Here is a 72089-nt window from a genome sequence, read left to right on the forward strand (position 1 = left end):
GACATTACTCAAGTGGGTAGAGTAAGACCATGGTACAGGGGTGATTGGCTAGTTTTCAATCCCAGCACAGTTTCACTCCATTGCCATACCCCCCTCCCCTTGTGCTTTTCAGCACTTGACATGAGACTTGGGGACCACTGGTCTGCATAGTACCTCATTTTGGGAAGAGGCAGTGGAGGTGGACATGAGCAGATGATTTTGCCAAGGGTGACTGACTCACTTGTAGTTCCCTTCAGCAGATTCATGCCTTTGGCTTCAGAGGTTAAAGATTCCAAGGATTGTAATTCACAGCAACATTTGAGCAGATCAGTCGCCTCCTCCAAGTATGTTTAAAAATGAAAAGATTGTAAGCAATTATCTACGTCTTTTGCAAGTTTCTATCTTCAGGGCTTTTCCTAGTAGAGGACGGTAGGAACAAGGTTTATAACCAGATCTGTAACTGTCATCTTCACCAGATGTTAAATCTTTAATGCCTTAAGAATAGCTTTTTTAAAAAAAAAAAAATACAAAACAAAACCAGAGATCTAAGATGTCTAAACTAATCTTCCGCTAATCCTCTTATTCTCCCCAAGAGATTATGGAAACTGTGGATTAAGTTTCACTGAGAAGGCACTGTTATAAGAGCAATTTATTTCAAGGAAAGCTTCTTGTCAATACCCTCTTCTATGGAATGGGTCACCACTCCTGGTTTGCCAGAAAAACCCCACAGGTTGGAGAGACAGGAGGAAAGACAGATGTGGTTACAACCACAGCTTTCTGGTGTGTATGTATGTTCATAATCAGCAAAATGACCTGAAATTAAGGTTTTATGTTAAAAAATAACATTTATGGATTTTCAAAAATATTATTATTTTTAAATTTAGCCCCATTCTAAATAAAGCCCAACTGAACTCTTCCAAATGATACTACTAGGTGAAGAATGGGGTCTAGAGGTCTACCTGAGCTAAACCCAACATGAACCATCTCTTACTGGACCACCTTGTGGATTCTGGCAGATGTCTAGCTTGGCCCTTCCTTTGTGGTGGTGGGGAAGGCTTGTGTTAGGCCTTAGATACAGTTAAGAACATGTCAAGTATTAGAGCTGTCAAGAACTATGGGAAATATAGTTCCCATTCTGAGAGCTAGGGGAGCCCATGGGAAATATAATTCTCAGAGGATGATGCTGAGAAACAGGGGGACAGTTGGGGGCCATTCCAAATTATGCTTACATTATGAAAGGTGCCTGAAGCTCTGGAGGGGCAGTGCCAGTCAGTGTAGACAAGATCGACTTGGACGAACCAATGATCGGACTGAGTGTGAGGCAGCTTTCTAAGTTTCTAGAATTTGACTTGTTTTGTTCACTCCAATTCTTTTGCTTCCAGGCTTTAAATAAATAAATACATTCCAGTGGCTGTCAAACAAGGCCCAACAATATCTCCAGGAAGCAAGCTGTGGCTACATTTATGCACACCAATGATTTATTTATCTTTCGAGAAGTCAACAGGATTAAGTGGAGGAAGAAAGTCAGATACGATCTGCCCACTCTGCTAATTTGTGCATGCATTTCCTGAAAGTGCTGGGTTAAAGGCCCAAGAGGAGAACTCAGGTACCAGCTGCCAGTTTTCTAACTGAGTGTGACTGGGCATGTGCATTTAACACACTGGTACCCATAGTATTTTGTATGCAGCGTCCTAATGGCTTGCAGAGCTCAGTCTCTGTTTTAGCACATGTGCATGAACCCACCTTAATCTTCTTTATGGGTAGGAAGTGAAGGTGATACTTTATGTGACTAAAAACATATCATGTTGGCGAAAAGTTGTAACGGATTGTTCTTATTCAAATACTTGTACCTCACCTTTGTCCTCTGAGAAAGAAGTGCTCAAGTCCATTAGCAATTCACACACATGCGCCCACACGCAGAGAGAGCCCAATTAAACAATAACAAACAATTAGCAAGCACTAAAACATTAATCCAATTCAAACAATCCAAGATAACTCCCACAGAAGAGAACACTGCAGTAAAAAAAACAACAAACCAACAAAGCAGTCTTAAACACCTAAATGAAATATATCTGTCTTCAGCCATCATTGGAATGTTGGTAAGAAACCAGAGGCAGGGAGTTCCACTTCCTGCCACAGCAGAAAAGTTCCCATTGCTGCCAAGAGAGCCTTTGGTGATGTCACTGAGATTTGCAATTATCTGGTTGATGTGAATTTGTCCAGCGTGAAATGCTTTTTGATCCTAAAATAGCGAAAGCAATACTAAAAAGACTGTGCCAATATCATGAGCTTGGAGAGAACAGGGGACGTGCAGGAATCCCCTGAGAAATTTCACTTGTCTTATAGAAACTCATTTGGCTTCACTGGAAAGTCCTTTGATGTTTTGCCTGGGGAGGAGCCCTGCCATTCACCTTCAATTTCACTTTTTTTGACATTCCAGCACCAGCTTCAGAGAGATGATACAAATAAGGATTTTCTGTGAGCTACCTGCGAGAGGTTGTAAATCCCAAGCCAATTCTGAATCAAGATGGAAGAATGGAAGGGGGGGGGTGCCCATCACTAGAAAACAATTGAAAGCTACCTAACAAGTGTGCAGCAGAGGAATCATCATGAAATTGGCGCGGTAACTAGCAAACTCTCTTCTAAACCCCTCACTCCTGGCCTTCTTCTCCTGCCCAGAACATGGGTATTAAAAGCACTTCAGAAAGCTATGAGAATGATTTGCTCTGAGTCTCACACTCAAGAAGGCAGAGCTGTTCAGAGTTCTAGCAGAAAGCATTTCATTAGCCTGTGCTTAGAAATTCTTGACAGTGAGCTGCACCTCCTCGAAAATAAAGCGATGGTTGGATGCTGCTTACCTCCTGCCGGCGTGAGGATTTATTTGAATAACTGAGCTGTCCAGGTTCTTAGTGGGATTTAGATTGCCCCAAATCTTCCAGCATGCATGAAGAATAACTTAACACTGAATCCACCGAAACCTTTAAACATCTCAGTATTACCCAAGCATTATTTGGGGTTTGTGGGCAAAGATTAGATTCTTACCTCTTGGTCACAGTACCAAGAGGTAACTGCTGTGTTCACCTCTTAAGTACAGTAGCTGCATATTGGCTCTAAAGTCTTGTTTATACATGCAGCGGAATGAGGTCGTAAAATATGGGTGTCATTGAGCGGAAAGCACTGCCGAGTGGGAGGACTGCATTTTTGAATTCTCTCTTTTAATAATAATAAAAAAGTCCTGCACAACGAAAATATAGAGGGATGGAAAAGTGGTTAGGCTTGCCAGCTTTCCAAACGTGACCCCTTTTCTCCCACTTTTTTCTGCAGGTGAAGGTAAATCTCAGACTGCTTTTGGGCCATCTTGCAGTTCTCCCTCTTTGCTGCCTGGCCTTGAACCCCATTTCCCCCATATTTCCCCCATTCTATGTTTCCACCCATATTTTCCCTCCATCTCCCCATTTTCCCCACTCCCATTTTTCTCCCATTTCCCCCATATTCCCCCCCCCCCATTTGCCAAGGATTTGCAGTGTTATGGCATCCAAACAAAAACTCTTAACAGGTGTAGAACTGCAGTTCTCAAACCTTGCTTCCGATAGCCACCAGTGGGTCTTGATCCAATATTTGGTTGGTCACAAAACTGACAGGCTAACAGGCTAACTGATTAGGCTAAGTGTATCAAGGGTAAACCCTGGGGGCTGGGGATAAGAATAGGCCCTCAGTTTGGCTGTACTTGTCGTAAGAGGCGACTAAACAGCCACCGGGTAGGTGGGACTCGTCAGCCTGGGAAGGCAGCTCATCTGAGAGAAGGAAAACTCTGATCCCAAACCTCCACTGCCTTGTGGCTACATCCAGTGATGGAAAAGGTTTCAGGAGTCAACCTCGAGGCAAAATCTGGAGCCGGAGTCCCTGAGGCAGTTCATGGCTGAACACAGTCACGTTCTGGCAACTCATGCGACGCTGCTGGAACCAACCGTATTGGCCTCTGCCTTTCCATTGGACCATTTCAGTGACGTGGAGAGGGGGGATTTGCTGCATGGGTAACAGCCTATCCTCCATACCTACTTTACCCAGGCTTCGCGCACTGGAGAGGACACTCTGTTCCAGAACCACCATTCAGAGCGTGACACCATAGTCTTCCGAGACTGAAGGATGCCAACAACGCATCAAGGGTAAGACAAGCTGCTACTTGTGGGGGGGGCACAGCTGCCCAATCGCCATTACAGCCACCCCCCTTGGCATTTATAAATCAGGCAGCAGCCTCTAGGCAGGGCCTCTAACAAGTTTGAGAACCACTGGTGTAGGAGAAAGTTTAATTGTGAAAAGAAAAAATTTTCGGTTCCAACATGTTTAGTGATGAAAAAAAAATTAAAGTGTCTATTGCACCCAGCAGAGTTTTTGTTCTTGGACTTGTGATTCTAGACTTTGAGCATCACCAGGCCCGCCTTGAGACATTACCAGAAAACTTGAATTTTGTGGTGTGTCTGACCTGGCAATTCAAAATGTGGGATTGACACCCAAATTATTCCACTCCAAATCATTATCTGCTGAGGAAGGTAGAAAGGAAGGAATGGGAAGCAGCATAACACAAGGATGTCATGTCTCGCATTTCCGTAACTACATGTTAGGGCGAAAAGGAGGAGGGGGACCTTAATGTGGAGTTGCTGTAGTGGTCTCTTAAGACCAGCTTTGGTACTTAGATGCTATAAGGTCAAGGGAAGAAAATACACAGCTGAAAATCTGAAAGGTCATATATTTGGCTAAAAGAGGCGATGTGGAGAGAAAATTAAGCACGTCAGACTGGAATTTAATAAATCTGTGATTGTTGTTGAAACAGAGGCTGCAAAGAGAAGTAGGAAAGCTAATAACAGACTTGTAAATGGAAGCTTGAAAGTACGTTTTAATTACACTTGGCGACTGTTCCAACTTTATTTTCAAATATTAAATTTTAACTTCCATTCCTTGCATGATTAATCCTACTACTGATTAATTTGAGAACGTCTGCCGGTGCTGCTCCCACATATTATTCCTGGAGTGCTAATGGGCGCCAGGGACAAACATTAATCAAATGTCTTGTGTTGTCTTTTCAATAGCATAGCAAATAAAAAAGGGAGGGGGATGTATTACAACCCCAAAAGCACCCATAGGGGATCATAGTTGCTGCTTGGACTTATTCTGAAAGAAGGAGCTTTTTCTTATTTGTTCCCCCCCCCCCCAGTAGTTAGAATTGATGATACTTGCACTCCATCAATAAGCTCACAGTGCAATCCTATGCATGCTACCTCTGTAAATTGTGTCTTACTCCTGGGTGTCTATAGCAGCACTTCCTAAACTTACCTGGTCATGGCACCCTTTGATCACGGTGCCCTGTTGCAGCAGCACAGTTCCCCCCAAATCACACAAGAATTGTGTGAGATCTTGCAAGACTATGTGTGAATTGTCCGATATCTTGCGTGATCTCAGGCCAGACAATTTGGCAGCTCCTGGGAGAGCTGGAAGATGAGGCTGCTGAGGATATCCTGTGGTGACCATGTGCCGTGGTGCCCGAGGGCACTGGGGCACATTATTTTGGGAACCAATGGAGGTAACTTTTATGGGATTGATAGCTGCAGGAAAAAAACATATGTGTCTATAATGTATAGAAGTCAAACAACTTGATTGGTTGGCTTTGTGTTGATCTTCACCTGCATGAACACACCATTAGAACAGCAAATGTTCTGAGTTGAATTGCTATATTTTAAATGAAGTATGTGATTTAAGGGTGGTTCACGTGCACACATTTATCATGTGGTGACATGCATGTGTGAATCAACAATCACCGTTCTAAGACAGTTTCCTCAGATGATGAGTTGACTGGGATGATTGCTCCAACAAGGAAATGTGTGGCTGTCCACTTGGCCTATAAGGTTTGAGGCCTCTTTCATCAGCCATGTTCTAAAGTCATGTTATTGGCCTGGATCATGCACTTTCAGCAGGCATGCAAGGACATGTGCATATATACAAAGTGTGTTACACATCTCACATTCAAAGAAAAATATTTGTCAGTGTATGTGGGGGAAGAGTATCATTCAAACTGGATACTGAAGAGTATCATTCAAACTGGCTCTAACACAAAGCTTTTCAAACTGTCCAGTTCACACATTCTTCCAATGTCAGTAAACAAGAGCAGGAAAATCAAGTGATGCACACTGAGCTACAGACTGTGCCAAGTGTACTTATATGAAGCTGCCTTTACACTGAGTCAACCCACTGAGCTATCTGCTTTGATCTGCAGCATCTCTCCAGCTCTCAGGTAGGGATCTTACCAAACTGTTACCCAGAATCCTTTTAGCTAAGGATGCCAGGAATTGAAACCCACATTAAAGCCTGTGCTTTACTCAATGGCATCACTAGGAAGGTGCAGGAGTTGTGTGGATCGCACCAGGTGACACCCTAAGGGGGGAGTGACACCACTACCATTCTGTATTATCTGGTATGGGAGGAGGACATCCTCTTCATGGGGATGACACAATGAGCTCTCACACTGGGTGATGCAAACCCTAGCTATACCTCTGGTTTTACTGTTGAGTTATGGCCCACCACACTTGTCCACATGGCACTAGAGATTTAGGACTGGACCGTGCCATATGATTAATGTTCAGAGTAGGTTGTGTAAGGGAAACAGCTGCCCCCCTGGGTCCTGATCAGGAGACATCACACACTAAAGAGACAAGCAGCTTCCAACTTTTCTTTGTTGCTAAGCACAATCACCCTAAGTGCATAATCACACACCCAACAGCTATAGCCTATGAAGGTATGCACACCCTTACAATGGTGCCCAAAGCTTTTACACTTGTTATACTGTTGCAAGGTGCAAAAACCAAGATGTTACAAGGGATCCTAGATGTTACAAGAGATCTCAGATGTTGCACTGTAATCCCAGGTACCAAAGCAAACTCAGTAGACAAAAGTGATCAGATCCAGGCTTTTATTGTAAATCCATCAGCAAAAGATTGTAAATCCATCCACGTCCCCAAAGGAGACTGTGAACATAGGAAGTGTGAAGAAGAGAAGCCTGTAAGGAAACTGCTTGCACCAGAAGTGGGGAGAAGAGAAGCCCCAAAGGAAACTGCTTGCACCAGAAGTGGGGAGAAGAGAAGCCTGTAAGGAAACTGCTTGCACCAGAAGTGGGGAGAAGAGAAGCCTGTAAGGAAACTGCTTGCACCAGAAGTGGGGAGAAGAGAAGCCCCAAAGGAAACTGCTTGCACCAGAAGTGGGGAGAAGAGAAGCCCCAAAGGAAACTGCTTGCACCAGAAGTGGGGAGAAGAGAAGCGTGTAACGCCTCCTTTAGCTGACTTTTATTACAATCTGGGGTTCCCTCCTTGAAACACATTTGGAGACAATTCATTGGTGGGTTCAAAACATCCGTTGTTTTATAACAGGCCATCTCATACATCTATCATATACAATATACCCCCAGCAGTTAGCCAATGGCACTGCACACAAACCTGACCTCATCCATAACCATCGGATGATGTTCTGTGGCCTTCGTAAGGCAACCTGTGAAATGCAACATACTTGCTATTGACGTCACGGTGTGTGTGTTCATCTAAAAACTGCTGTGAAATGATTTTCTCTGGGAATCTGACCTTTGCAATGTGTTAATCCGGAAGTGCTTTGAAATCCTTCTGGAGGAAAAATCCATTATGGGGTACAAGCCATGATGTGTATGCGCAACCTCCTGATTTTAGAAATGGGTTAAGTCAGAATGCCAGATGTAGGGGAGGGCACCAGGATGAGGTCTCTTGTTATCTGGTGTGCTCCCTGGGGCATTTGGTGGGCCGCTGTGAGATACAGGAAGCTGGACTAGATGGGCCTATGGCCTGATCCAGTGGGGCTGTTCTTATGTTCTTATGTTCTTATCATGTCTTTTTAAACTCTAGAATGCAGTTAGTCCACTAAAACTCAGTTAAAACATTACTATTTGTTAGTCACACTTATGTGTACCCCAAAACTGATTTCAAAATGAAAAACAAAGAAATATAAAAGCTAAGCTTACTAGTGTTCTTCTATGAGAGCTGGTGTGAATATGTGCTTTCTAGCATGTGTGTGCACAGCTTAGTGCTCTAAAAGTCTTCAAACTGAATGTTAAAGCAATGTTAAAACTTCAAGCCGAATTTCAAACTGCTAGATTTTTTTTCCTGTGCTCTGAAGACAAAGACTTCATTCAAATGTATCAATATTGTTCTAAGAGAACAGATTGTGGCAGGCTGCCCAATCCCAGCCAAATGCTTGTGAGACTCAAGTTGAACTTGCTTGGACATTTAGAGAGAGAGATCAAAAACCATGCTGTTTTTACATTTCAGGTAAGCATTCTATACCATAACTTCTACTGATAACACCTTGCATCAATACCCTATTGCATCCTCATAAAATAAATCTCACCCACCACTATTTCTATCCATTCTGTTACATAAAAGTAAGCATGCATACTATGTGTATTTCTTTCCCAGGACCTTGACATGTGCAAAAAGTATGTCTTTAGCTTTCTGTTTCCCCCAAATACATGATCACCCATCTCCAAAACTTGGCCTTGGCTTGCTCATCTACTGGCAGGGCTCAGTATAGCTCACTAAAAAGATACTAAGGCTGCAATCCTAACCACAATTTCCTGAGAGTAAGCCCCATTGAACCAAATAGGACTTACTTCTGAGTAGACCTGGTTAGGATTGTGCCCTAATTCATACCAAAATGATATCCAACTCAAGGCACAGTCCGGAAGGTGCCCTAGGCCTGCTCAGGCACCTTACGCAGGTTGAAGAGTGTCTCAAAAGTGCTGTGAAGCACTTCTGGGACAACTCAGAAGGAGAGAGGCAGGTGCATGGATGTGTGCTGGTCTCTGCAGCTGCCCCAGGCACTGCAGAGGTGGTGGAGGGGTAGGTTCATGCCAGCCTTTCCAGGCCAGTGTGGGAGTCTGGGGAGGGTGGAACAGAGGCAGGGAGGGAGGAGGGTGGGCGGGCTCCTGGCTAGGCTGTGATTGTGGGGGGGGGGGGTGGAACCAGGATCTGGCACTTGTGCTGGATCCTAACCCTGGTCCCAGGCAACCCAGAGCTCTGGGTTGCTCAGATCTGCACCACCTCTTGAGGTGGCAGAGGTTCAAGTAGCCCCATTGGGGCTGCAAGGGTGTTACCCAGGGGAAGGGGAAGGAATTCCCCTTGCCCTGAGCTGAGCCACAATCAGCCCCAATCCCATGTTGGATAAGGGGCAGGCCAGCTGGCCTCCCCATTCCAGCGCGGGTTAGGATTGGGCTGCCCATGAGTTTGAAGCCCACTCTTAAGTAGATGCATCTTCAGCTAGATGTGTGTTCTTGTCAAGCCTGCAATAGAAAAATCGTTATACATAGAGGGTGCATGGATTCCACGATACAGTGGTAGTGACATATAACACAAGATATAGGCGTAACTCAGCAAGCTCAGGGTCGCCAGTGGTCACAATACTATTCTGGGCCTTTATTTTCCACGAAACTTGCACGGCACTCTCTTGTCAGAGATGAGCCAAAACAGGAGAAATAAACGAGAATTCAAAAGCTGGAACCATGAGTTCTGACAACATTGTTTATTTCAGTCAGACTTAAGTGGGATCAGCATTGCTCCAGTTTATCCCATGTTGCATTTTTGGTTGTCTGCACGAACGAGAAAAATTAGTATTTCACCTTTGTTTCCAACTAGTAGTTGGCAACCTTCAGTATCGAAAGACTATGGTATCGCGCTCTGAAAGGTGGTTCTGGAACAGCGTCTAGTGTGGCTGAAAAGGCCGTGTTTCCAACACAGCTATCAGATATGGAATGTCTTCATTTTTCTCCGCAAGGCAAACAATCTCTTTTTAAAGATCTGCTCTGGAATCAATATCATCCAATAATCAGAGAGTGTTAACTTTACACTGCAGGTCCTAAAGTTACAGATGGCGCACAATAGATTTGAATTGTGATAAAAATATGATAAAGGACATTCGATGCTGCCAGCCTTTTTAGTTAGCTCTGACAAATGGTTCAATAGGCCCTTTCCAATAACAGCCGCATGCATGCGAAAGTTAAACATTTTAAGATCACTTACGGTGAATTACATAAGTGAGGGCTATTGGACCATTAATCAAGCTGGGAATGCTTCCAGTCTATACTCTCATATCTCTAGGATGGTTCTTATGGCTTTTGTATGTTGTGAGCGGTGGAATTTTTTTCTTTGTTTCTTACAATAGTGATTGATGGGTTGAGTTGGGTGTTTGGTAGGCTTTTTTTCTTCTTCTTTTTGGTTTTGTCTTCTCCTCAAGAGAATCTCACTGGACTTCCTTTTTACCTTTGGGTAAGAAATCAGTCTCTTTCCCCAGCAGAGGACACTGTGTTCCTGCAATTTTGTCCACAAACCATTGAAATAAATCAAGTGAGATATGATTTTTGTACTTGTTATTCTGTACACACACCATGACTGACACTGCAATTATGGGGTGGGGTGTGTGTGTTTAGAATTGTTTATGCATCTCCAAAAGCAGATCGGAGGATTCTCTGTATTGGTGGCTAAAGAGATCCTTCCAAGGTTTTCTCACAATGCATAATTATATTTTTGCCCTTTTAAGGGCCTCTGAAGTGCTCCTCTCCTCATGTTTGTGAGCTTCAGAACACAACTCTCTCTTCATAATTAAATAACCAATTGAATGGGAAATTGAATTTTTTTCCCCCCTCTGCTACAAAAGGAATGATTTCACCTAGATGCTTGAAGTGGCTACACAAAAGCATCTAGATTGCATTGCATTGTTTCTGACAGTCTCTCTTGGTTAACATTTTCCTTCAAGGACGTTGCGTGACTTTATCGCGGGCTAAATGAAATGTGTGTTTAGCACGGAAAATATTGTGTACTGGTAATCCTATTAATTCCTGCCTGCTTCCGTGGCTGTAAACACCCTTTTTATCGTTTGCTCAATTCTGAATAATGAATATGCGCTACAAATCTCTTATATTGAGAATGTCCCGGTGAAAATGCGGAACGCGACAACATGAAGCGCCATGAAAAGGAATACACCGGTACTCTTTCAAAATGACATGGGATGCGATGTGAGGATGCTTCATGATTTGTGGCTGCCTTAGCCTGCTGGTAGCTCTTGTGGGTGAATTCACTGACATGAGCTCAGAATCCAATTTTTGTCCTTTAAATTCAGGATTAATACTCGTGATAGCAGATGGCAGAGGAAGCCATTCTAGTTCTACCTGATGTTATTGGAAAGCTGTCACTTGTTGACCTTCTCCCCTGAGCATTCCTTATGCTCTCTCCTAAATCGTAAAAAAAAAAACCAAAACTTTAAACCTCCCCTGGCAGACTGGCCCAGTATCTCCCAGGACTTGAACAGTGTGCCAAATGGTGACATCCCCTTCTTTCTTGTGCTGCTCCTTTCTGTGCCAAATGCCAGCCCTGTTCAGCTAGCAATGTCAATGCCAGCTGCCACCTTGGCTCCTCCTCCTACCATGATTTCCTGCAGCTCAAAAAACAAAAAAAAGGAAAGGAGCAGAAGAGAAAATGTGGAGGCAACTAGAGTGGTGGGCTAGAGTGTCTCTGAAGCTGTCTTCCACACTTCCTCTTCTGCACTCTTCTTGTCTTTCTTTGTAAATCAAGGGAATTGGAAGCTGAGAAATGGTGGAGGCAGACTGAAGGCACACCTGCCAATATGTCGCCTGAGGCATTTGTCTCAGTAGGCCTAATGGATGGGCCAACCCTGCTGCTCCTTGGTTTGCAGTTTGCTGCATGCAAGGAAGTTCATAAGAACATAAAAACATAAGAACAGCCCCACTGGATCAGGCCATAGGCCCATCTAGTCCAGCTTCCTGTATCTCACAGCGGCCCACCAAATGCCCCAGGGAGCACACCAGATAACAAGAGACCTCATCCTGGTGCTCTCCCCTACATCTGGCATTCTGACTTAACCCATTCCTAAAATCAGGAGGTTGCGCATACACATCATGGCTTGTACCCCATAATGGATTTTTCCTCCAGAAACTCGTCCAGTCCCCTTTTAAAGGCGTCTAGGCTAGACGCCAGCACCACATCCTGTGGCAAGGAGTTCCACAGACCGACCACGCGCTGAGTAAAGAAATATTTTCTTTTGTCTGTCCTAACCCGCCCAACACTCAATTTTAGTGGATGTCCCCTGGTTCTGGTATTATGTGAGAGTGTAAAGAGCATCTCCCTATCCACTCTGTCCATCCCCTGCATAATTTTGTATGTCTCAATCATGTCCCCCCTCAAGCGTCTCTTTTCTAGGCTGAAGAGGCCCAAACGCCGTAGCCTTTCCTCATAAGGAAGGTGCCCCAGCCCCGTAATCATCTTAGTCGCTCTCTTTTGCACCTTTTCCATTTCCACTATGTCTTTTTTGAGATGCGGTGACCAGAACTGGACACAATACTCCAGGTGTGGCCTTACCATCGATTTGTACAACGGCATTATAATACTAGCCGTTTTGTTCTCAATACCCTTCCTAATGATCCCAAGCATAGAATTGGCCTTCTTCACTGCCACCGCACATTGGGTCGACACTTTCATCGACCTGTCCACCACCACCCCAAGATCTCTCTCCTGATCTGTCACAGACAGCTCAGAACCCATCAGCCTATATCTAAAGTTTTGATTTTTTGCCCCAATGTGCATGACTTTACACTTACTGACATTGAAGCGCATCTGCCATTTTGCTGCCCATTCTGCCAGTCTGGAGAGATCCTTCTGGAGCTCCTCACAATCACTTCTGGTCTTTACCACTCGGAAATGTTTGGTGTCATCTGCAAACTTAGCCACTTCACTGCTCAACCCTGTCTCCAGGTCATTTATGAAGAGGTTGAAAAGCACCGGTCCCAGGACAGATCCTTGGGGCACACCGCTTTTCACCTCTCTCCATTGTGAAAATTGCCCATTGACACCCACTCTCTGCTTCCTGGCCTCCAACCAGTTCTCAATCCACGAGAGGACCTGTCCTCTAATTCCCTGACTGTGGAGTTTTTTCAGTAGCCTTTGGTGAGGGACCGTGTCAAACGCCTTCTGAAAGTCCAGATATATAATGTCCACGGGTTCTCCCGCATCCACATGCCTGTTGACCTTTTCAAAGAATTCTATAAGGTTCGTGAGGCAAGACTTACCCTTACAGAAGCCATGCTGACTCTCCCTCAGCAAGGCCTGTTCGTCTATGTGTTTTGAGATCCTATCTTTGATGAGGCATTCCACCATCTTACCCGGTATGGATGTTAGGCTGACCGGCCTATAGTTTCCCGGGTCCCCCCTCTTTCCCTTTTTAAAAATAGGCGTGACATTTGCTATCCTCCAATCTTCTGGCACTGTGGCCGTTTTGAGGGACAAGTTGCATACCTTAGTCAAGAGATCTGCAACTTCATTCTTCAATTCCTTAATAACCCTTGGGTGTATGCCATCAGGGCCCGGTGACTTATTGATCTTTAATTTATCAATGAGGTCTGAAACATCTTCTCTTTTAACCTCTATCTGACTTAACTCCTCGGTTAGGAGGGGCCGTTCGGGTAGCGGTATCTGCCCGAGGTCTTCTGCCGTGAAGACAGATGCAAAGAACTCATTTAATTTCTCTGCCATCTCTAAGTCTCCTTTTATCTCCCCTTTCCCTCCCTCACCATCCAGAGGGCCAACCGCTTCTCTGGCGGGTTTCCTGCTTCTAACATATTTGAAGAAGCTTTTATTATTCCCCTTAATGTTGCTGGCCATGCGTTCCTCATAGTCTCGCTTGGCCTCCCCTATCACCTTCTTACATTTCTTTTGCCACAGCTTATGTTCCTTTTTATTCTCCTCATTAGGACAAGACTTCCATTTACGGAAGGAAGCTTCCTTGCCCTTCACAGCCTCTCTAACTTGGCTGGTTAGCCATGCGGGCACCCTCCTGGATTTAGTGGAACCCTTCTTTCTTTGCGGTATACACCTCTGCTGGGCCTCTATTACTGTTGTTTTAAGCAGCCTCCATGCATTCTGGAGAGACTGGACTCTTTTTACCCTCCCTTTCAACCTCCTTCTAACCAGCCTCCTCATTTGAGGGAAGTCCGCCCGTCGGAAGTCAAGGGTTTTTGTGAGAGATTTGCCTGGTATTCTTCCCCCAACATGCATGTCAAAACGGATCGCAGCATGATCACTGTTCCCCAATGGCTCAGTAACGTTTACATCTCTAACCAGGTCCTGCGTACCGCACAAAATTAAATCCAGAGTCACCTGTCCTCTGGTGGGCTCCGTGACTAGCTGATCTAAGCCACAGTCATTTAGCACGTCAAGAAATCCGGTTTCCTTATCATGACCAGAACACAAATTGACCCAGTCAATATGAGGATAATTGAAGTCCCCCATGATTACAACCCTGTCCCTCCTTGTCACCTCCCTGATCTGTTTCCTCATTTCAAGGTCCCCATCAGATTTCTGGTCTGGAGGACGATAGCACGCCCCCAGTATTACATCGCTGCACAAGCCTGGTAATTTAACCCACAGAAGGTTCTTAAGAAGGGGAGCATTAAAAATGGGTTCCAGATCACAGACTGAAGAGATACAGTCTGGAATTCTAACATCTTACTCTGGTTAAATATAGGATTGCTCTTAGAGCTCCTTCCTTACATTATACCAGCAGCATGGAAGCAATATAGCATTAATCCCCCCCTTGTGCCATTTAGGTAAAAAGGAGAGAACTTGGAGCATATGGGAAGAGTCAAACTAGAGCTTCACCCTATCTCAGTAACTCTCGAACCAGTGCCCCTCCATAACTCTCCTCTCACTGGAACAAAAGCAGCGCAGCCCAAGGCAAGGGGAAGCCTTCCCCTTACCCATGTCATATTGCAATGGCCCCAATGGGTCTATTTGGATCTACACCACCTGACGAGGTGGCACAGATACGAGCAGCCCAGAGCCGCACTGTGCTGCCCAGGAATGGGATCAGGATCTGAAATAACTGCCTTCTACACCCCCAGGAATGCCAACTTCCGACCCTCACCCCACCCGAAAACACTTCCCTTCCGCCTTCTCCTTGCCCTCCCCGCACCCCGCCAGACCCCTGCATTGGCTGAACTCGGTTGACGCAACTCACCCCTCCTCCGGGGCCTGCATCAGTGTGGGGAGGCTGGCACACGTCCGTGCGCCAGCCTATCTCCCTGGAAAGTGGCACAAAAGTGCCTTACAGCACTTTTGCGACACTTTCAGGCTGGTGCAAGAGACTTGTGTCAGCCCAAATAGGGGTTAAGATTGCACCCTTAGCATTTTGCCCCCCTCCAGGAACACCAGTGAGCATGGGTACTATGCTACTGTAGCACAAAACCAATTCAAAATGAAAAATAACAATTTATTAAACAAAAAATTCAGTGGATTTGTGACTTTCAATAATTACAGTGTAATTACAATAATTACAGTCTGACATGAGGTAGATGTGGTAAATTTCAGTTGTTCATTGCAATCAAAGGAAAGTTTATTGGAGCAGGATTTAAAGTAGTTAAATACCATAGCGAAGCATGGGTATCAAGCTAGTGGGTAATGAACAAGACTTCTGCCTGAGATTCTAGCCTGCTGACACATGCTAGTCAGAGTGGGAAATACTGGGTTGACTGAACCAATGTCCTCATTCAGGAGGCAGCTTCATAGGGTCACAACAGCTCTTAAGCATACCAAAAGGCCTCTTGGGCAAACATGGACTCTTGTCAGGTATGTTGGTGCCTTCTTCTCCACTATAGCATGGGCAGTTCCTTCTCTGAGCATGAAAACCTGCATAATGCAGTTGGGTGTGACTCCATCATGTTAATAGGGAGCATTAAGTGGATTTATTAAACATCAAACAGCAGGTGGGAGCAAAAGAACAACTCAATGGGAATGAGCATAGCCACGGAATTCTTCAGAGAGTAAAATTCAGGGTTAATTGGAAAGGGTTTTCTGCTCAGAGGAAATGCTTCCAGGAGCTTTTGATGGATATTAATCTGATGCTGTTAAAATTTGGTGAAACTTCACAGGAATATGTTCAGATGGGCTATGCTCCCTGTTCCAAAAAAAGAGTATCTTCTCCCTATGTTGCCTGTCATGGATATTTTAACAGCAACTGTTCAACTCTCTCTCTCTCTCTCTCTCTCTCTCTCCCCCCCCCCCCTGTGTGTGTGTGTGTGTGTGTGTGTGTGTATGTGAAAGAGAGGGGGGGATGAGATTTTGTTACCCATAAGTCAATCTGCTGCCGCCAATACATCCTGATACTTGGCAAGGCTCTGCATGGATCCTGGCTTCAAGACCATCCTTAGGAGCTGTGGAAACCAATGCAACAGTGTTTTGTGGGGACTCCACTCCTCTGCGGGCCCCCTTTACTTACCAGGACAAGTGGCAGTTGTGCCCAGGGCAGATGGTGCTTGCCAGGAGGTGTATAATCTGGAAGCAGGTGGCGGTGATGTGATGACGTAACCACATTTCAGTGGGGTGGGGCATTTCAGGACAAATGGACATGGGCAGGTGGGCAGGGCTGATCAGTGACAAAGGTCTGCTTGCTTTGTTGGCCTCACAAGTATCAGCTGATGAGCTAGGCACTGGCTGTGGCAGTGGGCGGTGCATTTGCTGCCCTGGTATGGGGTCCCCTCAAGCACAGTGCCTGATTGGGCAAAATAGCCCTAGGACCAGCTCTGCCTGGCTTACCAGGCAAGCTAGACAGCAGTGGATCCCCATTCCCTTGAGGTTCACCGGGCAATGGAGTTGGCCCTTCTATGGTCATGGGGCCTGAGCACGTGATCTACCAGGCCCTGTGGTCCTCCCTCCCCTCAGTTGGAAGTGAGTAATAAGTCCTTTGACAATTATTGATGTAGGTTGTATCCCTAAAGGCTTAGGCAGTAGTGACTGTTGTAAAAAAATAACTAACCAGTCACCTTGAGCACTAAAACAACTGAGGCTTCAATCTTGTGCATACTTTCCTGGGAGTAAGCCCCACTGAACACAATGTTCTGAGTAGAAAGCCTAGAATTGCGCTGTAAGGCTGCAATCCAGGGCTGTAACTGGGGAGGGCTTTGCCCTCCCCAGCATTTTTTCCAAACTTGTCCTCTTTATCTAATCTGGGGGTGATTTGAAGCCCTTTTTGCAACATTTTTTTGTGCACAGGAAGGAAGGCGGCTCAGTGCTTCTGGCAGAGATTGGGGGGGGGAGAGAGAGGGTTAGAGTGTAGAATGAGCACTCTAGGGGGGGTTCCTTGAATGTTATGACCTCTGGTCACCCTGCCCCCATCCAGAGCACAGGGAGTGCGGGGCTGGTCAAGAGCAGCTACAAGAAGGTTGGGAGAGATTTCTACTTGTACTGGCTGGGGGAAGGGAGGGTGCTATTTCTTCTACTGCTAATGGAACATGCTAATTACTATAATGGTACTGCTGTAGGGGGTAGGGAGAATTGTTTCTGTTTGGAGAAATCATGGGGGCAGGTTCTTGCCTTTCAAATATACTTTTAAAGTTAATGGCTGCTGCTTGGGTGCTGGGGAGACCCATTTTCTGGTGGGAGAAAACATGGAAAGCATTTGAGCTAAAGAGAACCAAGAACTTAAGTGTGGGAAAGGTTCTAAGCAGGGGCAGATCCGGGGGAGGCCATGGGTGCATACCCCCCCCCAACTGTCCTGCCAGCAGGGAAGGGTGCCCACCAGAATGGAGAGCAAAATCAGGTGTCAGGGGAACACCCACTGGGTGGGTGTCAAGGAGATTGGCTGGAATGGGAGCCCAGGTCTACCCACCCTTCAAACAGCCACAGAGGCTTTAAGCTCAATCAGGAGCTCAGGTCTAACCAAATAGGTAGATCTGGGCTCCCAAGTCCAGGCGGGAGCCCAGGTCTACTACCCAGCAAATAGCCACAGAGGTCTGAGGGGGGACATGATTGAGACATATAAAATTATTGCTTATATGCCTTTAAGAGGGGATTGGACAATTTTCTGGAAGAAAGTCCATCACAGGTTACAAGTCATGATAGGTATGTGCAAACTCCAGATTTTAGAAGTAGGCTACCTTCATGCCAGATGCAGGAGAGGACACCAGGATGCAGGTTGTGTCTTGCTGTCTTTTGTGCTCCCTGAAGCATTTGGTGGGCCACTGTGAGATACAGGGAGCTGAACTAGATGGGCCTATGGCCTGATTCAGCAGGGCTCTTCTTATGTTCTTATGTAGGCTATAAACTCAGTCAGGAGCCCAAGTCTACCCAAGCAGGTAGACCTGGGATACAAGTCCAGGTGGGAACCCAGACCCAGGTCTGCCTGCCCAGCAATGTCCACAGAAGCAATAAGTCCAGGTTGGTTACCAGCTACCTGCCTGGTTGACCTGGGCTCTGAAGGTAGTGCTCATGGCCACCTCCCAAATACAGATAGTGGATCCACCCCGGTTCCAAGGAGATTCAACTCTCAGAAAGTGGGGATAATTCGGCTCAACCAGGTAGATTCAATAAATTCTATATCTTCTGTACGTTGCTTTTTAAAACTAATGAATATTGTAAAAAAACACAAAAAAACTAGTGTTGCAGTGGCTACTGTATTTGACTAGCATATCTTTCCTCTTGCTTTTATGTAATTTTATTTTAATATGTATCAATGCATCAACAATGTGTCATCGACAAATGCTATATAGGTGCTATATAGTGTTATATAGGTGATAGATAGGTATTAGACAGGCACTATATAGGTGTTAAATAGCTGCTATATAGGTGTTAGGCATTATATAGGTGCTAGACAGGTGCTATATAGGTGCTAGATAGGTGCTAGATAGGTGTTAAATAGACGCTATATAGGTGTTTGATAGGTCTTATATAGGTGCTATATAGGAATTAAATAGGTGTCATGTAGGTGTTAGATAGGCCTTATATAGGTGCTATATAGGAATTAAATAGGTGTCATGTAGGTGTTAGATAGGCGCTAGATAGGTGCTAGCTAGGTGCTAGATAAGCGCCAGATAGGTTAGGTAAGTGCTAGATAGGCACTAGATAGGTGCTAAATAGGCACTATATAGGTGTTAGATAGGTGCGGTATAGGTTGCAGATAGGTGCTAGATAGGAGCTAAATAGGTGTTAAATAGGTGCTATATAGGCATTAAATAGGTGTTATGTAGGTACTATATAGGTGCTAGATAGGTGCTAGATAGGCGCTATTTAGGCATTATATAGGTGTTAGATGTTATATAGGTGCTAGATAGGTGATGCATAGGCATTATATAGGTGTTAGATAGGTGCTAGATAGGCACTATATAGGTGTTAAATAGGCACTTTCAATACAAGTAAATACTACCTGCATCACAGTGATACGTTTTACTTTTGCAGGGTTGCGGGCCTGTGTATTGCACTGGTGTGTAAATGAAAGGATATGTTGCATGTTATTTCTATGTAGGCAATACATTTTACATGGCATGCAGAGATGCATTTATTCTATGCAAATTATTGTTACATTGCTTTACAGCTAATGAATGCCTCTTTCAGAAAAAACAACAACAACAGTATTTATATACCGCTTTTCAACAAAAAGTTCACATTATTTTCTCTTCATGAAATTTGGGGGAGTTATGGGTATTTGATGTTTCTCCATATTATCCTTTCATTTTGCCCACCAGTATAGATACCGGACATCATTGCCCCTCCCCTTGAAAAAAATAGTTGCCACCCCACCTCTAGAATCCTAGCTACAGGCCTGCTGCAATCCTATGCACACTTTCCTGGGAGTAAGTCCAGTTGAACTCAGTGGAACTTACTTCTGAGTAGACATGCATAAGATTGTGTTGTAAGCTTTCATGGAGTACAGTTTGCTTCATCAGATGGTTCAAAGATGAAGTCAAGGATCAAGCATCAAGACTTCATTTCTAAAAGTCTTGCCCCAATGAAAACAATAAAAGCTACAAATTCTGGCAAATGGAACTTGTGTTTGCAACACACACACACGTTAATGGCTGAGCTGGTTTTGTGGACTGGCATTTTTCACCATTAACCTGAGTTCACCTGCAGTGGTTTTCTCCTCCTGATGGAGGTAGCAGTCTGGAGCTTGACCAGTGTCATCCATGATGAGGAACCAGAGCACTGCCTTACATATTCTCATGTATCCCTGGAACAGCAGTATCTTTTGAGTGTGTTTGAACAGTGAGTCATTTTGGGAGCCAATCTTGGCTGACAAAGCACGAACATCATTAATTCAATGCACTTAATTTATGCACCTCCTGTTCATGCCATCCAGCTGATTACCATTGTAACTCAGAATCTGAACAGGTAGTATTCCCTCAATGTAGACTTTTGCTTCCCATATGAGAAATATATATTGGCTCACAACATTATGGCATTTCAGAAATATCTGCCTGGCCATTTGGGAGCCAACACAGGTGGAGTAATTTAATCTTCAATCATAGGGCAGCAATAAGCAACATCTTAGACAACAAATGGCAAGACTCCCATTGTCTTGGGGCAACGGTTTTTCAGAGTCAATTAACATATTTGTTAGAATTAGAGCCTTGATTTGGGGAGGGGGGAAGAGATCAAAGTAGGTTTGATGGTGGTGAATGTTGAACTTGGGAAGGGGGACGCACCAAGAGATCTGCAATCAAGAGCAAGTGCAAAACAACCCTCAAGCCAACATAGCTTGATATGAACCTTGATCGAATGAATGGATGTAGAATAGCAGAGCTTGGTTGAGTTCCAGGGAGCTGTGCTTTGCTGTCAAAGCTAAGTTTTGTTGGAGGTTCCAGTGAGACTGCAGCCTCGGCAAGGCTGCTGTTAGACTGCCAGGTGAGCCTTCCCAAGTTCCCAACTCTAATTGTTAGCCTTCACATTAAGTGAACATTGAGCCAGGCAAAGGACTGCAATCTCTCAAACACTTACAAATGCTTTCAAAAGGGTGCATCGACCTGCCTGATGCACAGGGCTAAATGAGACATGGTCAGGGAAGCCTCCCCTGGTCTCTAGCCTCCCAATGTTGTGTTTTTTAAATTAAAGGCAAAATAGCAGGGGAGGGAGTCATAAAGCCTCCTATCCAAAATTGCTTTGGTCTGTGGGGTGGGGAAAAGATTTGTCCATATTCCATTGGAGAAATGTATAACAAACCATTGGGGAGAATGTAAACAAACCTTCCCCTAGTATGCATCCAAATTATCCCTCCTCCCAACATGATTGCATTTAACCAAAGAAGGCAGTGGGGACACATGGAGAGGTTCAATAATGGGTCTTCCATTGGTCCTTAGTAACACCAAGAATGGTCAATGTGTGTGTCTGCTGGAGGATAACTCTGGCATTCAGGAATATGATGGAAGATATTTTGGCTGCATCTGTTTAGTCTATAGCAGTGTTGGCAAACCTATGGCACGCGTGCCAGACGGGGCACGCAGCATCGTCTCTGTGGGCACACAGCGCTTAGCCAGGCAGCCTGGAGAACGGCGCTGAAGCTGTGTGTCACTTTAAAGAAAACGGAGGCTTTTTCCCAGCCCTGTGTGTTGGGAGGGCGGGACACTTCCCCCTGAGCTCACTGCCCTCCTCTCCCTTCACCCCACCTGCCCTGCATTGCTGCTCTGCAGGCTTAAGGACTCTGTTTTTCCCTTCCCCAACTTTCCAGCAGGCTCAGCCAATCAGCATCCAGCAGGCTCCTAGCATTTTCTGTTAAAATGGCTCAGGGCCCTTCACTGGCTGACCACCAGCCAATCCTGAGCCACCCTCCTCCACAGCCATTTTGAGCCCGCCTTTCCCTGAGCAGCTTCCCCACTCAGCGCCAGGAGAGGCTTTTCCTCCACAGCAGAGGTGACATCCTGTGTGTCTACTCAGCCCCATTACAGTGGATGAGGGTTATTCCCAGGAAAGGGTGCCTGGGATTGCAACCTTGGAGCCTGCTCTTGTGCATGTCTACTCAGAAGTAAGCCCCATTACAGTGGATGAGGGTTATTCCCAGGAAAGGGTGCCTGGGATTGCAACCTTGGAGCCTGCTCTTGTGCATGTCTACTCAGAAGTAAGCCCCATTACAGTGGATGAGGCTTACTCCCAGGAAAGGGTGCCTGGGATTGCAGCCTGCTCCTGTGCGTGTCTACTCAGAAGTAAGCCCCATTAGAGTCGATGAGGCTTACTCCTAGGAAAGAGTGGTTGGGATTGCAGCCTTAGAGCCCACTTCTGTGGGTGGGGCTTTTTTAAAAAAATATATTTTCTTGTTTGAGAAAATGAGCAGTGGCATGGTCTTGCAGCCACCCCCTCCCTGACAATAGTTCTTTACCCAGCATGTAATTAGTCTGTGGAACTCTTTGCCACAGGAAGCACTGATGACAACTTGCTAGATGCCTTTAAGAAGGGATTGGACAAATTTCTAGAGGAAAAGTTCATTAAGGGTTACAAGTAATAGTGGGTAAAAGATGTTAATGTATGAGTTGTTTTTTTTCTAAATTAAAACCTCAATATTCAGGTTAAATTGCCTTGTTGGCACTTTGTGATAAATAAGTGGGTTTTGGGTTGCAGTTTGGGCACTTGGTCTCTAAAAGGTTAGCCATCACTGGTCTATAGAATAGAGACAGAATGGACAAAAAGGGGCTGGAGCACTTGCATTCTTGAATAGCAGTGCAGGTACAAATGAAAGCAAGAGAAAGAAATGTATCAAGTGTTTGTTAATGCATTGTACCCTTATGCACTGTGCTATTCAATTTCTCTTGCACACACATTTTAAGCAGTACTCTTCTTTCCCCTCCACAGCTGAGAGCTGAAGTAGTGTGGTGGACCAAGCACTGATCTGCTTAGACATCTGCTTTGAGCACTGATAGATGAGAAAGCAGGATATAAATCTAAATTGCATTGAGTGTGATATGAGTGGTCAATCTATGAGGTCACACTGGTAGATTTAAGCCACTGTGGGCCGAATCCAATGTGATGCATACTAGCCCAGCGCTGGTGTGCACTGTCACAAACATGCTGTAAAACATGCCTGCAGTAGTCTGTGCCAGTCCAGCACTGAAGCTAGCCCAGGGCAAGCATGTGCTGGGTGAACACTAGGCAGAGGACAGCGGACTGTCCTCAGGCAGAGAAGTCTAGGTGGGGGGGGGGGGAGGAGTTCCAGGGTAGGGGAGGGCGGGAGAAGGCATGGCAGGGGGAGGGAGTGGGGCAGGAGGGAACGGAGATGGTGGCAGGCCCTGCCACCATATCCTACCCCCATCCTGACCTGGGAGACCTGACATGGGTATCCTCAAATCTGTGTCCACTCAATAGCGGGCGCAGATCTGAGGAGACCCACCGGGGCTGCCTGGCTGTTACACAGGGTAAAGGAGCGTAAGCTCCCTTGCTCTGAGTAGCACCAGTTCTTCTTCCCAACCCCATGGGATGCAGCAGTAGCCATTCTGGCGCCATTAAAGCCCTGGGCACTGGAAAGCTTAGGACTTGCTAGGGGTCTCAACTCAGAGACTAGCAGGAGACTCAGACACTAGCAGGAGAACCAAGGTGCGACACAGTGGCAGAGGGAGGGTCACTCTCTGTCGTGCTACAGTGCCACCACTCAAGATGGCCAGAAGGTGGTATTACAGCCTCCAATTCAGCATGGATCAGGTGACATAATGGGCCAATAGAGTTCTTTCTGGTATTATAAAGCTGCTCAGTTGCATCAGGTCTTCAGCCTCGGTTGCCCTTGACTGCCCATCTGTGCAGGTCCAGGTCATCCGCCTCGATTTGCGTTCGTGAACATTAACAGTTTCATGCTGCTATTTCCAAATCCTTGCTGATCGGTTGGCGTCTTTACTCCCTCCGTCCCACAGGGCCTAGAGGCTCCCGAGAGAGTGCCAACACCTTCTATGAACACTTTTGTCAGAAGCGATATTGCTTACAGATTGCTGGAAGAACTGATAGCATGAATCTAAATGCTTGTCATATGAATTACATTTAGTGTTCCTGACAAGGAACCCACAGCGCCTACATCTAATAGAAAAGAAAATAGAAAAACCGTCTCCGAGGAACATGTTCTGGTCATTATTTTGAACTTAGAAACGTGAAGTTTATTTGTTTTTCCTGGGCTGCTGTACGTGGCGAGCAGCTGAAGTCCAAACAGCTGTGACCTTTTCTCTCCTCAGGGGTCTGGAGATTTCAGTGGCTCTGTAAGCTATTTGGCTATCTTGTTGCCCCTAAATTAGGTCAAGTCATTTGGAAATATACAGGCATTACTCATACAAAGAGTGATGGTTACAGTACTTGCCACAGAAATAGGATAGGCAGAAATCTAGCAGATGAAGTTTCCTCTATAACTGCAGCTCTTTGCTGGGAAGAAGGTTCCTCTGTTGAATTCCTACCTGTCACGCAGATATTAAAGTTACCGAACCTTTCTCAGGACAAAAAAAAGGGAGGGGGACACAAATCACTCATGGTTTGGGGATCTAGAATATTGCTGACTTGCTCATTTCAGCATTGCTGCTGAAAAAAATGAAGTGGGGAAAAAAACACCTTAAAAATAAGTTTGCATATGTTACTGAGACGATAGGACTGCAATCCGTCACAGGTTATAAGCCATGATGACTATATGCAACCTCTGGGTTTTAGAGGTAGCCTCTCTCTGACTGCAAGATACAAGGGAGTGGCAACAGGACATAGATACCTTGTTGTCTTGAGTGCTCCCTGAGAAATCCGGTGGGCTGCTACAGGATGGTGAACGAGATGGGCCCTTGGCCTGCTCCAGCAAGGCTCTTCTTTTTTTCTGATTCTAGATCTTTTCATCAATATCTTGGAATTCTGTCAAATTTGCCCCCAAGCAAACATTTCATGCCATCATTAATTGCAATGTGAATGGACCCAGGTCCATTCCCCCCATGTGCACTTTTGTGGACATTTTGCAATGGACATTTTGTGTTTAGAGTGTGCTGCAGTGCATGTGCAAACTGAGATGGGCATCCATAGCTTGTCTGTGCATCATGGCTCCTACTCTGGGACAAAGCAGCTGCCTCTGCATACAGATTTCTCTTGCTGGATCTTAGGGGAGGGGTTCGTGTTAGATGAAAACTGCTCTGAGTAAAATGCCCACTTGATCTCTCTCTCTCGATCTCTCTCTCTCCATGGTGAAAGGCACTGTTGGCATTCCTTGCAAAAACACTACTTCACCGGTAGCTTTGTGGATCAGTACCTGGAGCCAAGCAAGTCACAGGCAGGTGGCAGAGGTGTGATTTTTCGGTGATCATGAAAGAAAAACATATAACACCTCTTTCTGCACTTCTCATTTTTGTAAAATCTGCAAAATAAGAAACCTGAAAAAATTAAAACTGTTTTCTAACAGCTCTACATATTGGTCACTGTAGGCTGATTGGGCTAGGGGTGTATGTGCATGTGTAATAACTGTGGCTACATCTGCTGACACTATACCACCTATACTACCTACCTAGTACACTTCTAAAGTGGTTATGATTTATAATTATAATTTATAAAATGAGCCCTTGGAATAAAAATGCATAACACCACACTTCTCCTTTTGGCCAAAAAACAAAATTTGTGGGAAAAAATGTTTGGGAACACCTGTAGTGATAGGAGTTGTGATGCCCCACCTCAAATCAAATGAAGGTGGCAACCATATGCTTTTGCAAATGAATGAATGAATAGAAATTGGGAATTAATTCCAAGCAAACATAAATAGATTGGGGGCATATAGGTTATGAATTCAGAACACATCTAAAGCCCCCGGCTCATTTAAACCTCAGCATTTCAGCCTAGCTTCTCTCTAGCCTTTTCTGCTTCTGAAGCTGGTTTTTCTAAAATGCACTGAGGCCAAAGCAGACGTTACATGAAGTCCATCATTAACACTGATGGGTTTAACCTTTCTTTCAAACATTGCCTGCAGATGCCTGATCTTGTCTGATCTTGGAAGCTAAGCAGGGTCAGGCCTGGTTAGTACTTGGATGGGAGACCGCCTGGGAATACTGGGTGCTGTAGGCTTTATACCATAGTCTTTCGAGACTGAAGGTTGCCAACTGACTGACAAACATTGCCTTCAGAGGAGCTCTGCCTCTGAAAACCAGCTGAAGGGGAGCAATGGTGGGAGAGAAGAATCTGCCTTTTTCTCCTGCTTGTGGTCCACCCAGAGGCAGCTGGTGGGCCACTGTGAGAAACAGGATGGGTCTTTGGCCTTTTGCTGGATGCAGCAAGACCCTGTAATCTACAAGGCGCTTCCCATGTTCCAACTTTTCATTCATTCTTATGCTCTTCATGGAAGCAAAGGCATGTAACTTGAGGAGCAGCAGAACCCTGTCATTTTCTCAGGAGAAGAGACTATTCCCAACATCCTAACAATTTTTTCTTTTTGCTCTTTGTGCAACATTTGCTTATTATTTTTTCCCCTTCTACATTCCCGAGGAGATGCAAATTAGCTGGGCATTAGCACAAAAAGGTTGCTTCATGTACCGACTGCAGTATTTTGTGGGGAGTTTTCGTGTATATAATGACAAGCAATAATTCGATGCCACTAAAACAAGGTCTGACTTCTTCCCCATTATCTTGTATAATAGGTAATTTGCAAAGGAGAATTAAACAAGCATTAAAAAAACATTCCAGGGTATTAATTGAAATTGTGGAGCTGCCAGCCTTTACTGGGAAGTGTTGCTTAATTCAGATGTCCAGATTTGACCATTTTGAAACTTATTTTTTAAAAGAAATTTGCAGTGAATGATTCAGCGGATGATTTTCATTAATGGACCACCTTAATAACTAAATGCATTCTAGATTTTTGCTGCATTTGTATTCAGAGGTGTGCAAATGGAAAAGGAATGGAGGCGAGCGATCGGTATTCAGTAGTAAACAGCAGAGGAGAGGTAGGGAGTGGGCTGGAGCAAAGCTCTGCTAGATGGTTGAGTGACAACATCAACTTTGCATCACCCTTTAGGTCACACTGGCTTCTCCTCCCCTTTGAAAAGGCAGGGACTGTGCTGGAGCAGTAGAGACTAGAATAGTGGGGTGAAGTGGACTAACTCCTCTAGCTCAGGGGTATCAAATTTGTTTCATACAGTGGGCTGAATAGCATTCATGGGGTCTGCTGAGGGCCGGAAGTGACATCATGAAGCAGATGACAGCCAGAAATAAGCCCTTTGTTCTCACATAGGAAGTCATTAGCTGCAAATGACATAAGAAAAAATGTGCAAATCTTGGTCATTTTTTCAAACTGTGGGAGAGCCCAATTATCACACTGGGAAAGCCTAATTAACACTTGGGCTTCGGTTTCAGCCTTGCTGCTTCTGCCCAGACATAACTTTGATCTCAACAGCTGAGAGCTGCGCTGTGAAGTGACATCTCAGCAGCAGCAGCCCTCTTGGACCTTCTCCATAGTGTTCCTTGCCTTCTGAGACCTCCTTCTCTCTTTCTCTCCTAGAGCCTCAGCAGAAGTGGCACTGCTGGAAGGGTGGCACTGGGAGAGCCCAATTTTTATGGGGGCCAGATATAGAGATGTGTCTTGCTCTAGTCCCTTGCTCTATACCCCTGCTCTAGTCTGTACTGCTCTTTCTTTTTTTCCCTTCTGCCTTCTTAAAAGGCAATGAATGCAGGAAGAAGGTGTGTGTGTGTTTGTGTGGGTGAAAGAGAGAGAGAGAGAGAGAGAGAGAGAGAGAGAGAGAGTGTCTGTGGAGGAAAGAGATGGAAAAATATGGGAGAAGGAAGGAAATAAATGGGGGAAATAATACTAATCATTTAGATAGCTCTTTCAAGCATCTGTGTTATTGCCCTGTAAGTATTGCTGTCCCCATACTGCAGGTGGCAGTGTTGAGCCCGAGAGGGAGTGACTTACTAAGGCCACTTAGTGACTTCATAGCAGAGGTGTTATTAGAAGAAGGCATTGTTTGTAACTTAGGCTGAGATCTTAAACAAGTACCCGGGAGCCCAATAAACACAGTGGGATTTGCATGTGACTGGAAATGCAAATATTAGTTAATTAATAACACTATGCTTGAGATTGCTTTGTTAACCTCTTAGCCACTATCCTACACCAGTGCTTAAGAAAGTGGTAGCCAGTGTGGGGAAAAGAAATAGAGCCAATTGGGGCTCTCCCTAGTTGGAGCAGACCTTTATTTGGCTATGAAAGTGCCATGAAGAGCACCGGCATTCACTACAGCACTGGTGGTGAAGTACCTACTTTGCATCAAGAAGCCCTAGGTTCAGTCCTTGGCATCTCCAGGGAGGATCTTAGACCCCTGCAGAATCACTGCTGGTTTGAGTAACTGAGCTAGAAGGACCAACTCTCTGAATTGCTAGAAGGTGACTTCATGCACTTACTAGAAGCATTCATAGCTCCATGGTAGAGCACATGCTTTGCACAGAGAAAAACATATATACAGGTTCAATTCCAGGTATCTCCAGTTTGAGAAGGGACTGTGGAGAACCACTACTACGTATTTATTGTATGCTAAGTTAGATGGAATTATGGTCTGACTCTGTATATGACAGCTTCACATGAGAGTTTGAAAGTGCATCCTGGGAGAAATATATATAATATCCTTGGTTGCCAGGACCTTCAGTGGTCAAAATCACCTTATGGAGAAGAAGATGCTTGCAAGGTTTTGCCATGAGTCGAAAAGGGGCAACAAAAAATTAATAGGTCAATTAGAAGAGGAAGTTTTATGTTGCTATGATGCCATCTGTGTGGTTCACCTTTTGTCATAATTGTCCTGATGACAGTGTAACAAGGAACAGATGGTTGCACTTATGCAAACCCTCTGTAAACCAGATGGTCAGAGCATCTGATATAACAAATGACTACACTGTTAAGATGAGTTTTTATTGAAGTGGACGGTCGCAAAGGTTCAACCTCAGCCAAATATTCAGGTTTATAATGCCAGTTTACTTGTCACTAGACTCCATGCCCAGGTAGAAGTGGCAGAAGAAATTCCTGTGTATCTGGGAGATGCTTCCCAATCATCTAAGGTTTGTTCACACATGCATATCTACCTGGGCTTTGAAGTAGGCTGTAGTTCAGTGGTAGACCAAGTGCTTTGTAGGTCAAAGGTCCCATGTTCCATCTCTGCCTTGTCCTGAGAAAGACATATACTCTTACTTGGGAGTATGTCCCACTGATCATGGTAGAACTTCCTTCCAAGTAAACTGGTATGAGATTGTGCTGCAAGGTTTGATTCAGAACAGGGAGGGGAAGATTTCAGTACTGTGTCTTCCTAGGTTTTGCCTCCTTGCTCTTTCCTCTTGGTTTCTAAGTTGCTGCCCCTTCTGTCTGATAGGAAGACCTTACAAAGCATAGTCAGCTCTGTCCAGTGTAGCATTGCAAAGGCCTCCTGTTATGCTGTGGCATCCCCACTGGAATTAGCCTTGCCGTATTGGATGGCAACTTGCAACCTTGCTTAGCTAGAACCTCTTCTGATTCTGATTCTGAGAAAGGCTTCTTATGATCAGATATGGTAGTGTTACTGCTAGTGGTGTATCTAATGCATGGAGGTTTGGGCACCTGCACCTGCCCTGTGCCACTGAACAGAAGGCATGAGGGGCAGCCAGCTTATGAAGTTGCAGCCTGGGAGCCTCCAAGGGAGAAGGAATGGGGCCAGATCATGAAATGGTGGCTACCAGCGCCACCATCTTCTCTGCAAGAACTGGGAAGTGATTCACGACATCATGTGACATAGTGACATCATCACATCACTGCCCTGGGCAGCAGTACCGTTAGGTATGGTGCTGGTTTGTGCTTGCTTCTTGAGAACCAGCAACTCTTGCTAGAGGCTAGGTATCTCTTTGTCATTGTAGGGAGGAGAAGAGGGAGTAGCTACCACAAAGAGATATGCATAGAATTTCAGTACTTGTTCTCTTTAGGTTGAGTTCTTTTTTTTTAAATATGAAAATGCAGTAAATAACTTTTTAAGCTATAAACTAACCCATGCAGATCTTTAAAATTCACAAAAGCGGAAAATATTCTCCACACATATTGGTTGGTAAATTGCAAAGAGGAAACCACAGACTACCCGTGTGGGGACCGCCAGCCACCTCTTAATAGCGCCTTTTAAAGAATAAAATGAATTATTCATTGTCCCATAAAATAAAGCAAGCCAAGTGTTATTCATAGCACTTAAATCCTTAGCTTCCATAATCTTCAACTGCTCATGCTTCTTTTACTTATTAGTGAAGACGCAAGTGATATTCCTGGAAATCTACAGAGAGGTTTGTTATGGGAGGGATTTACAAGTAAAGGAAAGGCAGAATAAATATGAAGCTGCCTGAATGGTTTGTTAATGTATTTCCCCCAAACAGCTTGTTTTATTTATTTATTTCCCCATTTTTTATATTGCCCTTCATCTAAGGAGCTCAGGGTGGTGTATAGTGGGCCCTTGGTATCCACAGGGGTTCTGTTCCAGGACCCCCGCAGATACTGACTTCCACATATAATCAAATAAGCAGAATGGCCTCACAGGACCTCCCGGATGTGACCAGAAGTGTCTTCCAGTCACATCTGAGAGGTGTTCTGATGTTCTCTCCGCATCTCAATACACAACCCAAATGCCGCTGGTCCAGTTGCATCTGGGATGTCCTCTGAGGCCTTCCAGCCATGGGCTCACCCCCTGTGGGTATTCAAATCCATGGTTGCTGAGTTTGTGGATAAGAAGGGTCCACTTTTTATGTAGTTTCTCCCCTCCTTTTTTGTTCCCACAACATACTGTGAGATGGTAGGGAAGTTGTGTTGGCTCAACGTAGACTTGTGCTGAGACAGTGCCCATGCTGGCCCTGCGCTGATGGGCACAGGTGTGCCTTATGGCATGTTTGCGACAGTGCACAGCGACGGTGAGCCTGCGCACATTTGTCCAGATTGGACCCTTAATCACCTTCTCATTCCGGCTCCATCGAGGAGCTTCTCGTGGCTGTTTTGGGTGAATCTTGTGGAAAAATCACATGACTGAGCCCCGTGTGCTTTCTGAGTGTTCACTGCTGTCTTCAATTTCTGTTTGCAAGTGACTTTCTAAGCCTTTTTGACCACTGATCCCACAGACGAGATTAATTTGGTTTCACGCCGAAATCTATCCCTCTGACAAAAATTTAGGTTAAGTTCCAGAGTGTCCTGAGAACAAAATGAATTGCATCAACTATATAAAATGCATTTCCAGCCGATATGTATGGACGTTCTGCCAACAAGATGGATGCGGCTGGCGGCAAAAGTATCTGTGCCGATGAAATGCATAATAATGTAATTACTTTGCCGACGAAATGCTAACTTGCTTTAATCATTTTCTTCACGGCGTAATGTACGGTGATTTAGTGAGTCAAATGAACAAATTGTTTTATGGTCATAATGCTTGAAGGCCCCCTCCCCTTCCCTTCCTTTTGCAGGATGGGAATTGATGGGGAAATGATTTTTCAATTAAAATGTCTCTGCACCAAAAAATGGACATGTTACAAACACTTCCAAATAATATCACGGCCAGGTGGAAGCCTAAAGGCTGTCAGACACATTAACCGGGATCCCAGCTGAAAGAACTCTCTTAAAAAAAAAGAAGTGATTTATTTTAGTCAAATTTTGTTGTTGCTTCTCCTTCACAGCCAACAAACAGCTCAATGCAGCCCCATTGACCTAATAATCAAAATTAGAAAGCACAATAAAATGATAGTCGGCACCATTTAGCTTTGTCCTGATCTTTAATTGACGAGTCCTTATTATTCGTTAATAACTCCTTATACTTGGGTAATTATTTCTCAGCTATCTGTACCCCATTATCTTTATTAAAGTAATTACAAAGCTCATGAAGGCCAACATAAATCATGGCAATATAGCTGTCTTCAACTGCGAGATAGCAATCATGGCCTGACAGCACTTGGTCTAACCATTCCAAGTCTTGTTCCGCTGCCTAAATCACAGCAGGGATTTCAGGTATGTGGCTGTATCTTTGTGTACTTGTGCTTTCTTATGTTAATTTTTATAAATAAACCTTGATTTCAGTTTGGAATCAGCCTTAGGAAACTTCTCCATGTACAAAAGGAAATATTGTTCATTGCTTGGCTTGCTTTGCATTTAGGCATCCTTTATGTCCCAGGGTCACAACCCAGTTAACCCATTTTTGCCCAGCCCACTGGTGTACACATTTCCCTGTTGCATATATGCAACATTGGGCAGAAATGGCTTAAAAAGATTGCAGGTTTGAAATAGACCTCTGCCTGGCACCTGGAGAGTCATTATCAGTGAGATAAGACAGTATTGGGCTAGATGGACAATAGATCAGTAAGAGAAAGTTCATATTCAGAGACCTCAGTTTGGCTGTACTTGTCATAAGAGGCGACTAAACAGCCACCCGGTAGGTGGGACTTGTTAGCCTGGGAAGGCAGCTCATCTGAGAGAAGGAAAACTCTGATCCCAAACCTCCACTGCCTTGTGGCTACATCCAGTTATGGAAAAGGCTTCAGGAGTCAACCTCGAGGCAAAATCCGGAGCCGGAGTCCCTGAGGCAGTTCATGGCTGAACACAGTCACGTTCTGGCAACTCCTGCGACGCCGCTGGAACCAACCGTATTGGCTTCTGCCTTTCCATTGGACCATTTCAGCAACGTGAAGGGGGGGGGGATTTGCTGCATGGGTAACAGTCTATCCTCCATATCTACCTTACCCAGGCTTCGCGCACTGGAGGGGACACTGTTCTGGAACCACTATTCAGAGTGCGATACCATAGTCTTTTGAGACTGAAGGATGCCAACAAATTAGATAGGTGACTCATGTAAGTGAACCAAACCACATTCCAAGCCTCCCCCCCCGAAAAATCTTTACTTTCCCATCACTCCATGATATAACTAAAGTAATGTAATCTCTGTAAGAAAGTTTCCCAAGTTTGCCCAAGGAAGTTTTCCTGTGGAAAGTCATCCTCTCTCTGCCTTCTAATCCAGAGTTTCTCAAACTGTGGGTCAGGACCAACTAGGTGGGTCACGAACCAATTTCAGGTGGGTCCCCATTCATTTCAATATTTTATTTTTAATATATTAGACTTGATGCTACTATGGTATGTGACTACATTTGGGGAAATGTGACAGATCTGTACTTTTAACAGGCTGCTATGGAAATGCTTTTAACAATGATAGTAAATGGGACTTATTCCTGGGTAAGTATGGGTAGGATTACAGTCTAGGAGTGTTAAAAACTTTCTTGCTTGATGATGTCACTTCCGGTCATGACATCACTCTCCAATAGGTCCTAACAGATTCTCATTATAAAAAGTGGGTCCTGGTGCTGAAAGCTTGAGAACCACTGTTATAGTCAACTGTCCCCCCCTCCTCCACAAAAAAGTTCAGGCTCAGGATCCTAGTTAGGGTTTGCAAAAAATGTTTTATGTTTCCTTGTGATTTTGGAGTGACAGCACTCATTCCTGTTGATATTCATCTGTTGCTTGTATTTGGTTTATCCTGGGATATTTTGGGGGAAAAGATAGCGGCCAGAGATAACTGGCCACTGGGAAGAGGCCTTGTATTTCCAGCTTTGCTAATGTCACTGCAGCCTGCAGAGGCATGTCATAAACCAGTGGTTCTCAGACTGTGAGTTGGGACCCACCAGTGGTTTGTAGCCTGATTTTTGGTGGGTCGTGAAACTGACAAGCTGTTAGCTGGCAAGGAGAATGTATTGAGCCCTACGGAAACCGCGTCAGAGCAGCATGTGCACATTGACTCGCAAGTAGGTGACCATGCCTTTAAGGGCAGGTAGAGTGGAATGCAAGGGCACCAGAATGGTCACAATCCAATGAAAGTGGAGCTCAAGAAATGCTCCAGAAGGCATCCCTCCCCACCATTGTAAAAAGAATAAAAACGGAGACTTGAGCAGCTGGTAAAATGAAACTATTTTTTTAGCCATGGAAAGCTAGGTAGATTCCAACAGAGGTTCATTTTAAAAAGTAGGTCCCACTGCTAAAAAGTTTGGGAACCACTGCCATAAACTGTAATGAATAAATAGTAAACAAACATTTAAAAACTGCACCTGCCGTCACAGCCGACACCCCTGAGCAGTGGTCAGCTGCTCATCTCAAAACCTGACAATTTCTCACCACCCTCCTCACATTTCACCAAAGGTTTCTCCATCATCCCCAGTGCAGACCTGATCTAACAACTTGCGCACAAGAAGATGACCAACTTGGTTTGCCGTTTTTAGCGCCATGATACATCACGCAATTACCCTCGGCTAATTTCATGAGGCATGAAAGTGCTCTATGAATTGTTTGCCATCATTCCTGGTCGCCCTGTTAATTACTAGGCTCTAGAAGACAATTAAAACATGAATAAATAACTATGAATTCCATGCTTAATTTCTTATCCAGTTAGGCTGCATGAAAGGATATTCAGAAATAGAAATTTCTCTCTCCCCCCCCCCCCCAATTCAGTATAGTTTTTTATCTTTTGTGTTTTGGCTTGGTTTTTTTTCTTTCAGAACTCGTCTGTTAGATAATAAATAATTATTTCTTTGCTCCTTCTTTAAAGGAAAGAGAAGACTGTGGGGCATGCCCAGTGTGTGTGTGTGTGTGTGTGTGGGTGTCATGATGAGCTCCTGCACATCAGAATGTACCAGTGCTCCGCTGATGAGCAAGAGATCAAATGGATAATCTCCTCTTTCACCTGCTGCAGCACAGAGCTCAGTCCTATGTGATTTATTGGGGTTTGTTGACCCCCCTCTGCAAGGGGCAGCTCTAAACGGCATATTGGGGAAAGCTGGAAGGTAGCTTGAAAGCATTGCGGGATGCTGCTGCAGAATTCTGAGCTAGACAAAGCTCACTGGGGACCTGTGGCAAAGATTTAAATGGCTGTTCTTTTGCAGCACACAAACATGGAAGGTCTGTCAACAGCCTGTTGAGTGCAATTTATTTACAGACACTCTGGGAGTCAATGATACTCTTGGGGGCCTCCTTCGAGGTGCAGCTCCCAGGCTACCTCAATTTCCACCCATTGATCTCAGAGCTGCATCATAGATCCAAATGCAAAAATCGAAGGCTTTTAGTACATCATGTAGCTTTGCAAAATTACCTACAGTGCGGTCCTTGAGGACCCCCCAAATCCCCCAAATGGATTATACACACTTTCGCACTGTAAACAGCTGCCTTGTTGGGAACAGGCACTGAATTTTAACGAGTCTCTGCAGCCAGCGTTAATTGTGAGCCCAGGCAAACAAGAAGGCTACCTCCGACCAGAGCTGTTAGTACTTGCAAGAGGTTGTAATGAGACAGAAACTCTTTCAAGGGTTTGCTTTGCGGGGGTGCAATTTGGGGGGGGAAGGCGTGTGCTTTGCACACAGAAGGGCTCAGGTCTTTCCAGGCACAGCCAGGAGTTTAACTGAACCCCAGTTGGGCTAGCTCTGCAGTGCTCTGAGCAATTATTTTCACTGATTCCTTTTTGTTGTTGAAAAGGTTATTTCGGCCCGGCCAAAATGTCGGCCCAAGCTGGAATGAACTGGCATGGATGATTCAAACCTGACAAGTTAACCAACCTTGCAAAACCCATTAAAGGATGCTATTAGCGGAAAGGTAATAATGCAGAGCCATTCAATGGTGAATGCCTGCCTGGCCCTTTGACCCCTTCTTCCTTAGAATGACTCATGCTCAGTTGAATTAGTATTTTGGGAAGAGAAGGGGATGCAAGCATTGGAAGGGGGGGCCTATATAATCCTGAGCCAGAGGCTTAGGAAAAGAATCACCAGAGAAGATGTAGGTGTATTGCAGGATGTAGATGCAGTAGATCTAGTAGGATGATAGGATGTAGATGCAGTAAGATGTAGGAGTATTTTGAGTAGGGTTGTTTGAAAAAGCAAGCACCCCTGCGTGGATAATGCAAGTAAGATTGGGGTGAGCATAGCCTTGCAAACTCAAGCAAGGCCCAGCATCCCCATTGGGAAATTGACATATGTCCCAGCAAGAGGGCTTTCTTTTCTCCCACCAGAGTATGGAGTGCCTGCTCCTACCTCTCCCCAAACACCACTTTTCCATGGCCCCAAGATAAGTTTCTGGAAGCCTGGAGGCAAGAAGAAAGGGAGGCAGAGGGGCTGGGGCAGCTGCTGTGATTTCTGATACAGCTGCTGTTTTACTCCTGCTCCAGGGACAGCTTCTGTGGCTTTGGGGAAGGGAAGGTGGAGGTGGAAGGGAAGCCTGGCATTTCCTAGATGGTTATATTGATCGTTTGCAAATCCTCAAGCACTTCCAGAGTGAACTTGATGGATGCCCATGCATCTTCAGTGAGGTACCTAGGTATTAGGAAGGATAAGAACTGGACACCTTCAGAAATGATCAGTCATTTCATATGATTGGCTTCTGATCTACTTTCAGGAGGTCCAAGCATTTTGCATTATAAAATCTATCAGGCGTGCCCAGAGATAGCCATCTGCATGGGTAAGGAGTCTTCTGCTCAAGGAAGGGTTATTTTTGCATTTTGTCCATAGTCACTGGATGACAAACGTGAAAGGAAAACCAAGGATACCTGTTCCACAATTAGCTTGTTCAACCTCTTGTGGAAGCAGGAACTGCCACAGAACCTGCCAATTACAATCCTGCTTCAGTGGTGCAGCTAAGCTGGGGCAGGGGGGTATATCCCCCCCCCGTGGGGCAGAGTAGCAGTTTTCAGCTCTCTCAGTTGAGGAGAGGGTGATAGCAGTTATCAAACTCAGACCTCCTGCCCGCCTATGGCTTCAAATGGAACCATTTCTGGAGTTAGGGACATGCATGCACATCGAAGGAGGAGGGATGACAGCACAGGTATGGGGGTGACACAGTGATGCAGAGGGCATCATCTCAACATACAGCCTTGTATCCCCCCCCACTATAGTAGTGTCCTGCTTAAACCCTTGCACAGCTGTTTGCAGAATTGATTCCTTGTCAATTGTCATCGCCAGTTATTTCAGGATAGGGAGGCCAGGAGACCCATTTTGGGCTGTTCTGACCCATGGTGATGCCATCACATCACTGATACTGCTTGCTCATCCCTGTGGCTGCTTGGTGTGTGTGTGTGGGGGGGGGGGCTCTGCAAAAATGTTCACATTGGGCCCCAGGAGCAGTAGGGCCTGCCACTCACCAAGCAGCCCAGAGGTCAGCCCTGCTGGATGATGTACATTTGTGAACTTGCCCTGTGATGCTAAATATTATAAATGGGATACGATTTGGAAGCATAAAAATGCTACGGAGGACAGGGCTGTGAGTATTTTCTTTTTCCTGTTGGCTTTCTTTATGTCTTTGAGATTATTGTTATTAAATTATAGCTGCTCCGCTGCCTTTTAATTAATAATTCCCCCCCCACACACACACACTTTTTAAAATTTTTCAGCTGGAAGGGATTAAACAATAGGATTAGCTCCAGTTCATGATTGCAGGCATAATGCACGTTAAGCAGGCATGGTATCCTGGCGCCAGCTCCCGCCTTCCGCTCCCAAAGCCTAAAGCCAGCCTCGGGTCCTACGTTCAGAAGCTTCTTCTGTATCTGTCCTTTGGACAAATGACAAAAATTGTTGAGGTATTTCTGGACGGGAGGGGGGGAGGGAAACAAATGCTGGCTATTTTATCCCTTCCTCTTTAACACTTGCTGTGACATTTTTCTAGCTCTTAGGAACAGCTGTTCTGCACACCTGCGTTGCAGGCTCTGTGCCATCACAAGTCATTCAGCTTCTGGCTGTATTTGTCCCCCTTCCTCAAATTAGGCCCAATGCATTTTTTTAAAAGTCTGAGAGACCGAATACATTACAAGTGTTTGTTTTTGTTTTTTTTTTTGACAAAGATTTGATGTTCCCCTGTGCTTAAAAGAGAACCAGCATGGTAGAGGGGTTCTGGAATCTGACCTTGACCAGGAAGATCCAGGTTCAAATCCCTGCTTCCTGGATGTCCTTGGGCCAGTCACTCTCTTTCAGTCTCACCTACCTTGCAGGGTTGTTGTGAGGCCAAAAGGAGGGAACAACGTATACCATCCTGAGCTCCTTGGTGGAAGGGTGGTAGAAAATGTGTAAGTAAATAAGTAGAGGAGAAGGGAATGAAGACTTCAAATCTGGAGGTGGGAGCAGGGAGGAGAACTCAAGGGCCAGGGAGGAGAGCTCAAGCTCAAACTCAAGGACTGTGCAATGTGCATTACATGCATCATCTTGATGTTCCTGCATAGATTATTGAATTGTTCTTGCATAGTTCTGGCAACAGCTCTTTAAGGTATTGTCATTCCCATTTTGCAGATGGCGAAGACTGAGGTTGAGAGGGAGTGCCTTGCTTGAGGCTACCTAGTGAGTTCATAGGAGGTGGGAGTTTCAAATCGATTCGGTTCTGTCAAGGAGAGACCAGACCAGTCTTCTGCAGCATCTCAAAAATTCCCATCTCAATGGAACTGGAGACATTCATGAAGGATCGGACTATCAATGGCTATTCCACCAATGCATGAGATGGTGCTGTATAGTGCCTGGGAGACTGCAGAGCTGCAAATCAGGGCTTCCCTGATTGGAGTCCCACCTCTGCCCTGACCTCACATTGTGGTTTCAGCACTCCTCTCAGCTGTGGCTACAATATGTGGATTATAATACTTGGTGCCCGTCAGAGACCAGCACCCACCGAAGCAGGTAGACTCACCATGGGCTTGTGGGGGGGGGAGAATAGTGGAATGGTGCTGGGGAGGGGTGTAACAGGGCATAGAGAGGGCAGAAAGGGGGCAGATTTGGCCCTGGAGGGGGTGGGAATGATGGCAATGGCTACAGCTGTATCCTGTCACCCTTTCTAGGTCTGATTTTCCAACATGGAGCTGCTTGAACTTGTGCCAGCCCTGTAGAACTTACCCTGGGGAAAGGGGATGAATGTCCCCCTTCTCTTGGGGAAACTTCCAGTCTTTCTTTCCTTGCTAGATACAAAGGAATCCATTTTTGTGCCATTGCATCACAGCAGGGAAAGTTTAGTTAGGATTGGGCTGCCCAACTTCATGTTCAAGAATAATATATCTTCCTTAAGATGCTTGTCTGTTAAAGTGTTTACATTCTTAGTATGACTCTTCTGATTATGCCTTGTGACTAAAATTTAAAGGATGGAAGATGATTGGAATGAATGAATAATCTATGTTCCCCCTATTTTCTCCTTTATTCCAATGGAGGATGGCTTCTGATCTTTCCCCCTCCACTGCCAGCTCACTCTGTGTTAGAATCACTTTCACAGTGCTTCTGCAACATGCTATTGTAGCTGGGACCCTAACAAGATCAGCAATTTGTTACAGCTTGGCGAAAAAAGGAAAAAAAAAATCTATAAATCCTTAAGGCCTTGTCATTTTCTGAAGAATTTAGCTGTATGATATGGGCATAAAAGATGCAGAATTGATGATTTCAGAAAAAGGAAAGAATTAGAACCAGTGGGTGGCCAAGATTGATATTGACCACTCCACAATGCCATCTCACTGTCTCTGGTTGCATCACTTGTAAAGCTGTAGGGACTTGGATGCATACAGAACTTTTGGACATATTCAGATTGGTTGATCAACGTTGTTCCTGAATATCTGATTATAGTTCTTTTCAGCATGAGAGCGAGATATTCCCAAAACTACAATTCATGTTTTAGCTGCAGGCGTCTTTAAAAAAAATGGGAAAGATTCAATTACACAAATCGCAGGCAACAACAGAAGTCGAGGATCCAGATAAAATCAGTGATATTATACAATGTATTTAATGTCCATTATAGATCCAAAACTACCTTGATGAGCAAAGTCTGATTGGGGAGGAGTAGACGAGGGGGGGGGGAGGGTTGGATAAAAATGAATTGTTAATGCAAGAAAATGTCATATTGCATAAAGATACCCTTTTGCTCTAAACGAGCTGGGTATATTTCCCCAAGTGGTGGGGGTGTACCAGTTTGGCCCCTCTTCAGAGGCTTTTTTTCCCCATCTCAAGAGATCTGGAGATTTCTGGAGTCTTAAGTTATACAGGTAGCCCATGGGGGGGGGGGCAAATGCCCACCAGACAAGTAGCTTCCCCCTCCCCCAGTTGCCTCCATTTCTGTAGAAACTTGGCAGAAAGGCCAAATTCCTAGTATTTCTAGTTTAGAAGATCAGACAGCAAGGAGTACAAAGTCTGGGTTTGATTGTGATTTTCAAACTCTCTTGGAGAGTTTGCACCACTGTAAGTACTTGCGGGGGCAGGGGGAGAGGCAGAGGGGGCAAGGGGAAGGCAGCAATGCGATTCCCAGGAGGGCTGGGGGGACTGACGTCAGGAAGGCTGCAGGGACTGGGATGCACTCACCAGTCCCTGCAGCAGCCTGTCGGGGGTGCGGGGAGCCCTGTCCAAGTGCCTGTAGGGCTCCCCAGCTCATTAGAAGTGAAAGTGGAGCAATTGCGCTCCACTTCTGGTGCACTTCTGGTGCACTTCTGGTCTTTAAGGTCCACTTCTGGTCCACTTCTGGTCCACTTCTGTGCAATTGCTCCACTTTCACTTCTAACAAGCTAGGGAGCCCTGCGCTGCACCCTGAACAGGCTCCTGCAGGGACTGGTGAGTGCCTCCCAGTCCCTGCAGCCCTCCCGAGCAGTGTGATCCTGGGGATCACATTGCTGCCTCCTCCCTGCCTCTCCCCTGCCCCCGCCCCTTAACGGGAAAGAGGCCAGGGCCTTCAGGCTGGGGTGTCATGATGCCCCAGTCTGAAAACCACTGATGTAAAGAGTTGTGACCTGAAGGTTGAGCCACTGCCTTGCCTGGAAAAGCTAAGCAGGTTTAGCTTGCGTTTCACCTTTGATGGGAGATTAGAAGCTGCTTGCTAGAGATAAAAAGAATATGAGCTGGCAATAAATGAATAACATCCTGAGGTGTATTTTTTAGCTGCCTGTGGAAGCTTGGAAAGTTCAAGAGCTGTGCAGGCAGAATGACAATTGCACCCTGAGGGCAACCATTTGGAGAAATGGAGAATGGGATGAGTTTTTCTCATAGAATAACACTTGTTTTAAATGGAGGATCCTATGAGTTTTTCTCACTTGTTTTAAAGACACTTATCTAAAAAAATTTTTTTAAGTGGGTTTATGGTCAGCCAGCCTATGTAAACTGCCTTGATTCTATGTGAGTCAAGTCTACAAGTCCTCAAAAGAGGCGGTATATAAATAATGAAATAAACTTTTCCCTGCTGTCTGAAGTGACACTGCCTGGACACAGTTTTACCATCTCAGCAAGGACAAGCTCTCAGATGGTTGTGACATTCCAAAGACTCAAGGGAGATTCCAGATGATCAAGTACCATGGATGTCTTGGTGCCATTGATGCTCTTGGTGCCTGCCATCAGATTATATAAAACAACACTGATGAACATATTTCTAGTAACCAACCATATTTATAGTAACCTAGACAGCCGAACTCTTAAAGGTATGTACAATAAGATGGGAATTTCTCAAATCACTCAAAAATAGCAGTACAATGCCAGTAGTTTTCCATCAAGCTGAATTATTATCAATGTAACTTTTTGATCCTTACTTTGTTTCTCTGCTGGTAAGAACAAGATTAATCCAATGGGGACAGGATTTTGTTAATGAGCAGGTTTGCCAAGCTTTGCATGTTTAATTGGGAACTCACCTGCCAGAGAAGCCAAAGAGTCATGCATTATTCATTGACAACTTGAGGAAGTGCATTTATACGCAGAGTGCTTTTTTTCTTGTTTGATTATTTGATTCTAATTGATAAAATTGCTTTGCTTTGACCTTAGATAGTCAAACCCAGCACAGCTGGTGGCTTAAGGGCAGAACAAAATGGTGCAATGAAAATACTGTATTCCGAACTCTATCAAGAGATCCCTTCCATTTGCAGAAGAAAAATCAGTAAGCCCATAAATTCTCTGCAAGTTCCTCCTCCAGATATATCCTGGCTAGTGTTAGTATCTGATAGATACAGTGATAGTATCTGATGGTGCAGGAACTCTTCCAAAGGCCTAAATGTTGAATAGGCTGACAAGGGAGCAAAAAGTTGGGGTAAAATGCATTTGCCAAAGTAATAAGTAGTTTCTGAAGTCAACAGTCTTTCCCTCTCCATATCCATCTTCGGTAGGTTGTTCTTCCTTCACCTGTGCTCAAGCCTCCTTGGAAATGTCATGCTATGAATTTAACTAAAAATTAAATGTTGATCCATTGGTGTTATCAAATTTCGTGCCTGCCATGAAAATTCAGTTTCTACTTCTCTTCAATGTTCAGGGGAATTTATGAAGACGAGAATCAGCCGACGTGATGGAAGGCTAATTTCATATTTCTGATACATTTCTCTGTTGCTGCTAATCCTCTCAGGATGGTTGCTATAGAATCATATGCTCTGTGGCTTTTAATAAAGATAAAAAAAGAAGAGTAAACGAAACAGCTAAATGCTTTCTATGCCTCACAGTAATAAATCAGAGCTGATAAGATTGTGGAGACAGCCTGTCTACCATTTGCACATAGTAAAATACATTTCAAATCAATATCTTTTTTTGTTTTTTAAGCATACAGGGTCATGTACAAAAGCAGCCCTCGAGGATGCTATAACAAATGGTGGCAACATGGTAAATCAAAGCCAGGACTGATATTGAAACAGAATAAAGGAGTTGTGTTTCTTCAGGAGTAACTTCTACAAGAGCAAAGACCTTAAAAATGGAGATTACAGGTGGATCCTATTTATTCCGGTGAGTTCTGTGACCCATCGCGATTAAGAAAAAAAGCGTTATGCAAAATTTCATAGAGTTATGTAAATACGCTGCAGCCTGACACTTGGGGCTGGAAGGAAACTAAGGCAGCTGTTATCAATCCCCTCCCCTTCCCTCCGCTCCTTCACCTCCCCCTCCTCTGCTCCGTACTCAGCCCTCCCATTGCCAGTTGTCCCACTTCTTTCACAGGTGGGATGCTGAGTTTTTAAGAGTCCAGTCCTATGCCTGCCTACTCAGAAGTAATCCCCATTCTAGTCAATGGGGCTTACTCCTAGGAAAGTGTGGTTTGGATTGTAGCCTAAATCTCATGCTTTGGCTTGCTGGGAAGACTTGCTTGCTAGGCTGTTTTGTTTCCGTAGGCTGGAGCACGGAGAGCCTGCACCATCTCGGTCTGAAGGGGGGGGAATTAGGAAACACTCCCTGTGTTTTTTAAAGCAATTCCCTCTGTTGCTACCACACCTGCCCCTGTGTGAGTGAGTGAGAGTGAGAAAGAGAGAGAGAGCTCCACCTTGCTGCATGTGCTCTGGCTGCAGAGGTTTTCCACCCCCCTCCCCTCTTCAGCCTCAGCTGGCTCAGGGGCTCCAGGAGTGTTACTGTTCCTTCACAAGGGGAACCTCTTCCAGGGCTCCAGGGCTATTCCCTGCCTGTGCCAGGCGGAGCCTTTTTGCAGTGTTTTGGGCTGCCTTGAAACGGAGTGAGTGCAGGGCAAAGGAGGCAAAGGTGTGTGCGACTTTCAGTTCCCCCCACCTGGACAAATCCCGGACAAATTTTTATCTGTGGAGACAAATCCGCAGTTAAAAAATCCATGGATAAATAGGTTGCACCTGTATTTCTTTTGAGGCATAGGTGGTTCATGTTTCATATCTAAAGAATGCACTTGAAACCCACAATAGGGATATCCTTTTAGTAAAACCCACAAAAATGTAGCACCAAGTTGTGAACACACTTCTACAGACGGGACGGTGAGTGTGTGTGTGTGTGTGTGTGTGTGTGATGGGCACTAGATAGCATCACTATGTTATACCAGTTGTAGCATGTTGTTGTCCAATGCTGGTCTAGGATTCTGCATCTAACACTAACTTATTCAGCGACTGCTAGATGTTCAAAAGGAAGGCATGATTATGATGGCCTTCTCATGTTGTCTAGTTTTAGCATCTAAAGGCGCAATCCTAACCCACTTTCGAGCATCGACATAAGGGCAATGCAGCTCCAAGGTAAGGGAACAAACATTCCCATTAGTGCCACCTCCATTAGTGCCCCCCAACTGCAGGATGTAGGACCCATCCCATTGAGACAGCTATGCCAGTGCTGGAAAATTGGTTAGGATTTGGGCCTAATTCTGTGATTTATTATAAAAAGTGTACATATGAACATAAGAAGAACCCTGCTGAATCAGGTCAGCTTCCTGCATCTCACAGTGGCTCACCAGATGCCTCAGGGAAAACAGAAGACAAGATACCTACATCTTTTTTACCACTCCCTTGCATCTGGCATTCTGAGGCAGCCTTCTTCTAAAACCAGGAGGTTGCACAAACCTTTCATGGCCTGTAGCCAGTGATGGACATTTCTTCCATAAACCTGTTCAATCCCCTTTTCAAGGCATCTAGGGCAGACACCATCACCGCATTCTGTGGCAAGGAGTTCCACAGATTAATTACACATGCGTAAGTTTATGTTCAGCTTGTCTGGCCCAAAGTTTCATCACTTCTGGCTTTTGCTCCTGCTTCTTATCGTAATATCAGAACGTAGGGCAGGGATGTAATCATCACCTGAGTTCTGTGCTGTCTGATGGTTTCCCTTGACAAGAACCTTGTGAGGCAACTCCAGCAGCTGTCTTCTCTAATTTGTCTTTCCTCCCACTAGTCTTCAAATCCAACACAGCAAACTAGATATATCCCTGGAAGACTTCACAACTCCCATGAGAAGTCACACACTGTCCATGTTCAAAGAATGCACCCCTGTCACCATGAGAGCTGGACATCCTTTGTCACAGCAAGTGCAATCTCCTGGGCTGCCAGTTGGGTCTTCTCCTCCTTAGGTCACCCCCACCCCACCTCTCAATTGGGGAGTTGACTATTGCCACAGTTTTGTGGCAGATTTGGGGGCTAGTCAGAGGCAAATGTCAAAAGCAGTGGTTCTCCAAAGGAAGGTGTTACTGTGCACTGCAGCGCCTGAGGGTATCATGGCAGACTCACAGGGGCACTGTGGAATGTCACTAGTGGCCTTTTCTTACTAGTTGTCCTGGGTGCCACCATTTTGAATCTTGCAAGATTGTGTGATTCAATATGGCGGCACCTGGAATCGCCAGGAGATGGCACCACCGTGTCAGGGCACCATGACAATGGTAAGTTTGGGAATCACTGTTCAAAGGGATGGTTTCCGGTCAGTCTTGAACTGAGCTGATAAAATAAAAATAAACTGCTTCTAGGCTGTAGTTCTGCTCTGAATGTTACAAAACGTAACCAGAGAATTATCTCTGATACAATGATGGACATGTTACAATGACAGGACATGGGACCAGCCCCTTGCTCACCTCCTCTCTAGGAGGAGGCTAGCCTTTATCACTTGGGAGGTGGGTGAAAATGGTGGAATGGCAGTAAACTCAAAGGGCCAACCCAAAGCATAGGTGCCTTTTGTTTTATTCTTGTCCCTTCATAACAGTGATAATCTTTTGTTTATTCATTGTAAGATTGTGGATTGGGACAAATGCTCTTTTTTTTCCCCTTGCTGAGATCAGGACACATTCATCAAATCAAGACATTCTTGATTGCCACCAGACAGATGGCAACCCCACTTTGCAGCTCCGTATGCAGCCATGAAATGCCTCTTGTTATTTCCTTTTACTAGGCCCCAGTAAACTGATTGCAGGCAGCAATAATATGTCCATCTCTGGTATTAAATTCGTCACTGATTAAGCTATTAGCAGTCATCATCTGAGCTGGGGTACCTGAAACAAATTTCAGTTTCGGAAAAATCAGTTCAGATCCATCACAGCTAATTAATTAGTGTTCAGCGATTCTCATGCTCCCCCCCCCCCGTTAATTGCAATGAACATCAGTGCTTTGTCCTCGGATATAAAAAAAGGAGAAATGTTGAGTTTAGAGACAGAACTTTAAAATGAGAAATGACATTTCATTTTTGTTTAAAGCAAGGAGCAAAACTCAATGAGAGAGGCTGATCAGTGGGATGGGGTTAACCTTTGATCCATTCCAAATCTTGGAGTTTCTGGCCATTGAACAATTAACAGAAATAAATCATCAACTAACTTATTCTATTACTTTGATTTGTCTGCAGTTGGCCTGCCTTGCAGTAGCCGTGTGAGTCTCTGAGTGGGAAACACAAAGAAAAGCCTTCTGACACATTGAAGATCAATGGATTCAGGTTGCAATCCTAAACACACTTACTGGGGAGTAAAAACCCATTGAATTCAATAAGACTCACTTTTGAGAAGACAAGTATAAAGTTGCACTGTTATTGCAGCCCAAGCTTAGTGGACGAGATCCAAATCCCGTCCAATTGGAGCCCAATTCCACTATGGAACTGATCACCACGGAAGCCACTAGACATAGCCACGTGACAAGGGAAATCTTTCATTTGTGGCTCTCACATCATCATCAGTGAACATTTTTCTTCACATACCATATGTATAGTCTTTCACAGAACTAAAGGCAGAAAACATGGGGTTCCGAGGTGGTCACCCATCTAGACACTACTTAGTTTTAGCAAGTTTGGTCCATCATGTGCCCTTAGCCCACACCTGGCTCAGTTGGTAGAGCTGCTGCCTTGTATGCCTGAAGATCTGAGGCTGCCCGTTTGAAACAACCGGAAGTACCCGAGAACTGCCAACACATTGATATACTGATGAGCTGACCCTCGGTGGCAGAGAGGAGTTGCTGTCAAGTGGAGCGTGGGAGGTGAAGGGCCAGAGAGAGGCCAGACCGGGAAGGAATCCAGCTGGAACGAGGAGTTCTATGAAAGACTAGAACTATTCAACTGTAAAAATCCCTAGGGGGGTTTAGAACAGCCTGCCTATGTAAACCGCCTTGGATTAAAGTCTGAGGAGAAATCTGACGACCAAAGAAAGGCGGTATATAAATACCTGTATAACTAAATAAATAAATATGTCATGAAGTAGCAAGGCTATGGGAGTCCTTTAATTTGTGTGTTCCTACTCTGTGAGGGGACCTCCCTGCAGGATAGGATGGAAAGTCCAGTAGGCTAGGATATGACTCCAAGTTGATGCACTAGCCCAAATAGGCTTTTATTTATTTATTACATTATATTCCACTGTTCCTCTATGGCAGGGGTGCCCAAACCCCGGCCCTGGGGCCACATGCAGCCCTCAAGGCCTCTCAATGCGGCCCTCAGGGAGCCCCCAGTCTCCAATGAGCCTCTGGCCCTCCAGAGATTTGTTGCAGCCTGCACAGGCCCGACACAACTGCTCTCAGCGTGAAGGCAACTGTTTGACCTCTTTGTGTGAGTGTGGGATGAGGGCTCTCTCCACTGCTTGCTGCTTCATGTCTGTGATGCAGCAGCAGCAGCAAAGGAAAGACCAGCCTTGCTTTGTGCAAGGCCTTTTATAGGGCATGAGCTATTGCAGGGCCTTTATTCATTCATATAAGTTCATCTTTAATATATTCATTTATGTAAATTTATGTAAATTTATTCAAATTTCAAATGTAAATTAATTCTTTCTTTCCCCGGCCCCCAAAGCAGTGTCAGAGAGATGATGTGGCCCTCCTGCCAAAAACTTTGAACACCCCTGCTCTAAGGTAGTGGTCTTCATTGATTTTCATGCCATGACCCCCCAAAAGAAATAAATAAAGTGTGAGACTGGGGACCCACTACTGATTCTCTCTTCCTCCCAGGACCTGATTCACCACCCCTGCCCTGTCGCTGCCCATACCCCACCCACGCACACCCTGTTTTCACCCTACTTCTTGCAACTTAACAATAACCTTGTGGGGTAGCAGCCTGAGCAGGGCTGAACAGTTGCAGGACAAGACAGTGAGATGAGGTTGTGCAGGATTATATGAAGAATTCATTTTTGATAAGGCAATTGGATCCAAGCTCTCTCTTGCACAGGCTTTGAAAGGTTGCCCATTGGGGTCATGACCCACAGGTTGAAGAACACTGCTCAAAAGAGCTCAGGGTGGCACACCCCATTCTCCCTCCCCTCTGCTATATCTTCACAACAACCTTGTGAAGGAAAGGAGAGATGTCATTCTACATGTCAAATAGGAGTGCTTCCCCAGCAATACAAATAAAACGATTGCAATTAATATTTTAAATAAATTTGCATATGCCAAGCCTGGAATCAGAAACACTGTTGGCCATATTGCACTCAAAACAAGTCGGACTACGTCAGAGAACTACAATCTGAACGACAAACAGTGAAAGGCAGGGGAGTGTGGGTTGGGCTGGCACAGAAAATCTATACTAACTTATTACAGACATCATACAGCCTCAATAATATGCCACTTTCCTTTAAATTCAGCCTCACTTTCCAATCCTTGAGAAGATTAATAACTGTTGCATCTGGATTCAGGCCATGTAAAACAGCAGGGGCTGCTTCGCCCAGCAACAGATGGGAGGAATCTCAGAGACCAGTCAGCTTCATTTCATAAGCTTAGCTGCAGATAAGGTTTTATAAAGATCTCCGCAGCAGACGCAAACTGCGTGGTTTCATATGGTCAATATCTGTTCTGAATCAGCATGACGTGTTCTGGGTGCTCACTTCAAGCCACTTCCTTATGTGTGTGTACATTTTAATTTATTTAGTTGAAAAGAAATCCTAGGCTGGGAAATCCTAGGAGAGGCTGTAGCTCAGTCGTAGAACTCATCCATTTGATCCCATTGTCACTTGATGATGGCTACATCAACCAAGAGCTTGTATATGTAAATGGTTTCATAGCACCCCTTACATTGGACTTCATCAATCTGGTCTGGAGACAAACACGAGTTCTGTACATTAGTCCCAGTTTCCCAGATCTGTATTTCATGTCACCGTTCTAACTGAATTGCAAGTCATACTTGTTTTACTTCATACTTCAGTACTCGGGTATTTGTATTCTGGATAATTATATCCTGATCAAATGCATACAGGTCATTGGTGTCCCCGGACATTTGCATCTCCGTTTTTATTTTTATTTTTTGGCATTCTGGTTATTTGCATTCCACTATAATTGGGCAAGCTTCTACCATGGGAATTCCCTCCCCATCCCAAAACACCCCCTCCCCACCTCCAGAATGCCCTCCCTCTACTCTTCCTGCCCCTCCACCACCCTGCACAAAACGTATGTGGCAAGGAATGTGGCACCCATGGGATGGCGCAGGCCTTTCCACTGTTGCTGCTTACTCGCAGGTTGTCGGAAAGCGCTTCACATCTCTCATTCAATAGGATTGGGCTGTAAGCCTCTTATCCCAGCTCCAAACCTAAGCCTAACATTACCTTAGCATTTTAAAAATAAAAAAGTACATCTAATATAAATATACATGTATGGGGACACAAATGACTGGGACACAGAAAGAATGGATTCAGTACCAGGATGAATTTGATGGGGACACAGTTGTCCAGGACGCAGTGGCCCTGTCACTGTTTTACTCATATTTAGGGACAAGAGAATGACTCTCCTTCTCTAAAATGGATTGGGGTAAGTCCTTCAGGGCACAATCCAAAGAGCCTGCTCAGCTGGCATGAGTCCCTTGCGCTGGGTGATGAGTGTCTTGAGAGTGCCGTAAAGCACTTTCTTGTCACTCTCAGGGGAGATAGGCTGGTGCAGGGTGAGTTCGCGCCAACTGAGCTTGGCCGGCACAGGGATCCGGGGGGGGGGGGCATGTGGCAGGGAGGAGGCAGGAGGGAGGCGTTTCAGGATGGGGCAAGGGTGGGCAGCAGGTGGGACAGTGGGTGGGCGGGCAGGGAGTGGTAGGCAGGGTGTATTGGAATTGCAGAAGATATTACTGAGGAGATAGGGTGTGGTGTCCACAGTGCCCCTTGCTCTGAGTAAATGCAGGATTAAAGCTCAAGTGGTAGCGGGAGGTGTGCTGCACAGCTGCAGCCACTAGAGCATAAGGAGATCCCTCAGGTATATAGGGAGCACCTGAGGCAGAAAGGGTTTGGTGGGTGATAGAAGGAGTGCAGGTTGGAGAGAAGACTAACTTGGTTTATTGAATTGGGACTCAGACTGTGGATTGTGACTGGACTTTGGCTTTGGACTTTGATTTGGATACCCTGACAGATTGGGTTGACCTACCTGGAACCTGACTTTGGACTGTAACTTGGCTTATTGGCAACTCTGATTGATTGGACTGGTTTACAAGGCCCAGTTGATTGGGATTTGGCAAAACACAAGGCCAGGATGCAGTGGTTATGCCCAATCCTAGCCCTATTCCCAGGTAGCCTGGGCCAGCCCCAGGCCACTCAGGTTTGCAACATAGGTGGCATGGATCCAAGTAGCCCCAGTGGGGCTGCTGCAGTGTTTACCTGGGGAAAGGGGAATTTTTTCCCCTTGCTCCGGGTCGGCCTGCAGTCAGCTCCAGACTTGTGTTGGATACAGCACAGGTCTGCCGGCCTGCCTGTCCCAGCACCAGTGAGGATTGTGTTGTCAGCTTCCTTCCTTCTCTTCTCATAATGCTAGTTCAATTTTTCCTTACCTCATACATCCTCTTTGCTTGCATTGCCTACTTGTGAATCAAAATCTGGCCTGTAATTATTCCACACCTCTTTCTCCCTCCTCTCACAGAAAGTTAAATATCCCCAGATCCAAGGTCCCTTTTCTTAGGGAAGAAAATATCTCTAAAAGAAACACATTTTGTGCTGAGTGCCACAAGCAATCCCCAAAGCAGATTAACATTGATGGTTGTGAGCACTGGCACGTCAACGGTTTCAGCAGCTGTTAGCTTATTGCATGGAATCTTAAGAGATGGGCCTCTGTAAGGACTGCATCCAGTTGCAGAGTAATTCTCTCCAGCCAAGATCTGCTTTAATTTAAAGTCATAAATAGAAATGAGAGATGTTGTGCAATTGGATTTGAGGGCTGCCTGTGGGATCATCTTCAAGTGGTGCCCTGCTTCTGAGGCTGCGATGAACCCACAAACTCCAATCCCATTAGTGTCAGGATTTAGAAATTTGTCATAGAGATTATTAATTATTATTATGCATACTGCTGCAAAGTTTGTTACTCTTATGGCATCACCTCTTCCCTTTTCCCAATTGATTGTAAGATCTTCATGGCAGGGATTGTCATTTGGTAAAGTGCTATGTGTGTCCATTTATACATGTGACGGTGATGTAGAAATCGATGTATTTTTAAAGATTTTGCATTTGGCACTGGGTGCCAAAACGAGGGAAAGTACAAACATTATAGGTGTCCCAAATGGAATTCTGAGATACATAGGAAAATGCATATACGGGGGGGGGGGGGGGATATCCATTGATATCCAGTGGAAAAGAGTCACTTCTAGTTTTCACCCCTAGAGGGTGGGGGCATCATCAGAATTTCTTTGGTGTCCAAAGTTTTTGGCAGGAGGGCCACATCATCACTCTGACACTTCTTCTGTCAGAGAGATGCAGAGAATTTCCAGTTTCAGGTAACTGCCGGGGGTTCCAGAATGAACCCCCCGTTGATACCGGGGCAAGTCTGTACATATAAATTCCCTACAGTTTCCCACACTGGGTAGGACTAAGGGTTGCGTTTTAGTAGTAGTAATGGGAGGAGCTCCTCAGTTCAGATATCTGCTAATAGCGCTAGGAAAATGACATTGCCCAGTGTTCCTGGTTTCACAGCTTTAGTACTGTGCTTGACACCAGTGAGGGTAGGGCAGGGGAACGATCTGCCCATCTTTCCTCATTCCACTGTCAGATCTCATTGTCAGATCTTGGATATCATCTCATGAGATTTTGCAAGGTCCATGCTTGCAGTGCCCAGGGGAAAGGTAGGAGGGGCCTCTGGGGACATCTCATGGTGCTTCTGTGAGTGTGCTACAATGCCCTAAGGCAGCGGTCTCCAAATGTTTTGGCCCAAGGGCCACATCAAATATTTGGCACAGTGTCAAAGGCAGGGAAAATTTTTTAAATATAAAATTTAAATAAATACATTAGAGATGGAACTTAGAAGAATTAAAAAAAGGGGCTCAAATTTCCAGGATTTCTTCAAGCACCAACACACACCACAGAAATAAAGAACACACTTTATTCCCCCATTCCCCCACCCCACAAGCACAGCTCCATTTGTGTTTGGTCAACTGGGCCAGAGGCTCTCAGGGAACCAGAGGCTGGCTGTGGGCCAGACAGAGGCTTGCTGCGGGTCTCATCTGGCCCCCAGGCCGGGGTTTGGAGACCCTGCCCTAAGGCATCACAATGCACACTTTGGGAACCTCTGAATTAGGGGAATTGGTCAGGCAGGACTTGCTGGAAAGGACTGCAGTTCCAGATGGCTGCCCCTTTAAGACTCTCTGGGCAGAGAGGCAGAACCTGGGAGAGGTAGAGAGGAAGTTGCAGTGTGGAGGATCTCGGTCCTCCACTAGCCCTTGTTTGAGCAAGTGGTTTACTTGGTTCTCTCCAAGGTTCTGTAACTCTGGCCTTTCTTGTTACATGGCAGACCCCCAACTATACTTGGGTTTAAAGCTTCCTCTTTGTTTTCCCCAGTCTTCTTCTTTTGGGGTGGAATGTAGCAAATATGGCAGGAGCAAAATCTTTATTACATTTTATCTTTAATTACATTTTATTACATTTTAAAAGGTGCAAAAGAGAGCGACTAAGATGATTACGGGGCTGGGGCACCTTCCTTATGAGGAAAGGGGCTACGGCGTTTGGATCTCTTCAGCCTAGAAAAGAGGCGCCTCAGGGGGGACATGATTGAGACATACAAAATTATGCAGGGGATGGACAGAGTGAATAGGGAGATGCTCTTTACACTCTCACATAACACCAGAACCAGGGGACATCCACTAAAATTGAGTGTTGGGCGGGTTAGAACAGACAAAAGAAAATATTTCTTTACTCAGCGTGTGGTTGGTCTGTGGAACTCCTTGCCACAGGATGTGGTGACGGCATCTGGCCTGGATGCCTTTAAAAGGGGATTGGACAAGTTTCTGGAGGAAAAATCCATTATGGGTTACAAGCCATGATGTGTATGCGCAACCTCCTGATTTTAGAAATGGGCTATGTCAGAAAGCCAGATGCAAGGGAGGGCACCAGGATGAGGTCTCTTGTTATCAGGTGTGCTCCCTGGGGCATTTGGTGGGCCGCTGTGAGATACAGGAAGCTGGACTAGATGGGCCTATGGCCTGATTCAGTGGGGCTGTTCTTATGTTCTTATCCTACCCTTCCACCAAGGAGCCCCAGGTTGAAATGTGTGCCCTCCCCTTTATATTTGCAGCAATCCTGTGAGGTAGATTAGTCTGAAAGATATACTGACCAGCCCAAGATTTCCCAATGAGGCTTATGAAGACAATCTGACCCTGGATCTCCTCAGTCATTGTCCAGCATTAGAGTTATAGCTCTCATAGGTAAGCTGTGAAGACTACACTTGTAAATGATGATCACAAAGTAATGGTAACATGATTAGGTCATAGAAGTGAACCATTCCTCCTTTCCTTAATGTGAACAGTTCTCAGTTGTGATCAGCGATATCTGGGCTGAATGTTATAAAATACAGACAGATCCTATCCAATTATTTCCCATCTGTACTGCTGTGACAAAAAAGGGTGCTCTGGAGACTCACTGCATGGGATTTTAATTGTGCTGATTCCACACAGCCAGTTCTCTGATATACACCTGACATTAAAACAAACCACTGCATCATCTTCTGCCTGAAAGCAGATCTACTTCCTATATTTGATCCCCAGACAGAGGCCTGGCAAACACCATAGGAGACCTTCAACTTTCAGCTGATGTTCAGCTTCCCATGTCATTTTCTTTCTTTAACCCTTCTCTCAAATACTGTTCCACATGTTTGCTGAATCCTGAACCGTACTTCCCTGGCGCACTTCCTCTCCATGCTTTGGGCAGCAGTGTATGCAGCATCCTGTACACGCGGAACCAAGATGATGCCGTGGTTTGGGGGTTGGACTTATATCCAGAAGATTCAGCTTCAAATCCCTACTCAGTCACAAAGCTTCCTGGGTGACCTTGAGCCAGTCAGTATCTCTCAGCCTCACCTACCTCACAGGGCTGTTGTGAGGACAAGAGGAGGGAAGGATCCATGTACACTGCTCTGAGCTCTTTGGAGGAAGGGCAGTATAAAAATGTGGAAAATACACACATGTGCCATTCAACCCAAAAGGCACCCTCAGCTTGCCATACTTGCAAGTTATAATGAGTGAATGTTAATTACAGCATGAAAGAAGAGGCATGATGGTTATGAATGGCAATTCTTCCCGTTGGCTCTACATAACATCTTTGGGGGATAGGTTAGGAAGCCCATCTTTCTTGCTGAGGTTGGGTTTTTCTAATCCTGTCCACTTTGGCGCTCCGAAAGGTCAAATTTAGCAAGCAGGGCTGAAGCCTCAGGCAGTAAGTCAGGGGGAAAAATAGGATGGATGAGGCCCCCATTCACTAGCCTGTGCATGGAGAGAGAGAGAGAGAGAGAGAGAGTAATCATTTCAAATGCCAGCACTTATTAAATGCTACTCACGTCAGAGGTTGCCCAAGATGAATACAGTGCAAGAGCCTTTGGCATCCCCCAAAAAAGGCAGAGAGAGAGAGAGAGAGAGAGAGAGAGAGAGAGAGAGAGAGAGAGAGAGAGAGTAATATTGATTGAAATAAACTGCAGTGTGAGTTCTAGCATCCTTGCTCAACACTTATTATATGGCTCCATAGTCTGCAGCAAAGCCTCCAAGGGTTGGAGAATTCCTTAAAGCAGTTACAGAAATGAGAAATCATGATCACTGCTTGATGAACACTTGTCTGTCTGATTCACCCATTTAGAGTTTGACTAAAGGGAATAATAGCCGCAAAATGGAAATGATATCGGAAACGCAGCATCTCACCTGCTTAGCGAATGCATCGTGTGCACACTTGAAAACGCAGGGATTGTGAATGCCTAGAGATGGATTTCTATAGGCTCTCAACAGTGAAACCTGATTAGTATGAGTTTTTTTTTTTTTTTTTTTTTTTTTTTTTGGTATAGTATTATCAGTGTTGACATAGCATCATAATGTAAGTCAAAGAGGCAGGCCCGTTCCTTAATGAATTTGCAGTCTAAGCATGAGAACTGGGGGTGGCCACAAAAAGGTGGGAAGGCAAATGGGGAAAAGGGGAAGGGAAACATAACAGGGGAAGAACCAGAGGTGTAACACACTGTCCAGGCTCCAGTGTAACACACTGTCCAGAGGTGTAACACACAGTGATGTCACAATGTTCCGTGCACTATGATGTCACTTCTGGGTTCAGAGGAGAGAGTGCTTGCTGTGGTGGCTTCACACCCCCATTCCTTCTCTTGTAGAGGCCCCCCAAGGGGAGAAGGAATGGAGGGCACGAATCCTTCAGTGCCTCCTCCTCTACTGTGAACCTGGAAGTAGCTGCCTTGCACTGCTTGCGGGTGCTCGCAGCAGCTCTCTCCAGGGTCACACAAAGGAACAGGATGAGTGAAGTTGCCAGCACCTCCTCTGTAACTAGTGTGGATCCTGACGGACAATCATGCACCTGTCCATGGCTTGGCCCCTGGGGCTGGTGCCCCACAGGCTTACCCTAGTTGCGCCTCCAAGAGGATGAGCTTTCATATATGTGGAGGCCTGCTGCGGATGTCTTCCCCAAGGTCCCTCAAAAGCTGGGACCGGCCTTTATAAGGCAGCAAAATGAGATTTCTAGAGTCTCCAGCCAGCTAATATGCAGCACAGTGTTCAGTTTGGCAGACCACAAGTCGGATGAATCCACAAACCTGAGATATCTGAGGTGGAGCCTAGCGATGTCACCAGCCTAGTGACCCTTGACAAATGAGAAAAGCAAGCATGCCAAAGGACATGTCACTCAACTGCATCTCAGTTATCAGGACAATGGAGCTGCACTTAGAGGTTGATGCCAGGTTGCCACTATCACTCCCTTCTTGGCAGCTGGAGGGGTTTTGCCCTGCCCTGCTGTGACATTCGGCAAAAGAGAGCCAACCCAGCACTGTATTGGGTGCTTTATATGAAGGAACAGGCTTAGTGGCCATTGCAGACTTCCACCCTATTTTTCCCTTCAGTGTGCCTCATGTCAATGGCCCCACCCCACCACCTAATAAGCACTCTGAAACTTGGGGAAAGGTAGGAATGTTTTGCTACCCACCTGATAGGCCTTGGAAGTCAATTTTCTCACCTACCCCAGATGGATGTCTTTAGTTGAGTTTTCTCTTAGCTAGGGCAATCATGTCTGGCAGGTATGGTGCAGGACATGGAACTGGAGATTCAGTATGAACTCTAGGGCAAGGAGTTGCAGATCTCCCATTATGTCTGATGGGGCAAATGCCCTGGGTGCGAGCCTGTAGGACCCCTTTGAGGCTCCTGACAGGGTCAGAAACTACTTCTGGTTACCAAGAAGCACAGTTTATAGCATTGGGGAAGCATCAGTAAGCTTCCCCGATGCAGGCTCAGGTTGTGTGAGGCTCAGGTTGTGTGAGGCTCCGTGAGCCTCAGGTGAGTGGGGAGGGTGGATTTATGCACAGGGGGTCACAACCTGTGAGGGGGTGCCATCACAGACCTTTGCCCTGGGGCACGGGGCTGTGGAGGTCCGCCACTGGAGGCAGGCAGGGTCAGAGAGGCTGGCTGGCAGTTCCTCAGACTTGGAAAGCAAGCAGTTAGCAGAGGATAATATTGTTTTAATTCATGATGGTCAACCACTTTGAACACCTCCATTGATAGAGAAAGACAGGATAGAAACGTTCTAAATATTTTATTAAAAAAAAAAAAAAAACTCAGATCACCACAACTGGTTCACATCAAAGTCCTCTGGCAAGTCTTAAATCATATAGCCTTGTGCTTCTGTTCTTTCTCCCTTGCCTTCCTTGGAGAAATGATTTTGTGCTACAGTAAAGCTAAGTTGCTTCTGAGATTACTTTCTAATTTTATGTTTCGTGCTAGCTACTTGAAACACACCCGGTTGCTGGGGGAAAGCGGGGTTTTAAATTTTAAAAATAAACACAGTGCTTGAAATGCACTGCTATTTTGGGGTGGTTGTACTTTAATCTGAAATATATCAGAAAGCTGGCCTTTAAACCTTGCTTCCTCTACAAAATCATCTTCCTTCTTTGGCCCCTAAAAAAACCCACCCACCATCTAGCTTGGGCTTTGTTTCCCCTATGATGCCCACATTATCTTTGAAACAAAAGCCTTCTTAAAGGCAAAATTGCAAAATATTCAAATAAGTTCTAAATTTGGCTTTGTTAATATGTATGACATACTGGCTAGGTGATGAATTTCAACTTGTTATTCCCAGGAAAACGTTCAAATAATTAATATCCCCACTGGTGTACATACATACATATTCATAAGTATCACGTCCTGTTGGGCTGATTTTGTTGTTGTTGTCATCGGGATAGGAAGACACATTTGGGGGCTTTTTTTTGTTGTTGGTGGCTTCTCTCTCTGTGCCTTCTTGTTAAAGCCTCTGGTTTGTGATGTGTTAGTAAGAGACAGATAGGTCACACCCAAGGTCAGATGGTAAATGCACCCGGGCTAAAAATATTTCCTAAATGGCATCTAAATGCAAATTGGTTCTGAAGCAAAAATATCATACTAGTCACCTTCAGGCTGGGTTACTGCAAGATATTTCACATGGGGTTGCCATCTGCAGGAGCAGAACAGAAAGGGTGACGTGGAGGCCAAAGGCAAACCTGACCCCCCAGCCTTGTGTCTCGTATGCAGCAAAATTCCTCTTCCGTTGCAAAGGAATGGTGATATTGAAAAGAATTTCAGTTATTTTATCTTTGCAACAAGCCTCTGCATTCTTGGAAGAGGACATACGTTGCACCAAGGGAGAGGTGGGGAGATACCTCTCCCAAATAACTGAACTTGCAAACCTTCCTTCTAACTGTATGTAGTAAGTTGTAGGAATGGTTCAAGACTGAAAACTTTGGCACCACTTAGTCCATAGGATCACCAAAAGTTGGAAATGAATGAATGGTATGAAGTTGCCAGCACCTCCTCTGTAACTAGTGTGGATCCTGACGGACAATCATGCACCTGTCCATGGACTCCTCCTCTACTGTGAACCTGGAAGTAGCTGCCTTGCACTGCTTGCGGGTGCTCACAGCAGCTCTCTCTCTGTCTTCCAAAGCCTTGATCCCAACCATGGCTGTTTCACTGTGCTCAGCCTCTCTCGGCCCTGTTGCAGGGGCTCTGCGAACTTGTCAAAGGGGCTGCCAGCCAGGAGGGGAACTGCTGCCGCCTGGGACACCTCTAACCAGATGGATGCCCAGCAGGGACCTGAACATGGAACTAATGCATTAGGAAACCTTCATTGTCTTTCACTGTCCTCTTTAAAATATTCTGAATTATGTACACAGAACTGTGCATGCACTGCATGTAGGTAACTTTCAGTCTCAAAAGACTCTGGTATTGCGCTCTGAAAGGTGGTTCTGGAACAGCGTCTAGTGTGGCTGAAAAGGCCGATTCGGGAGTGACAATCCCTTCCACACTGGGAGCAAGTGCAGTCTGTCCCTGGTCTGTCTCCCTGGCTATGGGCCTTCCTTCTTTGCCTCTTAGCCTCAGACTGTTGGCCAAGTGTCTCTTCAAACTGGGAAAGGCCATGCTGCGCAGCCTGCCTCCAAGCAGGCTGCTCAGAGGCCAGGGTTTCCCACTTGTTGAGGTCCACTCCTAAGGCCTTCAGATCCCTCTTGCAGATGTCCTTGTATCGCAGCTGTGGTCTACCTGTAGGGCGCTTTCCTTGCACAAGTTCTCCATAGAGGAGATCCTTTGGGATCCGGCCATCATCCATTCTCACGACATGACCGAGCCAACGCAGGCGTCTCTGTTTCAGCAGTGCATACATGCTAGGGATTCCATCTCGTTCCAGGACTGTGTTGTTTGGAACTTTGTCCTGCCAGGTGATGCCGAGGATGCATCGGAGGCAGCGCATGTGGAAAGCGTTCAGTTTCCTCTCCTGTTGTGAGCGAAGAGTCCATGACTCGCTGCAGTACAGAAGTGTACTCAGGACACAGCTTTTATTTCCTGTTGTTCATTCATGTCTCTTCTCCCTCTACATTTCCAATGTCCACATAGTTATTGATCAAACGCTACAAAAAAAGCAATTTTAATGCATTCATATACATTTGACTGCTCCTGCACATTGGTAAAACACCACACAAAATGACATTGATAGAGTTGCTCATACAATCACTTCAAATTTGCCTCTTTCCTCCCAGTGTTTTATCAGTGTACCCATCTGCCCATGCAGATCTGTACAATGCCGCATACAAAGTTGATCAGCTTTGTTGCAGTGTTTAATCAATGTGCGCACACACATTTTGGCAGGGTATAAGTGGAACAAAGCTTCAAGAGACCTGAAAACTGCTGCAGACAGCACACATGGTGTAAAATTCAGAAATAAAAACAATGAAACTAATGCATTGGCTCTACTTTTTATATAATGCTCAGCCAGGAATAAATTTGGGTTTTCCCTGTGATTGTTTTTTTTTTGTTTTTTTTAAAGAACTAAAAACAAAAGACTAGCACACACATTTAAGAGCCAAAGACACAGAGTATGAACAGGAAGCAGGAAAGTTCTTAGGCTGCAATCCTAACCACACTTTCCTGAGAGTAAGCCTCATTGAACAAAATAGGACTTACTTCTGAGTAGACCTGGTTAGGCTTGTGCCCTTAGTGTCCCTTCTAGGTTTCTAGGCTGCTTGCCTGCTCCACTTGCTATAAGTTTTGTGCTTATAGCGTTCATTTAGAGCAAGATACATTTTCCCTTTGCACGAAGGTCATCAACATAAACAAAGGTAATAGACTTGGGGGCAGGAACCTTGGATAAGTGGATTCACAGATAACATATGATGCCTGTATTGTGTGCTTTGGCCCTTATAGTTCGAATAACACTGTTGTCCTTTATACTGCTCCTTGCACCCTATTTGCACCCATGCTTTACATGTGCAAGGATTTTTCACAAGACGGCTTGTGTATGATTTCACTACCTTGCAACATCCAAAGTGGTGCTCAGCAGATTCTGCAGTATCCTCTGCTTTGCACTGGTCTGTGCAAGGAGTCTTGCTGTGCTAATTTTCACCATGAAAACTCTTTGTATTTCCAGGCCTTCTGAAGAATTTTTCGAAAATGACCCTATTACTCTACTTAAGTGCCTGGCTCATTTGTCTCTGTAGCATTTTTGGCTTTAAAATCTGAAGTTCCGCACACGCCTTATAATAACTAGAGATATTGCAAATCCCTTCTCAGTGATTCTCAAGAGACTAGCAATTGAAAACCATTTTGTAAGCAAAGTAATGAAGTAGCGGAGAGAAAAAAATGGATTGTTTCTTCAGCCTTTGAAAGGTAATGCAAAAAAATATGAAGAGGGGGGAAAAATTAAGAGGATGAAGCTATAACATTTGAGAGATGGAACAAAATCTGGGTGATTTCCTGCAGACAGACTTTGGATGTTTGTCTCTTGAGTTATTAAAACAGGAGAAAAGTTCTTTTTGCCCAAACAGCCTGAAAAACAGTTTGAGAAGAGAGAATAAAAACTTGAGTTATTTGCAGACAGGTGGGAAACTTCATTATACGCCGCCTCGTACATTTGCATACATTTGTATATGCCTACCACCGAGTTCCTTATAACATTTCATGTACCTTAAGGAAGTCAGCAGAAGGAAATAAATGAGGGAGGGGAAGAAATGCTATTAGTTTTACTTCCTTCAACATCGTTTTCTTGTCATGCCAATACTTACATTGCTGCCTCTTCTTGACACTTTGTCTTATTAACGGATCCATTTCTCTAGTTAATTCCCCCGTGGATTGACAGATGATCGACAGACGGATACGTCTCACAAAAGTTGCTTTCTTTCCATCTTGCTTGTTCACGGCAATAACTGCGTGTTGAGAGCAACTCCTGTGGAGAAATGAGGTCTTTCATTCTTTGCGCGCCTTAAGGCCCCTGAGGCCCAACTGAACCCCATCTTGTCCAACCTTCGTTCATTTTGCGGATCTGAAAGCTTGAGGGATTGTGCCTTTGGGATGCAAGCAATTAGTCTTCTGTTGGTTCCCTCTTGTAACTGGGGAGATAGGACATCAGCCCGGTTCTAGGAGTCAAATATAATTCCTTTACTTTAGCACAGGGGTCTCCAAATGTTTTGGCCAGATGGCCGCATGAAATATCTGGCGCCGTGCTGAGCGCCAGAAAAAAATTTAAATATAAAATTTAAATAAATAAATTAGAGATGGAACTTAGATGAATGAATAAATGAATGAGTGGGCTCATTCACTCAGCCTCTCTGGCCCTCAAAACACCCTCCAGATGCAATCAGAGCACAGCTCTGGTCATGTTCAGTCAAGTGTTCAGTCCTCTTTCAGGGGACAAGAGGCTGGCCGCGGGCTGGATAGAAGCTCGCTGTGGGCTGCATCTGGCCCCCGGGTCGGGGTTTGGAGACCTCTGTTCTAGCAGAAACAATGTTACATCAGCTCTCAGTGTTTGGAGCAAGAGTTGAATTATTTTTATTTTATTGTTCACTTTTTTAAACACCACTCTTCTTCCAAGGAACTCAGGGTGATGCGCATAGCTCCTTCCCTCTTTTTGTCCTCACAACAATCCTGTGAGGCAGGTCAGGTTGAAAGATAGTGACTAGGCCAAGGAGCTTCATGACTGAGTGGGGATTTTAACCTGGATCTTCCAGGTCTAAGTGCAACACCCAAACCACTACACCAGCGGTTCTCAAACTTATTGGCACCAGGACCCAGTTTTTAGAATGACATCTGAACCCACTGGAAATGACATCATTAACCTGCAAATGATGTCATGGCTGAAAGTGACATCATCAAATTTTTGATGGAAATTTTTGAGGAAATTTTTAACACCCCAATAAGACAAAATCAAATCAATCAAGTAAGTAAGTAAATTAAAAGTTTACAATAAGTATAAGTTTAATAATTTAAAATAAACCCTCCATGTCAAGCAGCTGCTGATCTGTTTAACAAAGATTTCCCAAACATCTGAAATGCTACGATCCTATCCAAACTTACCTGGGAATAAGCCCCATTGACTATGATTGTTAAGAGCATATATGTACATAGTTCCCAGGGAATACCTGGGAATAAGCCCCATTGACTATGATTGTTAAGAGCATATACGTACATAGTAACCTGCTAAAAGTACAGATCTGTAACAGTACTCCAAATGCCATGCTCGCATTAAATCAAATATATTAAAAAATAAAATGCACATTGGACTGAATGGGGACCCACATGAAATTGGTTTCTTAGCCACCTAGTGAATCCAGACCCACAGTTTGAGAAACTCTACACTACACCATCCTGGCTCTCATCCTGTTTGACTGGGTCTTGGGGAATGCTCCTGTAAAGAATCATCCTTGTGTCATGCTGAGTCATGGCAACTTCCCTTCTTGAAGGTAGACTATTCTCATTCCATCTTTGCATCAGCAATGACCTCAGTAGGTGGCTTTCAGCAAACAACTCCCTCTCACGCCCAGCTGAAATAGAAAGATAACAATACCGACCTTTAGTTATTTGCCATTAGTTATTTGATTTTTCTCTGTAAACTGCTTTGTGAACTTTTAGTTGAAAAGCGGTATATAAATACTGTTAATAATAATAATAATAATAATAATAATAATAATAATAATACCTCACAGGCTTGTAATAAGATTGCATCAAGTTAAAACACATGAAACACTTGGTATTCCCAGCAAGCACTATCCAGTTGCTAAGTAATTAATTACTTTTCACAGCCACATTAGGGGCTGGAATTTTTGGGTAGCAACCAAGGGCTCAGATGCCTCCAAAGGACCCACTGCTGACTCCTGAAACAACTTTTGTGTCCATAGCTTGTGTGAGTGCACAGGTAGTGTGTGTGTGAGTTGCTGGAGTCCCTGGGGTGAAATCCTACACTGAGCTCCCCCCCCAATGGTTCCCCTGACCACCCCCTGATGGTGCATTAGATGCTAGCTCTGCAAAGGTGTCAGCTGGTGATGGGAGAGGGCTCATGGCTGGTGATGGGGTCGACTCTGATGTGGGAGGGCTCATGTCCAGTGCCAACTTGGCTGATCTCTGACACCAGCTGTAACATCAGAGGTGCACCACTAAATTGGTTCAGAACAGTGTTTACTAAATCTGTGGCTGAAACAGACAGACTGATAGTTGACAAGGAAAAATATTGAGTCCTATGGAAAGTGAAACTGAGTCACACATGCAGTCATGAGTAGGTGACTATGCCTCAGTCTGCTTTGAAGGGGAGCACAACACAACAACACCAGAATAGTCCTGATCTGATAAATACAGATCCAAAAAAACACCCGAGAAGGAAGGAAGTCCCCCCTCTTTAAGCTGACAAGGAAAAATGTATTCAGCCCTATGGAAAATGAAACTGAGGCTGCAATCCTAACTTCACTTTCCTGGGAGTAAGTCCCATTGAACACAATAGGACTTACTTCTGAGTAGACCTGGTTAGGATTGTGCCCTGAGCTACACATGCACATTTACTCATGAGTAGGCACACATGCCTTGGCTCTTATTGAAGGCCAGGGGAAGGGGAATGCAAGGCCACCAGAATGGTCCTGATCCAATGGACATGAAGCTCAACAAATGCTCCAGACAGCCCTTCCCTATACACACAGTAAAAAGGATAAAAACAGAGGCTTGAATGGCTGGTAAAGTGAATTTTTTTCTCTCTTGTAAAGTTAGGTGGGTCCTCATCAAGTGTCCTTTTAAAAAGTGTGTCCAGTGCTAAAGTTTGGGAACCACTGGTATAGAGGGTTACCTCATCACAACATGGATTCTCTAAATCCAGTCTGTGCCAGACAAATTCAGCACCTACTTGAATATGCAGGGTCAGTCAACCCAGCAGGCAACACAGGTCACAATCTAGGGCAGGGGTGCCCAAACCCCGGCCCTGGGGCCACATGTGGCCCTCGAGGCCTCTCAATGCGGCCCTCAGGGAGCCCCCAGTCTCCAATGAGTCTCTGGCCCTCCAGAGATTTGTGGCAGCCCGCACTGGCCCAACACAACTGCTCTCAGCATGAAGGCAACTGTTTGACCTTTTTGCATGAGCTGTGGAATGAGGGCTTCCTCCACTGCTTGCCGCTTCATGGCTGTGATGCAGTAGTGGCAGCAAAGGAAAGGCCAGCCTTGCTTTGTGCAAGGCCTTTTATAGGCCATGAGCTATTGCAGGGCCTTCATTCATTCATATAAGTTCATTTTTAATATATTCATTTATGTAAACTTATATAAATTTATTCAAATTTCAAATGTAAATTAATTCTTTCTTTCCCCAGCCCCCGAAACAGTGTCAGAGAGATGATGTGGCCCTCCTGCCAAAAACTTTGGACACCCCTGATCTAGGGCACCAGAACCCCAAGGGCTCCAGGCTGATGCAGCTTCATCCTTTCTCACATTCTGCATGAGTGAATGGAGCAGGTCTTTACCTGTGGCTCCAGCCACTTTGATGATGCTAAGAAAAGGGGCTACAGTCAGAGGACCGCCTAAAGAAGTAACACAACCCAGTGCCATGCTTCCTCTTGTGACTTTGAAACTCTGCTAATTGGAAGATCATCAAAAGAACAATGCTTCCATTCTAGATGTGAAAAGCCATTGAACATTAGATGCTTTAAAGCTGCACTTTTCAAGCAGTGTGCTGCGGCACATTGGTATGCCATGGATGGTCTGCAGGTGAGTTATGGGACTTTAGGGTTAGGGTAATGCATTTGTAGGGACTTTGGGGGGTGTGAGCCCCTCCCCATAAGCAGGATGGTGTGCCTTGTCAATTCCACAAAAAACTGATGGTGTGCCCTGAAAATTTTAGCACCTTGCCAATGTGCCATGAGGTGAAAAAGGTTGAAAATCGCTCAGATATTAGCTGGTGCTGAGGGTGGGAGGAGCCAACACTGACAAGAAGCTTGAGGGGTGCAAGGACGTAGTAGGAGGGACCCAGGGCAGGTCTGCACCGCAAAGCTTCCTGCAACAAGGCACCGACTGTACTCTTTTGTCAGTGAATTTGCCTTTGGACTAACTGAAACTGTTGTCACTGAAACCTCCCCCATGCGATAAATGTACATTGTGTATCATTGATAACCTAATAGTACAACCTATTCAAAGTGCTCTTTTGTACTTCTATTCAAAATGCCCTCTTTTAATTTGCTTCTGTGATTTAAATTTTGTTTTGGAGGAAGGCCACAGAGTCTCTCTCTCTCTCTCACACACACACACACACAAACACACACGCGCGCACTGCTTTTCTACCAGAAGATTTTTAACCTTAAAAAAAAAAAGAGATTCTCTTTTTTTTGTAGAAAAATACGAATTTCGGGAAATAAAAGATGTTTAAAGTTATATGCTTTTTGAGAGTTCCAGTCTATCAGCAAGGCGGCGAGAAGTGATAGCTAAAGCAATCGCAGATGAGTCTGACGGCTTCTGAAATGGTGGGGTTGGTGACATATGACTAGGGAAGAGAATCCGTTTTTAAGAGTGCGGTAAAGCAGCAAATTTGAAAATCACTGAATTGCAATGAGAATAATCCACGCTGCACCATCTTAAATATATCTGTAAGACTCGCTCCTGACATTTCCTAATCCTGGTTTTATAGTAGGGACTATATCCAGCTCATAAATATCAGGACTTAAAACGCACAGTTTGTGGTATAACAAAAAAAGGAACACAACAAACAATTGATCACTGAGCATAGGCTGCTGCTTCCCCCTGCTTTTGTGGTTGTGCTCCTGACTCTGGGCCGGCAAATCTGAGGAACGAGCAGTGCATCCTAATGCGGCTCAGTAGCTTAGGGTAGAATAAACATGATCACTTGGAGATTTGGGGGGGAACAATGGAAGTTAGTATTTTCAAAAACGAGACACACTGTTGGAAAGTAATTGGAACAGGTAGGGTTGGAGGACAAAGAATATAAATTCACCGCATTGCCCTGTGCTTGCGGACTCAGAAGTAAACCTTGGTGTGTTCAGAGGAGTTTCTCTCACATAAGATTGCAAACAATTTATTGTTCACATTTTTATTCCGTCCTTCCTCCAAGGAACTCAGGGTGGTGTACATGGTTGCTCCCCTCATTTTGTCCTCACAGCAACCCTGTGAGGTTGGTGAAGCTGAGAGTGATTGGCTCAAGGTCAACCACGAAGCTCAGTTCATGGCTGAGCGGGATTTGAACCTCAATCTTCCAGATCCAAGTTCAACTCCCAAACAACTACACCGTCCTGGCTCTGGTTACATTGCAGCCTTGGACAAGACTACTGCCACATGCCCTGGCCTTAAAGGACAATTGGGTGCAGGTGGCCACCAGAGGTACAGGCTGTATGGGCCTCTTTCCTTGGGTTTAATAGCAGGTGTGGTTGCACACACTGGAGAAAAAAATGAAATCCGTTTCCACTGTCACACTCACTGCAAACATAAGTTGGAGAAACCCAATGAGAACAGAGTTTACACCAGGGGGTATTCCTGCCAATCCTCTACCTGAGACAACTGTCTCAGGGCCCAATCCTATTCCCTTTGCCAACCATTGATGCAGTTGCATCCAAATGGCAACCGCCACATCCTATGGTGGGGGTAGGGGTGGTGGTCTAAGAGGTCTTTTCTAGGTAAGGGAGCAATCATTTCCTTAGCAAGAGATAAGCTTCCACGGTGCAGGTGGGTCTACTCAGAACAATGACGGCTATTTTGCTGGCATAGGTCCATGTTGACCCATGCTGCAGGATCAGCCCCAGGAAAGGGGTTAGGATATTGATGGCACTGTCGCAGCCAATCCTGCCCCTTCCTGGGACCTAATCCACACATCTGCCTCCCATTACCCATTTCTCCCCTTCCCTCCCTACATTCTGACCACTTGCCATCCCCTCTCACCTCTCCCATCATCTTACCTGCTCTGGTGGGTAGGGTAACCTCTGATGATGGGGGTAGGAAGGTGCAGGCTTTTGGCAGCATGGCAAACCATGTGCTGTTGGAGTGCCTTTTGTGACAGGCACTGACCGCTTTATAGCACTCAGTGTCATTACAAAGAGGGAATCAGTGGTTCCCCGTAGAAAGTGTAAGATTGGGGTGTCTGTTGGCCTCATGGATAGGCCTAATCCTACCCCATACAGCAGCCTGGGCAAGAACCTAGCTGAAGAGATCAAGTACTAGTACAGTGTTAGCCATTTGAAGCATGAATGACGCAGGAGCTTCTGCTTCCTTGGAAGCACCTTTCTTGTGATACATAAATTATTCCTCTCTACAGTGCAGAAGAGTGTTGCCAAGAGCTTGTGTAATGGAAGCTAAGAAGATCATCAGGTGGTGATCAGAAGATGTGGTGTTGACAGTGATCCCATGTTTTGACAGCTGTTTGATAGCTCTGGGAAGGGCAGGGCTGGCTCCACAGCTGTAATCAATCAAGGCCAATGGAGACCTGGTTGGACACCTGAGCTTCATTTGACCTTGATGGGGCTTTGAATGAGCTAAGGAGGTAGCACACAGCTGAGCTGCATTTGCACTTAATGGGACACAAAGGATAAAAAGCAGCTTCAGAAGGACCAAGGAGCAGGACGCTGACGGAAACCCGAACCCTGACCCAGAGGGAGACGCTACCTGACCCGGAGGGAACCAGACCAAGAGGGCTACCTGACCCACACCTACAGGAGAAGGGGACTGCCATGACTCTGCTGGAGGACACAGAAGACTGGGAAGACTGGACTGTGCTTTGGAGACCAGATTGGACTTGAATTGGAGGCTTCAGACCTTTACCCACTGAGTTAAGTGGAGTTTTGGAGAGGGAAAGCTTCTGGACAAGAGGATTTGCAGGGAGTGTCTGTATTCATAGCAATAGATTTGGGTAGTTGCTATAGATAAGGAGTTCTGTGTTCATTCCTTTGCACACCACAGCGGTTGTTCTAGAGATAAAGAGGGTGTTAATTAGCCAAAAGCGGGCATTAGAAGGGAGTTGAGATATTTGGACAGGACAAATTGGCATAGTCTGCAGGAGTCGAAAATTAGGACAGGACAGCTTGTCACCCAGAAATCCGCATGTCAGGATGGTCTTGTTGAACGTGGCTATAGTCTCTGCTGTGTGAAATTCACCGACAAGCTAGCCAAAGGATGCTTCCTCCTGTGCATCGGTTTCATCTGCAGCCTTTTGTGATTTATATTCTGTTTTTGAGGCTTTCCATCAACAGTGTTGTCTCATTGTGGAAGCGATGTCCTGTCCAATCACGAAGTGCATTTGACTGACAGAAGTGGCTTGTTGGATATGGATTTAGGCATCATATCTGCACACAACAAAGTTTGCCCATTGGCAGGTCATAAATGAGAGAATACGTCCATCAATACATGACACAGTTTTGTTAAGGATATCTCTTGGCATTTTCATGCAGAGCTTGGAATTGATTTTGTCTTTCCATGTTTGAATTACCCATCAAAAGTGGGGGGGAGGGGTACCTTGGAACCAGAACACTGGTGAGCTACAGCAGATCTGAAGGTCATCTCTCCCAATCCCTATGAATAATGGGGATCATTATTGACTAGCAAAACGCCTGTCATTTTGATGACAAGTTGTGTAGGGAACGAGGAACTGTACACTGCGGAGAGACATGGCAACTCCCCACAACAGGGTCCCTATCAATGCAGCATAGATCATCCACTGCCAGAGGTAATGAATAAGTTTTGTAGCCAGTGCAATGCTTTCTCTATGCAGATATTTATTTCTCCAATGTAATTTGGAGATGCTGATTTCTATGGGAGAAATTAAAGGGGTGCAGTGTTGGAACATGCTGGGTTACCTATTGCTGCACTTCATTTACTTGTTCCATGAAGTTCAGTAGGAGTCATTGAGACATGAGTCCCATGGTATTCATATTAGTGATGCTGCAGAAACTTGTAATTACAGTGGGCCCTCCTTATCTGCGCAATCAGCATTTGAATATCCGCAGATGCCACGCCCATGGCTGGAGGATCTCTCAGGACCTTGTCTGTGCCTTCCGGTTGCATCTAGGAGGCTTCTGGGGAGGCTGGGAGGACACTCATGACCTCCAGAGGCCTGGGCATGCCCTCCGGTAAGTAACTGCAGGGCAAGACCCGCCCCCCAGGGATTTCATGATCGGCGGAATTCAGTACTTGTGGGGTGTGTCCTGGAATGGATCACCCAATAATACTGAGGGCCTAATGTACCTGATCTGACCTATGAATCTGTGTAGCTTAGAGTGCTTGCCTTCATATGAAGCAAGAAACAACTCATATTTCTTCAGCTCAGATTATAGGCAGAATGAGCACATCTCCTTTCCTTCCTGATCCTTAGTATAGATCCATAGTATAAAATAAGATGCCCTAGAAATGATGTTCCCCAGTGCTCCCTGAGTTTGGACTGCCAATGCTATCAGGTGCTTATCATGGTCTGTATTTCAAAACTGCACCTGGGGTGAAAAGATTTTTTTTTGAATGGCATCATTTGGGGTGAAGGGTGATCATCTGTTGTTAACATTAACTTTCCATAAGCTTGGCATGGTGGTTTGAAGGCAAATTACATTATTCTGAGGAGGATGCAGACCATATTTCCTGTTGTCTTTTGGCACCTTAGTTCTCTGCATTACTAAGAAGAAATGCCTCTGACTTACATATGAACAAGGGAAGGAGAAAGGAGAATGAAAAATACTGCAGGAGAGAGAGAGAGAGAGAGAGAGAGAGAGAGAGAGAGAGAGAGAGAGCTATGTCTGGGTAAAGTTGGAACCAGGTACCATGAAGCTTAAATGGCGCTTAATCTCAGGGATTTCGTAGTTGACAGAGTCTTCGGCAACCGTTTCCCTCCCATGTTTTCTTTCTCCACTTGGCTGTAAAATACCTACTTACAGAGAAATTCCAACAGTTTATCTTTGTTCCGCTGCTTGATCAAAACCTAGATCAGATGAATAGACACACTCCGCTGTGTACTCTGCTGGTCGTCACAAAACAGAGACGGCTTAGGGAGTTTTATTAGAATGAAAACCTGCTCCAGCGAGTTGATTCATATAATTTTTTTTGTCTCTGCTACTAAATTCCATCACATTTTAGGACTGAAGTCTCACCTCCTCGTTGACCAGACCTGTGCTACATTAATCTCACAAGACATCATTTTGGGGAATTACAACAGCTCCATTCATGCTTATTTTATGTCCCTTATAGAGAAAATATTTTTTTGTTTTCTTGCAAGTTAGCTCAGGCCTTTTGATTTGGTATGTTGCTGTGACATGATGGAATGTCCATTAACAGGGCTACATTAAGGGAACATCTTCAATGTCTATCTTAATTGCCTTATGATACAGCCTGTAAATGAGGTTTGAGTTTGAGTTTATTTATTTATTAGATTTCTATACTGCCTTTCCCCTGGCTACAAGCCTGCATTTTTCTTCCTAGTGCATGCTTCACTAACATTATTTAATCATTTTTTTTGTCTCTAATCCATTTTAGATTTTATATTTTTCTCCAATACACTTTTATCTTTTTTTCTCCATATTGCTTAGGGTCATGTACAAAGTAGGGATGTAGGACCATATCCTGGGTCATCTTGAACAGTTTGAGGGATTTGCACACATTTCAAGTAGCACAGGACCTTTGTGTCTTAGACAACTGTGCCCTGGTCAAATGTGTCCTGGTTTTGGACATTTGTGTCCCTTCCTTTTTGCATTTCAGACATTTGTGTCCCGATCAATGTATTTATATTAGATGTACTTTGTAATTTTTAAAACACATAAGGAGGGTTAAGGCTGGGATAAGAGGCTTAGCATATATAACATGGAATTTGTTGCCCAGTTATAGTTTTTTTGTTACACAGTTATAATGGGATGCAAATGACTAGTATTAAAAAAAAACCACAAATGGACAAAATCCAGGTGTGAATGTACAGGGACGCCAAAGGATCTGTCCTTGGAATGGACCAAGACACAATTGTCCAGGATGCAAATACCCTTGTACCATTCCAAATGAATGTGTGCATATCCTTAAGGATAGATCACAGAATCCCTGGAAGTGCTCCAGTTCTATTTCCTCTGCTGCCTCCTTCCCTACTCCCATTCCAAGGTGCCTAAATTGGGATGGGATGGGGGGAGAAGGAGACAGTGGTGGTCCAGCATGCTAAGCTGCATCCAACACCTTCCCCACCCACTGCTCCAAGGCCCCCAGTGACTTAAAGTGAGGATAATATTTCTAAGAGCATGTAAGTGTTAAATTAGGAATATAGTATGACCTGGGTGATCTTTACATCTTTGGGCAGATATAAGAAGTTGCTTTGCTGGGTTAGATCATTGGTTTAGCTAGCTCAGTATTGTCAATATAGACTGGTGTTGGCTCTCCAGGTTTCCAGATGATTTGTTCCTCTGTCTCCTCTGGAGATTGAACCTGGGATGTTTTGCCAATAAATAAATAAATAAATAAAGCAGATGTTTTTCCACTCAGCTATGACGCTTATGCTGCACTGATGTGGCAAATATAAAATAAAATAAGATAAACCAGTGCACAGCTGATGTTTTCCCCACCCAGGAATTTTCAGCTCTGATTCAAAGGACTTGAAGCTGGCCTGAACATTGTCAGTAACAAGCTTCCGATTCACAGACAGGCTTTGTAGGTTTCAACCAGCCCCTTGAGCTGCCCAGAAGCACAGAGGGGAAGTCGAAGCAGGCGCATTGCAGAAAGCAGTGGGTATTATGCGCTCAAGCTTGCCATGCCATTAAGCAGGCAGGCGTGTTGCGGAGAGAGGATAGATGTCAGCCATATTAAACTGATGTCAAGGAAGACAGAGAGGATTTCTGACAGGTGCGTTTTCCATTGCAAGGCTGATTTCTTGATCCTATATACTTGAGAGATTGGAATCCAAATAGCTGCTTGGCTGTCTCCGCTCAGCCGTGGCTGTTCCAGGCCCCTTTTGTGTTGTGGTTTTGTCTCATTGCAAAGTGGGTAAATATGTTTTGTACAGCCCAGCTCTACAGTATTTTTTAAAACCTGGAAATCAGTGTTGTCAATAGAACTTACTCCTATGTGCTTAGAAAATAAAAGTGAGAATTCCTAGACCAGGGGTGTCAAACTCATTTCATATAGTGTGCCCAGTTAGCATTCATTGCACCTGCTGAGCGCCGGAAGTGATGTCATTCAGCAGATGATGACCGTAAATAAGCACTTTGTTCTCCCATTGAAACTCAGCTACAAATGAAAGAAGAGAAAATGTGCAAATGTTGATCATGTTCTGAAGGTATGGGAGAGTCCAAATACTATGCAAGCTGCCCTTTCAGCAGCACTGAAAGTGGTCTGCAAAGAGATGCCTCAGCATAAGTGGAGCTGTTGAAAGGGTGGTTTGGGAGAGCCCTATTATCAGAGGGACCAGATAAAGGGCTCCTGGGGACTGCATATGACCATGGGCCTGATGTTTGACACCGCTGTCCTAGACAGAAGAATGCAGAATAAGAAGTCTAGAATGACTGTAGAAAAAAATAAGAACAAGAAATAAGGTTCTTCATT

At 45.0% G+C, this 72089-nt stretch overlaps 1 long non-coding RNA gene across 1 annotated transcript; it reads left to right on the forward strand.

The window, feature by feature from the left end:
• Positions 1-21849: 21849 nt before the first annotated feature.
• Positions 21850-46576, forward strand: LOC136660588 (uncharacterized). The gene is made up of 3 exons (XR_010794908.1): positions 21850-21933; positions 42297-42476; positions 45792-46576. It is a non-coding gene; the product is annotated as an uncharacterized lncRNA (long non-coding RNA).
• Positions 46577-72089: the final 25513 nt, after the last annotated feature.

This window comes from Tiliqua scincoides, chromosome 9 (genome assembly GCF_035046505.1).
Source record: "Tiliqua scincoides isolate rTilSci1 chromosome 9, rTilSci1.hap2, whole genome shotgun sequence".
In the NCBI taxonomy this organism is placed as follows: Eukaryota; Metazoa; Chordata; class Lepidosauria; order Squamata; family Scincidae; genus Tiliqua; species Tiliqua scincoides.